Source organism: Hypanus sabinus, unplaced genomic scaffold (genome assembly GCF_030144855.1).
Source record: "Hypanus sabinus isolate sHypSab1 unplaced genomic scaffold, sHypSab1.hap1 scaffold_1766, whole genome shotgun sequence".
NCBI classification, from domain to species: Eukaryota; Metazoa; Chordata; class Chondrichthyes; order Myliobatiformes; family Dasyatidae; genus Hypanus; species Hypanus sabinus.
Window position 1 is genome coordinate 5257 of NW_026779852.1, and position 62671 is coordinate 67927.

Below are 62671 nucleotides of genomic sequence, written 5' to 3' on the forward strand. Positions count from 1 at the left end.
ACTGTGCTCAGTTCTGGTCGCCTCACTACGGAGAGGATGTGGAAGCCATAGAAAGGGTGCAGAGGAGATTTAGAAGGATATTTCCTTGACTGGGGTGCATATCTTATGATAACAGGTTAGGTGAACACGGCCTTTTCTCCTCAGAGCGAAGGAGGATGAGAGCTGACCTGATTGAGGTGTATAAGATGATGAGAGGGGTTGATGGTGTGGATAGTCAGCGGCTTTTTCCCAGGGCTGAATTGGTTTCCGCACGGGGACACAGGTTTTGGGTGCTGGGGACTAGGTGCAAGTTCTCGGAGAGTGGTGAGTACATGGAATGGTCTACCTGCAGTACATTTGTAAAGCCAGGGGTGCTGACATATATCCTCGGTCAGAAGCTGGCTGTGACGGGTGTGAGGTGGTACACATTGGAAGGAGAAACTCCCAGGCAAGAGTACAAAGTAAATGGCAGGATACTTGGGAGTGTGAATCTGGGATCTGGGATGTGGTGGGATCTGGGGGTACATGTCCACGAATCCCTGAAGGTCGCCTCACTGTTAGATAGGATAGTTAAGGACCTTATGGAGTGTTCGCCTTCATAAGTCGAGGGATAGATTTTAAGAGACGTGATGTAATGACGCAGATGTATAAAACTCCGGTTAGGCCTCACTTGGAGTACTGTGTCCAGTTCTGGTCGCCTCACTATAGGAAAGATGTGGCTGCATTGGAAAGTGCACAGAGGAGATTTACCAGGATGCTGCCGGGTTTAGAGAGTATGGATTATGATCAGATATTAAGGGAGCTTGGTCTTTACACTCTGGAGGGAAGGAGGATGAGAGGATACATGATAGAGATATACAAGATATTAAAAGGTATAGATAGAGTGGACAGCCAGCGCCTCTTCCCCAGGGTACCACTGCTCAGAACAAGCGGACATTGTTTTAAGGTAAGAGGAGGGAATTTCAAGGGAGGTATTAGAGAAAGGTTTTTCACACAGAGCGTGGCTGATGCGTGGAATGCACTGCCTGAGTCAGTGGTTTATGCAGATACTAGACAGGTATATGGAACAATTTAAGGTGGGGTGTTATATGGGAGGCAGGGCTTGAGGGTCGCACAGCATTTTGGGCTGAAGGGCCTGTAATGTGCTGTACTATTCTATGTTTTATGTTCTAAGTTCCTTCTCTCCGGCTGGTTTAGTTTATGCATTTTGGTCTTGCCCTCGGTTAGATGGCTATTGGGCACTGGTTTTTAAAATTATCATTGTGGGTTTGGGGGTGACACTCAGACCTTGCCCGCTTATTAATGTATTTGATGTGGCAGATGATGTTTTGGGTTTAAATGCAAACTAGTAGGATGTCATTTCACTTACATCGTATTTGACCCGTAGGTGGATCTTGCTGGTCCGGAAATCTGCCACGCTCCCATCTGCTGCTGCTTGGTTCGAGGAAGTAATGTCTTTTTTCTGAAACTAGAAAAGATTAAATTCACTCTGAGGGCGTCTTTGAGAAAGTTTTATTCGAAATGGGGGCCCTTCTTGTCATATTTCGGGAGTCTTAAGGAATTACCTAATAGTTGAGGACATTTGATTGTACTTGGGAAGTTGCTTCCCTTTTAACTCGCATATGGTTTACCTCACAGGGCGGTTGATGAATTGCAATTTGAGTCTATTCTGGATCATCTGGGATGTTCTAGATGTGTGTGGGACTTCCTCTTGAAGTATGTGTAGGTATGGCTGTGAAATATCCGTACTTGTATTTGTGAAGGGTTGTATTGTAAATACATTAGCTGCCATTGTATTTTCTGGGAGGGCGGGTGAGGGGAGGTTTGTTTAAGGGTAAGTTACAAAAGCAAAATGGAGGAAAATGTAATTCATTTTTATTCTGTAGAGTGACCTTTCTTCAATAAAAATATATTACAAATAAAAAGGAATCATAGAGAAGGAATTGTGTGCTGTGAAATGAGGAAGGAAGGGGCGGAGAGTGGGGCCACAGAAAGGGTGTTCAGTTTGAGGCTGTTAGAGCAGAACGTGTCAGGCACCATTTTCTTGCTCCCTATCTCTGAATAGAGTCTATTTCAACGCCGAAATTCACTGACCCATGGCCAGGAGACACAGACAGAGTGAGAATCCTTCCATGAAATCCCATCACCCTCTCCTGGAAATATGCACTGAGTAGCGCTCCCTCCGCAACGATCCATCACTCAGAGTGTAACTCCCTCCATGTTGTTTCAACACACACTCCGGGGTCACACACAGAGTGAAACTCCGTCTGCAATGTCCAAACACGCAGTCCATTCGTCGGATAACCAGCGAAGCTCCCTAAATATTATCCCGTCACATTCCCGGGGACAGACATGTAAAGTACCTACCGCACCGTCGCAGCACACCATACCGGAGTCAGCAAAATTACCTAAACCTCTCCCTCCTCCGTTCTCCCCACTCACCAATAACAGCCTTTCGGTTTTCCAGTAGTTTTGAATGGTGTGTGTCTCTTGGAGATGGTGTGTTTATGTGTGTGAGCGGACTGTGAGCTGCCGTTAGAGGAAGGAAGGGGAGGAGAGAGGAGGCCAGGGAAAGGGTGGTGAGAATGCAAACACTGATGCAAGCGGTGTGGAAGCACATGACCGGCCTGTGCATGCAGAGTTGTGGAGAGATTCAGATCCTGGCGATCGATATCCGGTGGAACGGGGCGGGGGAGGTGTAATGGAGAGAGAGAGAAAAAAAAAACTAAATGTATCAGGGATGGGTCAAGAAGCGGAGGGGCATCAGCGGAAGGTAGAGGTCAATGTTTATGTCATCAGTTTGGAAGTTGGAAGCCTGTATGTACCGGCTGGGTAGCCTCAGAACTGATGGCATGAACATTGAATTCTCTACCTTCCGTTAATGCCCCTCCTCCCCTTCTTACACCATCCCTGCCATACTTAGATGTTTATCTATTTCTCTCAATCTTCCCATCACTCGTTGCCTGTTCTCCATCTCCCGCTGGTGCTCCCCTCCCTCTTTCTTTCTCCCTAGGCCTCCTCCCATGATCCTTTCCCTTCGCCAGCTCTGTATCACTCTCGCCAATCAGCTTTCCAGCTCTTAGCTACATCCCACACCCTCTGGTCTTCTCCTATAATTTCGCATTTCGCTCTGCAATCTCTGCTCTGAACAATTGCAGATGATCGTGGCATTCAAAATGCCCAGGGGCTTCAAGCTGCATAAAAATGTGTGTGTGTGTTTGTGTGTGTGCGCGCGCGCGTGTACATAATGCTTGAATGTGTTTTCTTGATATCCTACATATGCTTGCTATCTTTCCATTCTATACATATTGTGTGTGCTTTGTGCCATGTGGGACTATTTGTATTGCAATTAACAGCAGATCCTGGCTGTATTCATGGGCAGTTCTCTGTGTTGAAATTACAATGAAACTTCAATTGAAATGAAATGAAACCGTTCCGTCTGTAGAGTTCGCACCTTCAGTGGAAGAGAATCTAGTGATACACATATCTGAAGTTCTCATTCCAACCCTAATGTTAAACTCAAAGTTCTTATTATTTTTGGTCACACCTACACATACATAAGTGTGCAGAAACGGCTCCCTCTTCGTTCCTACATGCTGGTGTCTATAACCTAGGCAACATAGGTCTGTGCCGAACATGCCCCTAACTTAGACAAAACACGAGGAAAGCTGCAGATGCTGGAAATTCAAGCAACACTCACAAAATGCTGGTGGAACAAAGCAGGCCAGGCAGCATCTATAGGGAGAAGCACTGTCGACGTTTGGGGTCGAGACCCTTGATCAGGACTAACTTCCAGGTGAGCCAACTCTTCACCTGTGTGTCGGCTGGAGTGGTATACTGCGTCGGGTGCTCCCGCTGTGGTCTTCTATATCTTGTTGAGTCCCGGCGCAGACTGGGAGACCGTTTCGCTGAATACCTAACCTCGGTCCGCCAGAGAAAGCAGGATCTCCCTGTGGTCAAACATTTTAATTCCACATCCCATTCCCACTCTGATATGTCTGTCCATGGCCTCCTCTACTGTCAAAATGAATCCAAACTCAGGTTGGAGGAACAACACCTTATATACCGGCTGGGTAGCCTCCAACCTGATGACATGAACATTGACCTCTAACATCCGTTAATGCCCCTTCTCCCCTTCTTACCCCATCCCTGACATATTTAGTTGTTTGCCTGTTCTCTATCTTCCTCTTGTGCCCCCCTGCCCTTTCTTTCTCCCGAGGCCTCCCGTCCCATGATCCTTTCCCTTCTCCAGCTCTGTATCACTTTCTCGAATCACCTTTCCAGCTCTTGGCGTCATCCCTCCCCCTTCAGTCTTCCCCTATCATTTCTCATTTCCCCCTCCCCCCACTACTTTCAAGTCCCTGACTATCTTTGCTTTCAGTTAGTCCTGACGAAGGGTCTCGGCCCGAAACGTGGACGGTGCTTCTCCTTATAGATGCTGCCTGGCCTGCTGTGTTCCACCAGCATTTTGTGTGTTTTGTTTACCCATACTCCTCTAAATTTCCAAGCTCCATGCATCCAGCCTGGAGTCTCTGAAAAGACCCTATTGTATCCGCCTCCTGGCTGTAACCATGGGCAGTCCTGTGTGATGGAATTACAATGAAACATAAATTGAAATTATTGAAACGAAATGAAACCGTTCCGTCTGTAGATTTTGCACCTTCAATGGAAGAGAATCTAGTGATACACATATCTGAAGTTCTCATTCCAACCCTCATGTTAAACTAAAAGTTATTTTTAATTTTAGCCACACCTGCGCATACATAAGTTTGCAGAAACGGCTCACTCTTCGTTCCTATATACTGGTGACTATAACATAGGCAACATAGAAATATAGAAGAATCTGCAGCACAATTCAGACCCTTAGGCCCGGAAATCGGTGCCGAACATGTCCCTAACTTAGAGCGACCTAGGGTTTACCCATAGACCTCTCTTTTTACAAGCTCCATGCAGCCAGCCTGGAGTCTCTCAAAAGCCCCTATCGTATCCGCCTCCACCACCGCCGCCGGCAGCCCATTCCACTCTCTCACCAGTCTACGGGAAAAAAAAAAAAACAACAACTTACCCTGACAGCTCCTCTGCACATACTTCCAAGCACAATAAATCAATGCGCTTTTGTGCTAGCCATTTCAGCCCTGGCAAAAGGGGTCTGACTGTCCACACGATAAATTCCTCTCATTATCTGTTACACTTCTATCTGTTCATCGCTCATCCTCTTTCGCTCCAAGGATAAAAGATCGAGTTCATTCAACCTCATGAGGCATGCTCCCCAATTCCAGCAACAATCTTGTATTTTGGGGATCGCATACCATCGAGGAATCTGGTTCTCCGACACAGTACCTCTTTTCCGTTCCCCTAACAAAGACAACCCTATCGATACAGCTCGTCAGATTTCACCCGCCTCACTGCTGAGCCACAGATCCATACTCAGTGCCAGAGACCTGACCGGTGAGACTTTCTCCTGCTTGGTAATTTGCACCCCTCTCCTCCATTCCAGAACTATCCAAAGTGGTCTACCTGTTATTGAGCGGGTTGACCACAAGGGGTCACTGCACTGTTTCTGGCTGTTTAGCCCCTTTCACCTTCCTGTCTGTCACCCAGATTTCTGTATCCTACACCTTGAGTGTAAATACCTCTGTATATGTCCGCTCTATCACTCGCTCAACTTCCAGAATGATCCCGAGTTCATCGAATTCTAGTTCGAACTCAGGAACGCACAGTGATAGACGGTGCAGCTGGATGACCTTCTTACAGGTGAAGTTGTCAGGGACTCTGGAGGTCTCCATGCCTTTCCACAACCCGCAAGGAATGCAGTCAACCCTCCTGTCAGGAATGCTTATTGCTCTTTCTAACTGTAATTATAAACGAAACAATAAATAAACTGAAAAAAAATCTACCGATAGTTTTGCGCGTTCTATCACCCGTGTCTCTCCTCCTTGCAGCATCAATTGGATAAGCCCTCTAACTCGAACAATGTCCGCTGCGATTGCCCACAACTCCTCGCCGAGGTAAGCACCTTCTGATCCGGTTATTTACACGGATACAGAAATTCAAACAACGAATGAATTTCACACCGTCCCATCACCCAGACGCGGGGTCAGGCACAAATTGAAGTTCCCTCCCCCCGGTCCCATCACACACGCCGAGTTCAGAGGCTGCTTTCCTCTCCCCACCCCCAGCACTCCTCCGTTCCAGTAGTCCTTCTTTGTGTGTCTGTCTCGGAGACTGTGCGTGTGTTTGTGTTCAGATGGTGAGCAGTGAAGAGCGGAAAAGTGGGAGAGGTTGAGGGGGAGGGAGTAGGGACGTGGTGTTGAGACAGTGGTCACTGGGAGAAAGTGGTGTGGAACCGCAAGACCGGCGTGTCCACACAGAGCAGTGAACAGGATCAGAACCGAGAGATCGACATCCGGAGGAGGGGGTTGGGTGTTGTAACACCTGACGTCACCTCTCCCCCTTCCTCCCCAGAATTCCAGATGAACCGAGTGGTGTAGAGGAGCGAGAAGGTTGATGGAACAATGGAGAGTGTAGGGGATCGAGCGGGTCAGGGAGACGGGAAGAGGAGATGGGGATGGAGGAGATAACGGAGATGCAAAGAGTGCGGGAGACGGAAAGGTTGATGGAGTCGGGGTGTGTAAAAGAAGATGACGGTGATGGAAATTAAGGTAGTGGAAATCGACATCGCATAGAGGGTGTTGTGTTGTGGTGTGGTAGTGTAACACAAGACGTTACCTCTCTCTCCTCCCCGCAATTCCACATTAACACAGAAAGTGAACGGGGTAGTGGAGGCAGCCGGGTGATGGAAACGTGAAAGGCTGTAGGGGACGCAGCAATTCAGAGAGACGGGGAGAGGAGTTGGGGAAGGGGGGGGGGATAACAGAGACGGCGTGAGCTGTAGGGGACAAAGCAGTAATGGAGACGACGTGTGTGGAAGGAAGGTATGAAGAAAGCGGGGGAGGGTGGTGACGCAGAGGATTTTCTGTCTGACTGTGGCGAGTTTGGTCGTCTGAGAACAAAGGGTTGAAGACGAGGGGAGTAGTAGGCGTGGAAGTGTCTGACGGAGACAGGGTAGGGTGCAGGCTCTGCTGCTGGTGAGAGATAGGCGGTGTGTAGAAGAGCGAGGGCGTCATGGAGATGGTCGAGTGTGATTGGAATGGACAGAGTGACTGTAACCGACAGTGGGGAAGAGGGAGGGACTGTCAGAGACGGGGGGGGGATGAGGAGGAGAAGCAGGAACAACTGACATGTGTAGCGGTGCACAGGAGGGCGGGAGTCACGGAGTGGAGTAGGATTTTGCTGAAGGGGAACGGTTCTGATTTCGGGGTGTCAGAAGGGGCTGGATGGACCCAAACGCAGGACGCAGACACTGACTTACTAGTGGGAGGACAGGATGGGGATGCCATGACACTTAAGTATAGCTGGGGTTCAGGCAGGCAGAACGGAGCGGGCTCCCGAAGTTCAGACAGGCAGAACGGAGCGGCTCCCGAAGTTCAGACAGGCAGAACGGAGCGGCTCCCGAAGTTCAGACAGGCAGAACGGAGCGGCTCCCGAAGTTCCAGTCAGGTCGGCAGGCTCCCGGGGTTCAGGCAGGCAGAACGGAGCGGGCTCCCGAAGTTCAGACAGGCAGAACGGAGCTCCCGAAGTTCAGACAGGCAGAACGGAGCGGGCTCCCGAAGTTCAGACAGGCAGAACGGAGCGGGCTCCCGAAGTTCAGGCAGGCAGAACGGAGCGGGCTCCCGAAGTTCAGGCAGGCAGAACGGAGCGGCTCCCGGGGTTCAGACAGGCAGAACGGAGCGGGCTCCCGAAGTTCAGGCAGGCAGAACGGAGCGGCTCCCGAAGTTCCAGTCAGGTAGGCAGGCTCCCGGGGTTCAGGCAGGTCTAGGTGGCGATAGGCTAACGGAGAGACATCCCTGGGCGGGCCGCATGTATCCCGGGTAGAGCCGCCCCCCAGGCGGAAACACAGGAGGCCTGGGAACGACGCAGACCCCGAGGAGGGTGCGGGCGACTATCCCAGGGTATGTGCGGAGGAGAGGAAGGGGGCAATACACTTACAGTGCCACAGCGGGTCGGCCTAATCCATCCGACGGAGGCAAGGGATAGGAACAGGCAGAACCTCTGCCGGGCCGAGACAGGTCAGCCAGACGTGCCCGACAGCGGCAAGCGGTAGGAACGGGCATAGGTCCAGTGTGACCAACACAACAGCCATGACAACGGGACAACAGCACGACCGCGCGAACAAAACAAACGAGCGGAGAAGCGGGACCGGCGCATGGGAAGAAAGGTGGGGCTGCGGACCACTGGTACGGGCTGAGAAGCGTGATGAAGAATTGGTCTGAGCCGGGGCGGAATCACCGAATGCAGAGCCGCGTTCGAATCCGGCGGAGAAACGGGACACAGAACAAAACGACCTTCCGTCTGGTCCCAGTCCCAAAGCCTATTATGAACGCCAGCAGCTCAATGAGTTACAGGTGTGTCTCCTTGAACCAGGAGGGTCCTAACTAGATCACGTGTGACGGGAGGGACAAATGCAGGACCCGGAATCCGGAGAGCTCGGTCCGGTTCAAAATCCTGAACCCATTTCCGGACCGGACCCTGACACGGGGAGGGAGTAGATAACGGAGACGAAGGGGGTTGCAGTTGAGTAAGTACACGAGTTGGAAAGTCACGTTGCAGTTGAAAAAGGCGTTAGAGAGGGGCTGCATGTTCGGCTCTGATAGAGGTGTACAACATATTAAGAGGAATAGACAGAGTGGGCAGCCAGCCCCAGGGCACCACTGCTCAGTACAAGCGGACATGGCTTTAAGGTAAGGAGAGGGAAGTTCAAGTGGATTATTAGCGGAAGGTTTTTCACTCAGAGAGTGGTTGTTGCTGAGTCTGTGGTGGAGGCAGACACATTAGTAAAGTTCAAGAGACTACTGGACAAGTATATGGAGAAATTTAAGGTGGCGGGTTATAATGTGAGGCAGGGTTTGTGGGTCGGTACAACATTGTGGGCCGAAGGTCCTGTAATGTGATGTACTATTCTATGTGCTACGTGTCTACTTTATACATATTATGTGTGCTGCGTGCCATTTAGGACTGTTGGTACTGTGTTTAGCAGCTTGGTCCTGGCTGTATTCATGGGCATTCGTGTGTGATGGAATTTCAATTAAACGTAAATTGAATTCAACTGAAATGAAATGAAACAGTCTCGTCTGTAGGGGTCGCACCTTCCGAGAAAGAGAGCCCAGTGATACACAAATCTGAATACCTCGTTCCAAACCTGACTCTTCAGGCACATTTCCAACTGAATATTCATTCTAATTTTGGCCACACCTGCACCTACATAAGTTTGGAGAACAGGCTGCCTTTTGCTACCGATATACCGGCGACAATAAAGACCGCATAGCATCGAAGAGTCTCGTCCTCGTCCACAGAACATATTTCCCATTCTCTGAACAAATACAAATCTATCGATACAGCTGGCCACATCTCACTCCCTTCCCTGCGGAGCCACAGAACCATAGTCACTGCCAGAGACCTGACTGGTGAGACATCGTCAAGTTTGGTCATTTGCACCTCTCTCCTCCATTCCGGAAGTATCCAAAGTGGATACTTGTCATTCAGCAGGTTGGCCACAAGGCGTCTCTGCACTGGTTTTGGTTTTTTAACCACTATCAACTTCCTGCCTGTCACCCAGAATCCTGTATCTTGCACTTTTAAATACCTCTCTGGATATCCTCCGTATCACCCCCGCAGCTTCCCGAATGATCCAGAGTTCATCCGTTCCAGTTCCAACTCTGTAACGCAGAGTGTGAGAAGGTGCAGCTGGATGACCTTCTGACAGGTAAAGCTGTCAGGAACTCTTGTTCTCCATGCCTTCCCACATCTTGCAAAGGAGTATTCAACTCCCTTGCCAGATATTGCTACTGCTCTGATTTTGCGATTATAAATAAAGAAGCAATACTTAAACGGAAAACAGTTCTGCACCGTCTTTCTCCCGAGAATATCCAATCTCTTCCTTGAAGATTCAAAGAGATAAGCCCTCTAAATTCCACTCAGATCCGATTTCTCGGCTCTCTTTCCTTCTGTTCTGGCTCATCGCCAACACACATACAAACACACACACACATTCAAACACTGAGTGAAATGATCCCTCAACACAACCTACATTTCCCAATCTTGCAGTGTTCCCATTATGTCCTTCAGTGTTTCGTACAGAAAGTGTAGCTTCTCCCTCTTGGATACATACTTTTGAACTGTTGTTTTGCCAATCACTAGTCACTATGAACCCAATTGCACAATCCCGGAATGAGACACAGAATGAATCTCCCTGCACACCGTCTCATCACAGTAAAGTCAGTAAAGTACTGAAGCTCCCTCCATACCGTTTCATCACACACATTCGTGGTCTCTCAAAGTGTGAAGCTCCCCACACACCATCCCATCAAACACTTCCGAGTCCAGACACAAGGTGGGACTCTCTCAACACTGACCCATTACACACTCCTGGTGTCAGACACTGAGCGATACTCACGTTTTCTGTGGACCGTCCTTTCGTGCACACCCGGGTTCAGACACAAAATGAAGCTTACTCCCCCTGGGTCCGTTCAGAAACTCCCAAGTTCAGAAGCTCCTTCCGTCTCACCAATCCCCAGAACTCTGCCGTTCCTGAAGTCTTGAATTGTGAGTCCGGCTCGGAGAATGTAAATGCGTTTGTGCTCAGAGTATGCGTTTGGAATAGGAGATAATTGGAAGAGTGGGTGGTTTTGGTGGGAGAACGGAGGTAGTGGTGACATATCAGTCACTGGGCTGAAGTGTTACCGAACCAAACATTCTACACAAGAGAGTGCAGAGTGCAGAGGCTCAGAACCGAGACATCGATATCCCGAGAAAGTGAGCTGGGTGGTGTAATAAAAGACGTCACCTCTCCCCCTTTCTCCCCAGTATTCCATATAAACGGAGGGAGGGAGACGTGAGGAGGAGGGAGAGGGTTAATGGTACCATGGGGAACCTGCAGGAGATGGAGCGGGTCTGGGAGACGGGGAGCGGAGTTGGGGTAGGAGGAGATAACGGAGTCTCCACGGAGTGTAGCGGACAGAGGGTTGATGGAGACAGGCTGTGTAGAAAAAGATGGCGGTGGCGGAAACGGGGAGGTCTGTAGGGGAAGTCGTGGCTGATGGTGACGAGGATTTTCGTCTCCACGGGAGGATTGACGACGAAGTGGATAGTAGGGGAGGAAGGAAGACAAGGAAGGGTGCAGGGACTGCTGGTGTTGACAGTGGCTGGCTAAGTATGGAACAGCGAGATGAACATGGAGACGTGAATGCGGTGAATGGAAGGGACTGGGTAACTGGACCGCGGAGTTGCGCAGAAGATGGAGGCAGTCACGGAGACGGGGAGGATTTTAGAGGAAGGATGGTTGACGTAAAACAACAAGGGTGTGTAGGGGAGGGAGGTCATGGTGGACTCGTGGTGTTTGAGTAAGTACACGAGTTGTGAAGTCACGTTGCAGTTGAACAAGACGTTGGAGAGGGGCGCATTGCTCGGTTCTGCTCGCCCCCTTCTCTTCCGTGACCTCTGTCTCGAAGACAGGGGAAGGAATGATCCTTCAGGTGGGTGAAACCACGCAAGGCATCGTGTTCCGATGATGTGCCTGGGAGGGCACTGAAATACTCTGTCGAACAACAGGCTGGATTGTCTGAGGAGTCGGTGGTGTGGAAGGCAAATGCAAGGCTCGCATTCATTTCCAGAGCAAGGATTTTATTTTAAGGCACTGGTGAGGTCTTATTTGGAGTATTGTAAGCTGGTTTGGCCTCTTACATAATCAAGCGAGATGAGCTTACATTAGAGATGTTTGAAAGGAGTTTCACGACAAGGACGTGAGCATCTCAGTGGATCTATCCTCGTTCCCACACATTCGTGCAAACACGAAAGTGTCATGCTCCCGACTGAAGAGGTACAGGCATCCGAGTTTCGGCACTGCCCTTCCCCGGAGTCTGGATAGCTGCTGTTTTCCCTTTAAGCCTCAGACTGCCAATTATTGCCCTGTAATACACCGTCACGGAATATCTGCAGTTACAGGCTTCGTGCTGAGCACTCTGTGCTCAACCGTAGGAGATCAATTTCCTGTCCTGCAGCTTGTGATTTTACCCTTGGATTTCGTTAATGTCGTCTTGTTTATTTCGAGTCTAAGTTTCAGCAATTGTCTTTATCACCATCCCAACCCTCTCGTGACGGGATTGCAACGACAGGAGTTTGATAAGATTTGGTCTTTCATTGACTTGTTGCATCGCTGCCAAGTGTGGAAGCTGCAACGCACGAGGTCGCCAGAGGCGGCAGAGCGGTGCGGATTCAAGATGGAGAAGGTGCATCCATCACTGAGACCGCTCACCCGGGGACAGGCTCCCTGTTCATTTCTACCATCGGGAATGAGGCACAGCAGCCCGCAATCTGAATGACCCAGGAACACCTTCTTCCCCTCCCCCACCCCCACCAGCATATTCCTGAACGCATCAGTACCACCTCCACATTGTTGCGGCATTTATTAGCTTTTTGAATTTTACATTAATTTTATAAATTTGCTCCCTGCTGATACTTTAAAAGACCAAATCCCAGGTGGTCTAAGTCACAGATAATAAAACAGACCGTGAATCCGACAGAAATCATGCGATGAAGCTGGACAGGACATTTGACACGCTGGGCTTCATCAGTCAGGACACTGAGTACGGGAGTCTCAGGTCAAGTTGCAGTTATACGGGACGTCGGTCAGGACAGATTTGGAGCACGGTGTTCAGTTCTGGTCGCCCAGCTGTGGGATAGATGCCGCTGAGCTGGAAAAACTGCAGCAGGAGACTTTCGCGGATGCTGCCGGGACACGAGGGATGGAATTATGAAGCGAGGTCGGGAAACTTTAGGCTTGATTCGGTGAACTTACAGAGGTGTATAAAACCACTAGGGACAGAGATAAGGCGAATGCGTGCGCTCTATTTCCCCAGGGCTGGGATATCGAGGACATCAGTGACATGATTGAGGTGAGAGTAGCTGGAAAGAGAAAAGGGAGTTGCAGTGGGTTTAGATAAATGAAAGAGTGAGATGGGAAGAGAGGGGCAGAGAGGAAATAGTGAATCGGGGGAGAGAGTGTGAAGAGAAGAGAGGAAGTAGTGAATCGGGGGAGAGAGTGTGAAGAGAAGAGTGGGAGGAGAGGGCGGCAAGAAAGTGAGAGGAAGGAAAATAGGGATGTAATAGGTGAGGTAGGATTGGAGGAGGATGAGAGAGAGATTTTGGAATGAGGGTAAAGAGAAGGCGACATGGCGAGGAAAGAGGCGATAGAAGGAGGGAGGAGAATAGGGTAGTGGCGAGGGGAAGAGAGAATGGGTTAGTGAGATTCGGAGAGAGAAATAGAGAAAGAGGGTATTGTCATTTGATTCAAGTCGGCTCCACGGGCTGTTGACAGAGATTTCGGACCTTTTCAGAAATATCCGGGCAGAAAGGTGCAGACTTCTCACAGATGAAACGGTACTGGTCATTTTTGCAACTGGATTTACATTTACTGCATTCGGACTTCCCAGCGTTCACATTGTACACGACATTTAAGGCCACTTCCCTGTCAAGGAGGGGGAAACAAGTTCAAAAGGGACAACGCACGTCCAGCAGACAACCCTGTGTCAGTCCCCTAAATCACAGACACGCTCCCTCACCATTGACCTGTGGCAGACCCCATAATCTCCCACTATCCCACTTTCCCAGCACAGCCAGTATCCAGATTACTCACAGTGACCCACACACTCCATGCCACCCTGTGTCAGTCCCGGAATTAATACCATGTCCCACCCTCACCCCGCAGACCGGTGTCCGAACCCAGAATAATCCCAGTACCCCACCTGATCCCACAGGCCAAGCATTCACCCACAGAGCCATTGTCACCCCAAGGCCCAATGGCAGTCTCCAAAATACTCCTACTGCTGCACCTTCTCCCCACAGGCCTGCTTTATAACCCAAAATACCCTGACTTCCCACTCTCACGCCACAGATCATTGTCTGTCCAATGGACACCCACTGACTCACTGTCTATGCAGAGGACAGTATCTGTCCCCAAAACACTCGCACTTCCCACTCACTCCGCACAGCCTCGTGCTTGTCCCGGGAATAATCCCACTGTCAAGCCTTCTTGTTCGAGACCTGTGTCAGAAACCAAAACACTCCCACTTCCCACCTTCTTCCCACAGTTCTCTGTCAATGCCCACATTAATTCACCGATAACGTCTCTACCAACTGCCCGTGTCGGTCGCCAAACAAATCCACTCACTCCACGCAGAACTCTCTCTGTCCCTAAAATGCCCCGTTTTTCCATACTCTTCCCACAGCTCTTGGCAGTCCACAAACTAATGACAATTCCCACTCCCTCAAGAAACCTGTGGCCGTCCCCAAACTAATCCCACTGTCCACTCCCTATTCGTTGCCTGTATCAATCCCATGACAGCTTTCTTCTCAGAAACTTCCAAGATCCCAAATCTCACCCGTCTTCGCATTTTACAATCCAGTATGAACTGCCTTGGTCGTGGACAGCTTTCTCGATAAAATTCTGTGAAATTAAAGTGCCATCAATAATGATTGAGTTCGAGTAAATTTAAAGGAGCGTCACTGTATATCTGATCCCGGAAGAGTGTGAAAGGATGGTGTGGAAGGATCTTTATTCTCTGTCTCACCCCAGGAGAATGAGATGGCACAGTGTGGAGGGAGCCTCACACTATGTCTGACCCAGGCAGTGTGTGATGAGACCGTATGGAGGGGGATCTATGTGTCTGACCCCATAAGAGTGTGCGATATGACGGTACGAAGGGAAATTCACTCGGTGGCTGGCCCCGGAAATATGCGGTGGGACGGTGTGGAGGAGATTCACTACGAATCCCAACCCGGGAGTGTGCAATGGGACGGCGTGGAAGGAGCTTGACTCTATGTCTGACCACGAGAGTGTCTGATGTAACGGTGTGGAGGGAGATGCAATCTGTATCTGACCCCGGGAGACTCTGATGGGACGCTGTGGAGGTAGATTCAATCTGTGTCTGACCCCGGAGTGTGTTTGTTTGGACGGTGTGGAGAAAGCTTCATTCTGTTTCTTAACCCGGGAGTGTGATGGTCGATAAACATGGGTCGCCACTATTTTTTTTCTCATACTGGTAAACATGGGATCCGTGTGAAAATCTCTTCTCAATACTGTTGCAATTTTTCGAGGAAATTACAATTAGTCCAGACAAGGGAGATGCAGTGGGTATTGTGAAATTGGATTGTCAGAAGGCCTTTGACAAAGTGCCGTACATGAGGCTGCTGAACAAGTTAAGAACACCTGGAATTATGGAAAAGTTACATACGTGATTAGAGCGTTGGCTGATTGACAGGAAACAGAGAGTCTGCAGAGAGACTTGGATAAATTGCGAGAATGGGCAAGGAAGTGGCAAATGAAATACAATGCTGGTAAGTGTATGGTCATGCATTTTGGCAGAAGAAATAAACGGGCAGACTATAATTTAAATGGGAAGAGAATTCAAAGTTCTGAGATGCAACGGGACTTAGGAGTCCTAGTGCAGGAAACCCTTGAGGTTAACCTCCAGGTTAAGTCGATGGTGAAGAAAGCGAATGCAATGTTGGCAATCATTTCTGGAGGAATAGAGTAGGAGAAGGGGTGTGATTTTGAGGCTCTATAAGGCACTGCTAAGACCTCACTTGGAATGCTGTTTGCAGGTTTGGGCACCTTATTTAAGAAAGTAGGTGATGACGCTGGAGCGAGTTCAGAGAAAATTCACTAGAATGTTTCCCTGAATGAGAGGGTTAACATTTGAGGAAGGTCTGACCGCTTTTGGACTGTACGTCTTGGAGTTTAGAAGAATGAAAGGGGGTCTCATAGAAACATTTTGAATGTTGAAAGGCATGCACAGAGTGGATGTGGCAAAGTTGTTTCCCATTGTGGGGGAGTCTAGTACGAGAGGGCATGACTTGAGGATTGCAGGGCGCACATTCAGAACAGACAATAGACAATAGACAATAGGTGCAGAAGTAGACCATTCGGTCCCTCGAGTCTGCACCGCCATTCTGAGATCATGGCTGACATTCACTATCAATACCCAGTCCCTGCCTTGTCTCCATATCCCTTGATTGCCCTATCCATCAGATATCTATCTAGCTCCTTCTTGAAAGCATCCAGAGAATTGGCCTCCACCGTCTTCTGAGGCAGTGCATTCCACACCTCCACAACTCTCTGGGAGAGGAAGCTCTTCCTCAACTCTGTTTTAAATAACTGACCTCTTATTCTTAATCCATGCCCTCTGGAACTGGACTCTCCCAACATCTGGAACATATTTCCTGCCTCAATCCTATCAAATCCTTTAATTATCTTAAACTTTTCAATCAGATCCCCTCTCAATCTCCTCAATTCCAGCGTATACAAGCCCAATCTCTCCAATCTCTCTGCATAAGACAGCCCTGCCATCCCAGGAATCAACCTAGTGAATCTACGCTGCACTTCCTCAATTGCCAGAATGTCCTTCCTTAAACCTGGAGACCAAAACTGTACACAATATTCCAGGTGTGGTCTCCCCAGGGCCCTGTACAAATGCAAAAGGACATCCTTACTCTTGTACTCAATTCCCCTTGTAACAAAGGCCAGCATTCCATTAGCCCTCTTCACTGCCTGTTGCACTTGCTCATTCACCTTCATTGACTGGTGAACTAGGACTCCTAGGTCTCTTTGCATTTCTCCCTTACCTAACTCTACACCGTTCAGACAATACTCTGCCCTCTTGTTCCTGCTTCCAAAGTGGATAACTTCACATTTATTCACATTGAATGACATTTGCCAAGTATCTGCCCACTCACCTAGCCTATCCAAGTCTCCCTGTATTGTCCTAACGTCCTCTTCGCATGTCACACTGCCACCCAGTTTAGTATCGTCAGCAAACTTGCTGATATAGTTTTCAATGCCCTCATCTAAATCATTGACATAAATCATAAAGAGCTGTGGTCCCAATACAGAGCCCTGTGGTACCCAACTAGACACCACCAGCCTGTCCGAGAAACACCCATTCACTGCAACCCTTTGCTTTCTGTCCATGTTGAAACCCAGCCCCAATGCCATGAGCTCTGATTTTACTCACCAATCCCCTATGTGGCATCTTATAGAATGCCTTCTGAAAATCTAGGTGTACAACATCACTGGCTTACCCTCGACTAACATCCTTGTTACACCCTCAAAAAACTCCAACAGATTAGTCAAGCATGATTTGCCCTTGGTAAATCCATGCTGGCTCGGCCGAATCCTATTTCTGCCATCACGATGTGCCACTATTTCGTCCTTAATAATGGACTCAAGCATCTTCCCCATCTTCCCCAGGCTAACAGGGCGATAGCTCTCCGTTATCTCCTTCCCTCCCTTCTTGAAAAGTGGGATAACATTAGTCACTCTCCAATCTTCAGGAACTGATCCTGAATCTAAGGAACATTGGAAAATGATTACCAATGCATCCGCAATTTCCTGAGCCACCTCTTTTAGAACCCTCGGATGCAGACCATCTGGACCCGGGGATTTATTAGCATTCAGTACTACCAGTCTACTCATCACAGTTTCTTTCCTAATGTGAATCTGTCTCAATTCCTCTGATATCTTATAACCCTGTCCCATCCATACATCTGGGAGATTGCTTGTGTCCTCCCTGGTGAAGACAGATCTAAAGTACGCATTAAATTCTGTTGCCATTTCCCGGTTTCCCATAACAATTTCTCCCAATTCATTCTTCAAGGGGCCAACATTGTTCTTAACTATCTTCTTTCTCTTCACATAGCTAAAAAAGCTTTTGCTATCCCCTTTTATATTCCTGGCTAGACTAAGCTAATACCTGATTCTTTCTCTCCTACTTTCTTTTTTAGTTAAGATCTGCTGTTCCTTAAAACTTTCCCAATCATCTGTATTCCCACTCATCTTAGCCCTGTCATACTTCTTTTTCTTTAATGCTATACAATCTCTGACTTCCTTTGTCAACCACTGTGGCCCCTTCCCCCTCTTTGAATCCTTCCTTCTCATTGGAATGAACTGCTTTTGCATCCTTTGTATTATGCCCAAGAATATCTGCCACTGCTGATCCACTGTCTTTCCTGCCAGGGCATCCGCCCATTTAACTTTGGCCAGCTCTTCCCTCATGGCTCCGTAGTCTCCTTTATTTAATTGCAACACTGACTCCTCTGATCTGCCCTTATCCCTCTCAAATTGTTGATAAAAACTTATCATGTTATGATCATTGCTTCCTAACGGCTCCTTTACTTCAAGATCACTTATCAATTCCTGTTCATTACACATCACCAATTCCAAAATAGCCTCGTTCCTGGTTGGCTCAAGCACAAGCTGTTCCAAAAATACATCCCTTAGACACTCCACAAACTCCCTATCCTGGGGTTCAGCTCCTACCTGATTCTCCCAGTTTACCTGCATGTTGAAATCTCCCATAACGACTGCATTACCTTTAGCACATGCCAATGTTAACTCCCTAATCAACTTGTACACAATATCCACGCTACTGTTTGGGGGCCTGTACACAACACCGATTAGGGTCTTTTTACCCTTACTGTTCCTCAGCTCAATCCACACAGACTCTACTTCCCCTGTTCCCAAGTCACCTCTTGCTAAGGGCTGAATCTCATTCCTCACCAACAGGGCCACCCCACCCCCTCTTCCCATATTTCTGTCTCTACGATAGCACGTATACCCTGGTACACTCAATTCCCAGGCCTGATCCCCTTGCAGCCATGTCTCCGTTATCCCAACAATATCGTAGTTCCCCATTTTCATCTGAGCTTCAAGCTCATCTGTCTTATTTCTGACACTACGCGCATTCAAGTATAGAATTCTTAGCCCATTCCACCTCTCTTTGCTTAAAACACTGTCTACTGTACCTAACCCAGCTCCTTGAACTTCCATCGGGCTAATTGCACACTGAATTTTGATGACCTTCTCAGGATCACCCAAAACCTCTACACATTTAACCCCATGCTTCTTCTGACCAACCCTCTGGATCTGGATCCATGCCCCCTGCACATCTAGTTTAAACCCCCACGAGCAGCACTGGCAAATACTCCTGCAAGAATGTTAGTACCCCTCCGGTTCAGATGTAGACCGTCCCTTCGAAACAGATTCCAATGGCCCTGGAACAAAGACCAATTATCCAAAAACCTGAACCCTTCCTTCCTGCACCATGCTCTCACCCTCGTATTAATGTGCATAATCATTCTATTCTTCGCCTCACTCGCACGTGGCACAGGTAGCAATCCCGAGATTGTCACCCTGGAGGTCCTGACTTACAGCATCACTCCTAACTCCCTGAACTCTCTAAGCAGGACCCCCTCACTCACCTTACCTACATCGTTGGTCCCTACATGGACCACTACATCTGGGTTCATTCCCTCGTTCTCAAGAATAGCCTGCACCCGATCTGAGATGTCCCGGACCCTGGCACCAGGGAGGCAATATACCATCCGAGACTCCCGATCTGCCCCACAAAATCTCCTATCTGCCCCCCTGACTATAGAATCCCCTAAAACTATCGCTCTCTTCTCTTCCCTCCTCCCCTTTCTAGTTGAGGGTTCAACCTCTGTGCGAGAGGCAGAACCACTACAACTCATTCCTGGTAGGTCATCCCCATCAACAGTATCCAATACGGTATACTTATTGTTAATGGGAATGGCCGCAGGGGTGCTCTGCTCTCTCTGCCTGCTCCCCCTGCCTCACTGGACCGTCACCCATCTGCCTACTTCCTGGTGTTGTGGTGTGTCTACCTCCTGATAACTCCTATCTATCTCTGCCTCTGCCTCCCGAATGATCCGTAGTTCATCCAGCTCCAGCTCCAACTCCCTAACTCGGGCTGATAGGAGCTGCAGCTGGACGCAGCTCTTGCAGGTGTGGTCATCAGGGACAACTGTCTTGACCCTGACCTCCCACATACTGCATACAGAGCACACCACTGCTCTGACTGTCTCCCCCATACCTGAACTGAATTAATAGAATAAGTCTAAAAAGCACCTAGCGACCTTACCTTCTTTCCCTCAGCGAGCAATCACACAGGCTTACGCCCCTTACGCCGAAGCCCACTTAGCCAAAGCCTAGGACTCTGCTTCCACGGACTCCGTGAAGCGAGGGTAATTTTTTTAGCCAGAGCGTGATGAATCTGTGGAAGATGTTGCCACAGGCGGCAGTGGATCCCAAGACATTGTGCGTAATTAAGGCAGAAATTGATAGGTATCTTTGTAGCCAGGGCAGAAGGCGGGAGAGTGGAACTAAATGGGACAATGGATCAGCTCATGATAAAATGGCGGAACAGACTCGATGAGCCGAATTGTCGACTTCTGCCCCTTGTGTTATGTTCTTATGGTCTTTGTCGTGGTGTGACCCTTACCGCTTCATCCTGCGAATTGATTTCCAGGAGCATTGAATCAATGTTTGAACAAAGTAGACGAGCTCCATTGTAAGATATTTCAAACGTGGAGAACAAGTAACACCGGTCTCCATATCTGACCAAATCCTTGGAACAAATTTCCTCTGAAAAGCGGGAATAAGGAAAAATCAATCCTCCTCCACACTGGCCATCACACTCTCCCGGGGTCAGACACAGAGTGAATCTCCCTCCACACCGTCCCATCACACACTCCCCGGGTCAGACGCAGAGTGAATCTCCCTCCACATCGTCCCATCACACACTCCCGTGGTCAGACACAGAGTGAATCTCCCTACATACCGTCCCATCAGACACTCCCCGGGATCGGACACAGAGTTAAGTTTCCTCCACAGCGTCCCACCACAAAATCGAGGAGTCAGACTTACACTTAAGCTAGTGTAAAATCGCACACTCCCGGATGGGACATGTTGCTCCTTCATCACCCTTCGATTACGGACACCAGGAAAAAAGACATGGAGTGAAGCTTTTTATCACTCCCCCTTGACACACGTGCAGGGTCAGAAACAGTATGAAACCCCCTCCGCACCGGCTCATCAGTCTCACCCGAGATCACCCTCGCAAGGAAATTTCCTCGGCACCATCCAATCACATGATCCCTGTGTCAGTAATAGAGTGAACTTTTCCTGATTGAGCAGACACTATTGAGGGTTCATTCCACATGGACCCGTCACGCACTCTCGGGGACAGACGATAAATGAAGCTATTGTCTCACGGTCCCATCATACTCTCCCTGTGTCAGACACAGCTCTTTAAACGCTGTCACATCACACACGACCGGGTAAGTCTCAGACTGAAGCTTTCACTCCACCACACTCTCAAACACTCCATGGGTCAGACATTAAATGAAGCCCCCTGCACACTTTCCCATCACACAGTCCTGCGGACTCATACAGAGTGAACCTCCCCCCACATTACCCACTTACACGCGCCAGTCATCAGATAGCAACTGAAGCACTCTCTTCACCATCCCACCGCATACTCCCGTGGTCAGATATAGATGCTACTTCTACACGGTGATATCACACAATGCAGGGTTCAGAAAACGAAAGGAGCTCCATCCGCACCGTTCTGTCACACACCACTGGCATCAGACAGAGAACGGAACACCATCGTGCCAGGCGTCACTGATCCCGGTGTCAGAAACACACATGACCACATCCCACGCACTCACCCAACTCCCCCTTCACACCATAGCTTCCCATCACAGGCACACTATTTCAAACATAGAGTCCCATCACACACGGGGTGAGACACAGATTTAAGCTCCCTGAGGTCCATCCGATCACACACTAACGTGGTCAGACGCATATTGTATCTCTCTCTCCACGGCCCCATCACACAATCCAGCGGTCAGACACAGAAAGAAACTCCCTCAGCACACTCGACAAATGTCACAGTGAGAGTGATTCTCCCTCTACGGCTTCTCAACAAACCACAGAGCAAAGTGTCAGACACAGAGAGAAGCTGCTTCCACACTGTCCCATCACATGCTCCCGAGTCTAACGCAGTGTGAATCTCCCTCCTGACGTCCCATCACACACTTCCTGGCAGGTCATGGAGCGAAGTTATCTCTGAACCGTCCTATCACACTCCTCCGAGTTCACACACAAAGCGAAGTAACGCCCACGCCCTCCCGTGTCAAACACAGAGTGAATCACCATCCATACCATCTCTTCACACACTCCCGATATCAAGCACAGAGTGACGCTTCCTCTCTCCATGCCTGCCCTGTGATGAGGAGCGGGTTAAAGAGTGGTATGATGCCTCCCCTCTTCTGCTGGTCAACAATCCACAGAACTGGTGACGGAGATCACTGTGTTTTTGTTTAAGAACAGACAGATTAGAATTGAGCGCCGAAACCATGGATTGAAGGGTTGAATTTAATTCATTATCGGTTCGGTTGCAGGTGACCTTAGACTGACGAATCTGTGATACTGAGAAAGATGGTGAGGGATGTTTAGCGTTTACAGTGACACGTGAGTCAGCGTCACGCTACCGAACGGATCACACAGAGTGCTGTGCCAGTGTCACGGTGAAGGGTTTCAGACTGAAGGATGTGCTGGTGGCACAGTGAGAGGCATAGGCGCCACCTTGAATCGTGTGCCTGTGTCACGCTGAGGAGTAGATCAATGTCCCGGTGAAGAATTTGTTGACGTTACAGTGGGGGTCTACGTCAGTATTGTGCGGTGCATGTCCGAGTTGCTGTGAGGGACTTGTCGGTGTCATTGTGATAGGAGTTTCTCTGCCCTGGCGAGAGGTGTACGGATCAGAATGAGGTGTATATCGATGAAACGGCGAGGTAAATGGCACAGTAAAGCGCGTGGTGGCGTCACGGTGAGAAGATTATCTGTTGTCATGGTTTGGGGTGTGCTGGTCTCACAGAGGTGTGTCTGTGTCACGGCGAGTGGCATGTCAGGGCTACGGCCATTGTCTGTGTCAGGGTGAGGTGTGGGTAATTGCACCGGTGTTATTTTGAGGGACGATACCATCTCGGTGTTACAGTGGTGTTACTGTGACGTGTGAGTCTTTGTCACGGTGCGGAGCTGGACGAGTCAGGTTGAGGAGCGTGTTGGTGTCACAGTGAGAGGCGCCTCAGTGTCACTGTTAAGGGCCTGTCGGTGTCACTGTCGAGTTTTACAGTAACATTTGTTTACATTTGAAGCCCGTTCGGCTCACTATGGATCGATAGCGCGGCAACAATTACGATAATGGCGCAAGTAATGAGGCGGAGTCGGCAGATTCTACGGTTCGATCTATTTCCCATGTTCTCTTTCAGTGTGAGGGTGAACGCAGCCGTGTCCCACAATGGGACTCCCTTCCACCCACCACCCGCGGTCTCTCCTTCCACCACAATCACCCCTCCCTCTCTCAATCTCAGTTACATTGAGCCTCATCACTGAGAATCCAAATCCCTTCACTTCCCAGGGCTGAAAAGCGTCTCTCTGATTCCGGAGATTTTGTCACCTCTCCCGAATGTGATCGATTCAGTTGGAGCCCCGGGTGTTTGACTGAGCCCTCAGGGGAGGCTTATCCAGATGATTATGACAGATGGAATGCACCGGGAACTGGCCGTATGGATACAGAGATGCTTTTTTTCGGTGTCACGGTGTGGACGTAACTGTGCCATGGAGGGTATTATATCCCTGTCCAGGAAGGGTAGTTTCAGTTTCACGGTGAGGGGCGTGACCTTATCACGGAACGGTATGTGTCAGTGTCATGGCGAGGTACGAAGTGAGGTACACGTTGTGCGGCGAGTCCGGGTGACTGTGAGCTTTTACACTCACGTTTCATTTCACACTTTTAGTTTACGGTCTGACTCCAACCAGAGTCCGTTCGACTCACCATGGATCGACAGCCCGACCACGGTCAGGAAGAGGACGGACGTAACCATGCTGAGTAGCGACATCTTACGGTCCGGTCCATTTCCGATGTTGTCGTTCGGCTCCTGTTTATGCGGACCTGTGGAGAGACCACTCAGATAAACAGAAGGAGAATTCAGGGGATGGTTAGAGGGGACCGATGGACGGGAAAATGTGAGGGAATGGGGGAGAGAAAACAAAAAGAGAGAGGGGAGGGTATATGGCTGCGCGAGAAGAGGAAGCGATGTTCTGAGTGAATGGGGAGTGTGAGAGGGACAGCGATAGTGTGGGGAAGACTGGGGGAGTGAGTGAGAGAGGGAAGAGACAATGGAACGAGAGGGAGGAGGTGCGAAAGAACGGAAAGAGAGAGTGTCACGAGTTTATCATTTTGAATATCTGTATTATTGTTTGCCCGCTTTGTTCCTTTTCCACACATGAGGTAAATGACGGTCTTGTGGGGATGAACATGTTGTGGTGATTTCGTAGACTCCATTGTGTTTCTTGTTGTGTGGCTGTTGACAAGGAGAAGGGCGGCACGGACACGTGATGATTAGCGTAGCGGTTTACAGTACCAGCGACCCGGGTTCAATTCCCTCTGGTGATAGACATTTCACATTTGGGAATGATACCTTCTGTAGCTCTTCTGATCTTGTGCTCTCTCCGAGCATTTCGCCGACCAAGGTGCAGCATGACCATGTCTATCCAGATAATTAGAATTAATTCAGATGTACATCACAGACAGGAGAAATCCCACCCACATCCGTGTACAGGTCACTTCATTGGAGTAGAACAAGGTTATTCAGTTACAGAATGCAGAATTAAGTATCGAAATTACAGAGAAATTGTAGTGTAGGCAGATTATAAATTTCAAAATCCACGAAGCGTAGGATTTTGAGGTCAAGATTACATCTTATTGTATTAGGGGTCCGTTCAATAGTCTGATTGCTGTAGTGTAGAAGCTGTCCTTGAGACTCCGGATACATGCTTTCGCACTTCCCCTCCGATGGGAGGGTGCAGAAGACAGAATGTCCGGGGATCTTTGATGTCGCGGGGCTCTTTATCAAAACAGCAGCATGTGTCGAAATAGTTCATGGAGGGGAGGCTGGATTCGGAGCTGGGCTCAGTTCTTTCCACACCGCTCTGAAGTTTGCAGCGATCATGGGTGGAGCATTGTTTATATTTTTAATGAGGAACCAGGGACATTCATGAGAACAGAATAGTAGACATTTTGAACAGGGAAGAAAAGAAGACTTTTATTTCAACTTGGTAGACTACTCTGTGTAATGGTGTGGGACCCAGGGGAAGCTGACTGTCTGATATGTCCGGATTGATAGGCATAAAGGATGCTTGACAAGTCCCGTATCAGGATCCACTCTGGAAGATAGCAGAGAGGAAGGTAGAGAGAGACCTAGAAGGAATGGAGCAGGGAGGCTGGGTGGGAGAGGGAAAGATAGGGAAATCAGACGAGAGGAGGGGGAAGGAGATGAAGGGCGGCGTGAGACCCAGGTAGATTTTTCGGGCGTATTTGACTGCGGAGGACAGACAAGGAACGGGCAGTAGATGTACCATACAGAGGCTTGAACAAGGCTATTAACAAGGGCTCAGATGGGAGAATGGTATGAAGATGGTTTGGAACCCAAGAGGATCTCTCTGACCGATTTAATTGAGGAGGAAGTGCAGAGGTGCTGGATGTAATGTACATAGAATTTAACAAGACCCCAGGTAGCATACCCCTCGGAAATGGAGTGCAAAACAGGGAGGGATGGCTGATTATGTATACAATTGGCTCGAAGATAGGGGACAAAATTTCGGTTTGCAATTCATTTCTCAGACTGAAAGCCCTTCACTAACGTTGCTCACGGGTAATCGGTCGTGGAACCAGTGATCTTTGTCAGCTTTATTGACCATTTATAGCAGATTATACAATGCACTGCAGGTGAGCTTGCAGACGACTTTCACGTTGATGGCGTTTTAAACAGTGAAGACAGTTATCTCTTACAGTGGGATCTCGATTCGCCGGGGAAGTCGGCTAAACTAGAGCACATGCAATTTAGTTTGATCTATTGTATTTCAGGAGGACAAACATCAGGGACCGTTGAGTGTGTTGCAAAACACAGGGACCCTGAGGAACAGGGATCACCCAGCAGAGTACGGAAACAGGCCTACAATGTTGTCCCGAATGCACTCCCTCTGGTATGATATATTTCGACTTTGGAAAAAGGAACTGTCTGTCTACTCAGTCTATGTCTTTTGTGATCTTAGAAAACTCTGTCGGATCTCTCGTTCAACATCTTCGGAGGCTATCCAAGATCTTCTAATCCTCCCAACAATGTGGTGAACAGAATTATGTGTAATACTCCGGATGCAGCCTTAACAGAAATTTTGACGAAATTGCAACATAACTTCTGACTTTTGAAACCAGTGTCCTCAATAATAAAGTCATGCGTGTAATATGCCTGCCTAATACAGATCTGTCAGTGGGTGATCATCTGGGGGACAGTGATCACCGCTCCCTGACCTTCAGCATTATCTTGGAAAAGGATAGAATCAGAGAGGACAGGAAAATAATTAATTGTGGAAGGGCAAATTATAAGGCTATAAAAATAGAAATTGCGTGTGTTAATTGGGATGATGCTATTGCAGGGAAATGTACTGTAGTCGATGTTTAAGGATCTCTTGCAGGATGTTAAGGATAAATTTGTCCCGGTGGGGAAGATACACAATGGTTAACAAGTGCAGTGGAAAATCTAGTCAGGTGGAAGAAGGCAGCACACATGAGGTTTAAGAAGGAAGGATCAGATGAGTCTATTGAGGAATATAGGGTAGCAAGAAAGGAGCTTAAGAAGGGGCTGAGAAGCGCAAGAAGGGAGCATGAGAAAGCCTTGCGGAGCAGGGCAACGGAAAACACCAAGGCATTCTTCAATTCTTCATTGTGAAGAACAAAAGGATGACGGGAGTGAAGGTAGTACCGGTTAGACATAAAAGTGGGATGATGTGCCTGGAGGCTGTGGGAGTGAGCAAGATACTCAATGAATACGTCTCTTCGGTATTCACCACAGAGAGAGAACTTTATGACGGTGAGGACAATATTGGTAAGGTTGATGTTCTGGAGCATGTTGATATTAAGGGAGAGGAGGTGTTGGATTGGTTAAAATACATTAGGATGGATAAGTCCTAGGGACCTGACAGAATATGCCACAAGCTGCTACACGAAGAAAGGGAAGAGATTGCTGAACATCTGGCGAGGATATTTATGTCTTTATTGCCCACGGGAATGGTACCGGAGGATTGGAGGGAGGACAATGTTGTCCCTTGTTTAAGCAGTGTAGTAAGGATAGTCCAGGTAACTATAGACCAGTGAACCTTACGTCTGTGGCGGGAAAGCAGTTGGAAAATTTTCTTCGAGATGGGATCTATGGGCATTTAGAGGATCATTGTCTGATCAGCGACAGTTAGCATGACATTGTGAAGGGTTGATCGTGCTTAGCAAGCCTGATAGGGTTCTTTGAGGAGGTGACCAGGCATATATGTATGAAAAGTAGTGCAGTGGATGTGATTTGTATGAATTTTAATAAGACATTTGACAAGGTTCCATATGGTACGCTTATTCTAAAAGTCAGAAGGGATCCAGGGAAGTTTGGCCAGGTGGATTCAGTACTGGCTTACCTGCAGAAGGCAGAGGGTCGTAGTCGCTGGAATGCATTCATATTGGAGGGTTGAGTCTAGTGATGTCCCACAAGAATCTGTTCTTGGACCTCAACATTTTTGTGATTTTTATTATCGACCTTGATGTGAGTTAGAATAGTGGTTTGGAAAGTTTGCAGACAAGACAAAGGTTGTTGGTGTTGTGGATAGGGTTGACGATTGTCGAAGATTGCAGATTAACATTGAGAGGATGCAGAAGTGGACTCAGAAGTGGGAGATGGATTTCAACCCGGAGAAGTGTGAGGTGGTACACTTTGGGAGGACAAACTCCAAGGCAGAGTACAACGTCAATGGCAGGATACTTGGAAGAGTTCAGGAGCAAAGGAATCTGGGGGTACGTGTCCACAGATCCCTGAACGAAGCCTCACAGGTAGATAGGGTAGATAAGAAAACGTATGGGGTGTAAGATTTCATAAATCGTGGAATAGCGTGTAGGAGACGGGATGTAATGCTGCAGCGCTATAAAACTCTAGTTAGGCCATAATTGCAGTACTCTGTTCCGTTCTGGTCGCCTCAGGAAAGGAAGGATGTGGAAGCATTGGAAAGGGCACAGAGGAGTTTAGACAGTATGCTGACAAGTTTACAGAGTATAGATTCAGATCATAACTTAAGCCAGCTAGTGCTTTACTCTTTGAAGAAAATGAGGATAAGAGGAGACATGATAGAGATGTACAGAATATTAAGAGGAATAGGCAGAGAGGACAGCCAGCGCCTCTTCGTTAGGGCCCCACTGCTCAGTACAAGAAGACATGTCTTTAAGGTAAGGTGAGGGAAGTTCAAGGGGGATATTAGAGGATGATCTTTCACTCAGAGAGTGGTTGGTGCGTGGAATGCACTGCCTGAGTCAGTGGTAGAGGCAGATACACTAGTGAAGTTTAAGACAGGCATATGGAGGCTTTTAAAGTGGGGGATTATATGGGAGGCAGGGTTTGTGGGTTGGCACAACATTTTGGGCCGAATGGCTTATAATGAGCTGTACTATTCTATGTTATATGTTCTAAGTCCTTAACCACGGATAATGACATTGGAACCCAATCTTCCTCTGAAAATCAACACTGTTTAGGTTCCTGGTTTTAAAAGTGTTCTATATCTTAACATTTGTGCGATCAAGTTGCAACATGTCACACTTCTCCGTGTGAAACTCCACCTGCCATTTGTCCAACCCATAGCTTTAACTGATACATATCCTACTGCCTTTTGAGGTGAAATTTTGAAGGTACAGAATCTTTATGTTATTCTTTGGTTAAAATGAAAGGTTAAAGTTTTGAGAGAGCAATGGTTTTCAAGGGAGATTGGAAACTTGGTTCGGAAAAAGAGAGATCTACAATATACAGGCATCATGGAGTAAATGAGTTGCTCGAGGAATATACATAATGTAAGAAAAATCTCAAGAGAGAAATTAGAAAGGCTAAAAGAAGATACGAGTTTGGTTTGGCAAATAAGGTGAAAATAAATCCAAAGGGTTTCTCCAGTTATATTAATAGTAAAAGGATATTGAGGGATAAAATTGGTTCCTTAGAGAATCAGTGAAGAGCTATGTGTGGAGTTAAGAGAGATAGGGGAGATTTTGAACAATTTATTTTCTTCGGTATTCACTAAGGAAAACGATACTGAATTGTGTAATGTAAGGAAAACAAGTAGGGACGCTATGGAAACTATGGTTATTAAAGAGGAGGTTGGACTGGCGCTCTTAAGGAATATAAAAATGGATAAATTTCTGAGTCCTGACAGGATTTCCATAGGACCTTATGGGAGGTTAGTGCATAAATAGCAGGGGGTCTGATAGAAATATTTCAAATGTCAGTAGAAGCGGGAATGGTGACGGGAATTGGCGTGTTGCTCATGCAGTTCCGTTGTTTAAACTGGATTCTAAGAGTAAACCTGGCAATTGTAGGCCTGTCAGATTGACGTCAGTGGTGGGTAAATTCATGCAAAGTATTCTTGGAGATGGTATATAAAATTATCTGGATAGACAGGGTATGATCTGGAACAGTCAACATGATTTTTGCGTGGTTGGTCATGTTTGTCAAATCTTATTGAATTTTTGAACAGATTACTAGGAAATTTGACGAGGATAAATAGTGGATGTGGTTTGTATGGATTTCAGTATATCCTGTTACAAGTTTCTGCGCGGAAGGTTTAGGCAGGTTCATTCTTTGGGTGTTTATACTGAAGTAGAAAAATGAATTCAACAGAGGCTGGATGGGAAATGCCAGAGAATAGTGGTGGATAACTCTTTGTCAGGTTGGAGGCCGGTGACTAGTGGTGTGCCTCCGGGATCTGTACTGGGTCCAATGTTGTTTGTTATATCCATTAATGATCTGCATGATGGAGTCGAGCGTATGCAGATAATACAAAGATAGGTGTCATTGTGGATAATGAAGTAGGTTTTCAATGCGTGCAGAGAGATTTAGGCCAGTTAGAAGAGTGGGTTGAAAGATGGCAGATGGAGTTTCATACTGATAATTGTGAGGTTCTACATTTTGGTAGGACTAATCAAAATAGGATCTGCATGGCAAAAGGTAGAGCATTGAGGAATGCAGTAGTGATCTACGAATAATTGTGCATAGTACCCTGAAGTTGCAATCACATGTGGATAGGGTGGTGAAGAAAGCTTTTGGTATGCTGGCCTTTATAAATCAGAGCATTGTGTATAGGATTTGGGACGTTATATTATAATTGTACAGGCATTGGCGAGGCCAAATTTCGAGTATTGTGTACAGTTCTGGTCACCGAGTTTTTGGAATGATGTCAACAAAATCGATGGAGTACAGAGAAAATTTACTAGAATGTTACCTGGGTTTCAGCACCTAAGTTGATGAGGAAGGTTGAACATGTCAAGTTGACGGCGACTAGATAGAGATATTTAACATTATGAGGGGGATACATAGAATTGACCTGGACAGTTTTCTTTCCTTTGAAAGTAGAGGAGATTCAAACAAGAGAACATGAGTTGAGATTTAGGGGCAAACGTTTTGGGGAATTTCTTTACTTGGAGAGTGGTAGCTGAGTGGAAAGAGCTAACTGTGGAAGTGGCAGAGGCAGTTGCGAAGTTGTCAATTAAAATAAAATTAGATAGATCATGGAGGGTTATGGGCGAAGTGCAAGTCGGTGATACTAGGTGAGAGTAAGCGTTCGGCACGGAGAAGAAGGGCCGAGAGGGCCTGACTCCGTGCAGTAATTGTCATATGGTTATACGGTTATACCTATTCTTTTCAGGTCTCATACACTATCCACACCACCCATCCTCGTATCATCTGCAAACGTACTAATCTAAACTGTCATCCGGGTCATTCACATACATTATAGACAGGAGAGGTTTCAGTTACATCCACAAATACCGACAACTTCATGGTAGGGGAGCAACGTAAATCAATCACATCATGCAGAATAAAGGTTCACAGTCACAGAGAATCTGCGGTGCAGGTAGGGAATAAGGTGCAGCGGCAAAGGGGAAGCAGGTTACGAGGTCAAAAGTATATTTATCATGGTACAGGACAGTTCAATAGTCTGATGACTGTGGGGTAGAAGCTCTCCTTGAGCCTAGTGAAACAGGCCTTCGCATCTTCCCCTCCGATGGGAAGGTGCATAAGACAGAACGGCCGGCGTGGCTGGAAGTGGTTCTGTGATGCTGCTGGTTGCTTCATCGATGCGCCAGGAACTGTGGACGGAGTTCATGGAGGGGACGCACGTTTCGGAGCTGGGCTCAGCTCTTTCCACAACGCTCTGCAGTTTCCTAAGGTCACAGGTGGTGCCGTTTCCATATTTTTTGAGAGGAACCAGGGCGATTCATGAGAACAGGGTAGTAGACTTGATTAATAGGAAACTCAATAAGGCATTTAATGTTTCCAATTAGTGGGCTACTCTAAATCGGAAGTGTACGTATTTCAGTTGGACAAAGGCGTCCATGGAGCCATGGGGGAGGAACTTGCCAAAGGTGACTGGAAGGATACACAAGCAGGGATGACAGTGGAACAACAATTGCAGGAATTTCTGGGAATAATGCAGCAGGTGCAGGATTAGATCATTCCAAAGCGAAAGAGAGTTCCTAAATGGAGTAGGGGGCGACCGTGGATAACAAGGGAAGTCAAGGACAGTATAACAATAAAAGAGAACAATCATAACATAGCAAAGATGTGCGGGAAGCCAGAGGTTTGGGAAACTTTCAAAGAGCATCAGAACATAATTAAAAAGGCAATAAGGGACAAAATTTGAGGTACGAATCTAAGCTAGCAAAGAATATAAATGAGGATAGTAAAAGCTTCTTTTGGTATGTGAAGAGGAAATATATCAGTTAAGACCAAATTTGGGCCCTTGAAGACAGAAACTGTTGAATTTATTATGGGGAAAAAGGGAATGGCAGAAGAGATGAACAGTTGGATCTGTCTTCACTGGGGAAGACACAGCCAATATGCCAGATGGGCTTGGGGTATCTCAATGCAGAAAGCTTAATGGAAATGCGGTTGAGCTCAGAGAATGAATCAATACAGTGAATTATGAGATTGTAGCCATTACTAAGAATTGTGTGTAGGAAGAGCAAGCAGGAGAGCACCATATTTCGATGTGAGAAGGCAGAAAGAATTAAAGAAGGAGGGGTGACATTATCAGGCTTAGAAAATGTTACCGCAGAGGACAATCAGGACAGGCAAGATAATTCGTCTAAGTGAGGCTTTATGGGTTGAAATGACGGAATGCATGACAATGTTACAACATATATCATAGAATAGTACACACAGTACGGACACTTCGGCACACTCTTAAACCCCGCCCCTCCTATAACCCTCCTGCTGAATTTCCTCCATATAGCTGGCTGGTAATCTCTTAAATTCCACTACTGTATCTGCCCCCAACACTGACTCAGGCAGTGCATTCTATGCACCAACCACTCTCTGATTTAAAAACCTTCCTCTAATATCTCCCTTGAACTTTCCACCTCATACCTTAAAGTGATGTCCTCTTGATTTGAGCAGTGTTGACCTGGGAAAGAGGCGCTGGCTGTCCACTCTATCTATTCTTCTTAATATCCTGTATAACTTAGCATGACTTCTCTCATCCTCCTTCTCTCCAGGGAGAGAAAAAAAAAAACATAGCTCTCTTAATCTCTGCTCATTATGCATATTCTATAAACCAGGCAGCATCCTGGTAAATCTCCTCTTTACCCTTTCCAATGAATCCACATCCTTCCTATACTGAGGCGACCAGAACTGGACACAGTACTCCAAGTGTGTCCTAACAGTTCTATAGAGGTGCATCATTACCCGCGACTCTTAAATTCTATCCCTCGTCTTATGAAACACTCCGTAATCTTTCTTAACTAACCTAAATACCTGTGAGTCAACTTTCAGGAATCTATGGACATATATTTCCAGACATCTCTTCTCCTCCACGCTACCAAGTATGCTGCAATATACTTTGTACTCTGCCTTTGGGATTGTCCTTCCAAAGTGTACCACCTCACACTTCTCCGGCTTGAACTCCATCTTCCAATTCTCAGCCCACTTCTGTATCCTTTCAATGTCTCTCTGCAATCTTCAACAATCCGCAGCACTATCTGCCACACCACCAACCTTTGTGTCGTCTGCAATCTTGCCAAACCACTCTTCTACCCCCACATCCAGTTCGTTAATAAAAATCACAAAAAGTAGAGGGACAAGAACAGATCCTTGAGGGGCACCACTAGCCACAATCCTCCAATCAGAATGGACTCCGTCCACAACGACCCTCTGCTTTCTGCAGGCAAGCCAATTCTGAATCTTCCCTGGATTCCATGGCTTCTGACTTTCTGTATAAGCCTACGGTTTGGTATTTCAGGAAGACAAGCCAGGATGGGACACTCTCAGTGAAGAGGATGAACCTTGGGAAGAGATAAAGTATAGATGGACCCAGATTACGGGAAAACGTTTCCCAGAAATTGAGGTCAAGGCTAGATAGGGCGGTGAGGGAGTCTGTAGCTCAATTTGCAATCACAGAATGCAGAATAAAGTGTCACAGTTACAGAGAGAGGGCAGGGCGGGCAGGCGATAAGGTGCAAGGGGCCACGACGAGATAGATCGTGAGGTCAGGAGACCATCTGATCGTTCTCGGGGGCGTTCGATAATCTGATATTTCCCACACACCCCCCGATGGGAGGGAGTCTGGGTTGGGCAGGGGTCTATGATTAATCTGGCTGCTGCACCGAGGCAGCAGGGAATGTAGGCAAGAGGCCACGGTGGGAACTTGTTAGATTTCCATATTTGGTGAGAGCCACTGAGACGGACGATTAGGGAAGTGTAGTAGACAAAGATGTATAGGGACTTCAATCAGGCATTGGTTGGGCTGCTCTGTATAATGGGGTGGAGCCCAGGGAGATTAGACGGACCGATTTGATTGCTGATTACCTGTTTGTCCTGATTGCCAGATAAAATCTACAATGGCTTTAACAAATCCAGTCACAAGATCCCAGATGGTAGATCAGTTTGGGAGATTGAAGAGAGAAAGGGAGGAAGAGACGGAGAAAGAAAGGAGAGGTGAGAGAGATGTAGTATTTGAGGAAGACAAGCCAGGATGGGACATTCACAGGAAGAGGGGGAACCCTGGGGTGCGTTATAGAATAGATGGACTCAGGGTTACGGGAAAACGGTTCCCAGAAATTGCGGTCAATGATAGATAGGGCAGTAAAGATTGCATCTTTATCAATCAAGGCACTGTGTACAGGAGTAGAGAGGTCACTTTGCAGTTGTACAGGATGTAGGGTAGGCCGACCTTGGAGTACAGTGTTCAGTTTTTTGTTCAACTGCTCCAGGAGAAATGCCACTGAGCAGCAACGGCTGCAGAGGGAGATTTACGCGTATGTTGCCGAGAATCCGAGGGACTGAGTTATGGAGATAATTCAGGCAGTTTAGGATTTTATACCTTGGAGTTCATGGGTGACCTTACAGAGGTTTATAAATCCATGTGGGGCACAGACAATATGAATGTGCAGAGTCATTTTCTGCAGACTTCTAGAATCGAGGACAGAACGCACACTTCTGAGGCGATAGTAGAAAGATATTTAACTGCGGACCAGAGTGACACTTTTTTTTTAATCAGACGGTGCTCCATTTGTGGAAGGAACTGCCAGAGGGAAGGGTCGATGCAGATGCATTTACACTTGTACAGTTGTGCGTACGTCACGTGACCCCCCCCCCCCCCTCAGAATGGCATCATCAAAGTTAACTCTGACCTGCGTGTGACATTTCTCCTGGTCCAGACGCAATAGGAGGATCTTCTTCGTTAGCGATGGGAAGCTCATTTTGGAGAAGGTTCAGCCGCGAGTAGGTGGGGTCCAGATCATCTAGGACAGAATGCAAGAGAATGTGTCAGAGAGGCAAATAGAAGGGCAAGGGACAGGTAGAGACTGGGGGAGACAGAGTGAGAGACAGGTAGAAAATATGAGGGACAGGGTGAAGAGAGTGGAGAGAGACGTGGACTGAGCAGTAGATGGGGGACGGATGGAGACGGGAAATAGAGTGACAGTTGAAGGCGATGAGCGGAAAATGGGAGAATGCGGAGGCAGAACGAAGACAGGAATTCGACAAGCTGTGGGAGGGAGAAGAGGGAACGAAGTCATGAGTGAAGTGGCAGTGAGAAGAGCAAGTGCGTTATCGAAAGTGTCAGGGAGAGACGGGCAGAGTGAGGGGAGAAAAAACTGGCAGAGGTAGCGAGAGGGACAGAAGGAGAGAGAGAGAATGGGTGAGAGAGGGGAAAGAGAGAGGGTTAAGGATTTATTATTTTGGTCGTGGTTGTACTGTTGTTTGCAACCCTTGTTTTGTCACACATTGGAAATATGACTGTCTTTTGGGGATTAAAATGCTGTGGGGCTTTTCTTTCTTTGCTGGCTTATTGTAACAGGAAGAGAGGTAGGTAACGTGGTGGATTACAGTAAAAAGAGACCTGAGTTAAACAAATCTCAATATTTGTTTTTAAAAAGATAAATCTCAAGGTTGAATATCATTTACATATACAAGTGGCTGTTTGTTTTTTTGTGATGTCAATGACTGATCTGAATTAAAGTGGAGATGGCTGGCTGCTAAAATCAGTCGGCCCCTTCACCAGAAGATTTAGGAGCAGAAGGAGGCCATTTGAACCATTGAGTCCGCTCTGCCATTCAATAACGGTGTGATCCAATACTCCAGGAATTCCCCACTCGCATTCCTTCTCGCCATATCATTTGGTCGCTTGGCTAAACTAGAACCTATCTGTCTCTGCCTTAGATTCATCCAATGACTTGGCCTCCACAGCCGTTTGTCGCATCAAATACCGCAGATTTTCCAACCTCTGACTAAAGTAATTTCTCCCTAATATCAGTTCAAAAATGACGTCCATCAATCCTGATTTGTGCCCTCTTGTTCTCAACTCCCCTACCACGGGAAATAACTGTGCAATGTATTCATCCGCTCAGTCCTCTTAGCATTCGGAATGTTTCTATGAGGTTCCACCTCCTCCTGAATTCCTGGGAACACAGCCCAAGAGTTTCCGGACGTTCCTCATAAGGTACCCCTTCATTCCTGGAGTAATTCTCGTGAATCTTCTCTGAAACCTCTGCAATGACGGAATTCATTTTCTACAATAAGTGGCCCAAAACTGCAAACAGTACTTCAAGTGTGGTCTCACCAGTGCCTCATAGAGCCTGAACATCACATCCCTGCTCTTATATTCTATAGTTGTAGAAATGAATACCTGCATGGCATTCGCCTTCTGCACCATTGACTCAACCTGGAGGTAAGATTTAGGGTGTCCTCCAGAAAGCCTCCCAAGTCCCTTTGCATTTCTGCATTTTGAACTCTCCCCCGATCTAAATAATAGTCTGCCCGTTTATTTTTTTCGAACAAACTGCAAGTACGTACACTTTCAAACATTGTATTTCTTTTGCCACTTCGTTTACCATTCCTTTAAAGTATCTTCGACTTTCTGCAGGATCTCTGTTTCCTCAACACTTCTCATTCCTCCACCTATATTTGTGTCATCTGGAAATCATTTACATTCATTGCAAAAAGCATGGATTCCAGCACCGATCCCTGTGGAACTCCACTGGTAACCGGTAGCCAGACGGAATAGGATGACTTTATTCCCAGTCCCTCTTTCCGAACGATCAGGCAATGCTCCACCCACGCTAGTATCTCCCCTATAATTTTTTGGGTTCATATCTTCCTCAGCAGCCTCATGTGCCGCACCTTGCCAAGGGCCTTCTGACAATCCAAGTTCACCATGTCTACTGCATCCTGTTAGTCTACCCTGCTTGTAGTTTCCTTAAAAAATGCAGTAGGTTCATCAGGCAGGATTTTCCTTCCAGGAAACCATGCTGGGTTTTGGCTATCTTATCATTTGCTTGCAGGTATTCCGTAAACTCATCTATAGATTTGTTTCTGCTGCAAGCCACCCTTCCTAAATAGCAGAGTAGCATCTTCAATTTTCCAGCCATCTGGTACAATGCCAGAATCTATCGTTTCTTGAAAGATCATTGTTACTGCCTCCGCAATCTCGCCAGCTATTTCCTTCAGAACCCGAGGGTGCATTCCATCGGGGCCAGTAGATTTATCCACCCTCATACCATTAAGCATTCTGAACACCTTCTCATTCATAAGTTGCATTGCACAAACACTCTTGAATGTCCGCATACTGCAGACTTCTTCAACTGTGAAATCGGACGCAAAATATACATTCGGTTCCTCTGCCATCTCTGCGTCTCTCATTAGCATATCCCCAGCATCAATTTCAATTGGTCCAAAATCTACCCTTGACTCTCTTTTACCCTTTAAATACATAAAAAAATTAGTATTTTCTTTGATATTAGTCACCAGCTTCCTTTCCTAATTCATCGTTTCCTTCTTAATGGCAAGAAGGAATTTTCTTCTGCAAGTTTTTAAAAGCTTCCCAATCCTCATATGATATGCCTGATGCAGCTTAATAAAGACAAGAACGCTATATGCCTTCATAAATCCCTGTCAGAAAGCGTGGCGACGAGCAATGACATTGCACCACAAGATCCCTCTGATAATCAACACTGATTTGGTTCTTATCTTTCATAGTGTGTTATCGGTTACCATTTTACCTACCAAAGTGCAAATTGTGCGTTTGTCCGGGTTAAGCTCAATCTGCCATTTCTCCAATCCATATCAGAAACTGATCCATATCCTACTGCATTCATTGCAGATCTTCTACACGGTCCCTAACACCACTCAACTTCGTATTACGTGCAGACTTGCCAACCCTCCATCTATATTTTCAACGATATCATTTATTTTCATCAGCAGCAGGACAGGTCAGAGCAACATACACAGATACAGATCACTTAGCTGGAATATAACGCGGTACACCAGTCACAGGAAGTGACAGAGTAAAACGTCACAGTTACAGAGAAAGTGCACGGAGGCACACAATAATGTTGAAGGGCCACGAGGTGACGATTGTGAGGTTAGGCGTACCTGATATCCCAATACGGGACCGTTCAATATTCTGATAGCAGTTGAATAGATGCTGTCCTTGAGCCCAGTTACAGCTATATCAAACCATGGTTAGATGCTACTTGGAGCACTGTGTTCACTGTGGGAATACTTTTGAGAGAGTCCAGAGTAGATCTACAATGATGTTGCCTGGATTGGCTAGCGTACCTTATGAGAATAGGCTGAGTGATCTAGCCTCTTTCTCCTCAGAGAGACGGCGGATAATAATTGGCCTGATAGAGGAGTTTAAGATCATAAGAGGCATTGGTCACGTAGATAGCCAGACGCTCTTTCTCAGAGGTTTAATGGCTAACACGAGAGAACAGAGTTCTATGGTACTGGGAAATAGGGGCCGAGGGGGTGACGGGGTAAGACTTTCACACAGAAAGTGGTGTCTGGTGGAATGCACGGCCGCCAACGGTGGTGGAAGAGAGTTCAATAGGGTTAATAACGAGCCTCTTAATAGGCATGGAGTTTAGAAAATAGAGGGCTCTGCGCCATTGAATGTCCAGGCAATTTATAGAGTAAGTTACATGGTCGGCATAACATTGTGGGCCGAATGGTCTAAATGTGCTGTAGATTTCTATGTTCTAGTGAGACATCTTTTCCCATGGAATGGGGGGCAGAAGACAGCATGACCGGGCAGTGCGGTTGGTTCTTTGATCACGATGACAGCAGGCAGTATAGGCAGAGTTCCTGGAGGGATGCATTTTGCCGACAAGTGTTCAGCTGTGTCCACAGTGTTCTGCACTCTCTGGTTTCCGAGATGTGTTCAGCTGTGTCCACAGTGTTCTGCACTCTCTGGTTTCCGAGATGTGTTCAGCTGTGTCCACAGTGTTCTGCAGTCTCAGGTTTCCGAGAAGTGTTCAGCTGTGTCCACAGTGTTCTGCAGTCTCTGGTTTCCGAGATGTGTTCAGCTGTGTCCATAGTGTTCTGCCGTCTCTGGTTTCCGAGATGTGTTCAGCTGTGTCCACAGTGTTCTGCACTCTCTAGTTGCCGAGATGTGTTCAGCTGTGTCCACAGTGTTCTGCAGTCTCTGGTTTCCGAGAAGTGTTCAGCTGTGTCCACAGTGTTCTGCACTCTCTAGTTGCCGAGATGTGTTCAGCTGTGTCCACAATGTTCTGCACTCTCTAGTTGCCGAGATGTGTTCAGCTGTGTCCACAGTGTTCTGCAGTCTCTGGTTTCCGAGAAGTGTTCAGCTGTGTCCACAGTGTTCTGCAGTCTCTGGTTTCCGAGATGTGTTCAGCTTTGTCCACAGTGTTCTGCAGTTCTGGTTTCCGAGATGTGTTCAGCTGTGTTAACAGTGTTCTGCAGTCTCTGTTTTCCGAGATGTGTTCAGCTGTGTCCATAGTGTTCAGCCGTCTCTGGTTTCCGAGATGTGTTCAGCTTTGTCCACAGTGTTCTGCAGTCTCTGGTTTCCGAGAAGTGTTCAGCTTTGTCCACAGTGTTCTGCAGTCTTTGGTTTTCGAGATGTGTTCAGCTGTGTCCACAGTGTTCTGCAGTCTCTGGTTTCCGAGATGTGTTCAGCTGCGTCCACAGTGTTCTGCACTCTCTGGTTGCCGAGATGTGTTCAGCTGTGTCCACAGTGTTCTGCAGTCTCTGGTTTCCGAGAAATTTTCAGTGGTGTCAACAGTGTCCTGCAGTCTCTGGTTTCCGAGATGTGTTCAGCTGTGTCCACAGTGTTCAGCAGTCTCTGGTTTCCGAGAAGTGTTCAGCTGTGTCCACAGTGTTCAGCATTCTCTGGTTTCCGAGATGTGTTCAGCTGTGTCCACAGTGTTCTGCAGTCTCCGGTTTCCGAGAAGTGTTCAGCTGTGTCCACAGTGTTCTGCAGTCTCTGGTTTCCGAGATGTGTTCAGCTGTGTCCACAGTGTTCTGCAGTCTCTGGTTTCCGAGATGTGTTCAGTTGCGTCCACAGTGTTCTGCAGTCTCTGGTTTCCCAGATGTGTTCAGCTGTGTCCACAGTGTTCTGCAGTCTCTGGTTTCCGAGATGTGTTCAGCTGAGTCCACAGTGTTCTGCAGTCTCTGGTTTCCGAGATGTGTTCAGCTGTGTCCACAGTGTTCTGCAGTCTCTGGTTTCCGAGATGTGTTCAGCTGCGTCCACAGTGTTCTGCAGTCTCTAGTTCCCGAGATGTGTTCAGCTGTGTCCACAGTGTCCTGCATTCTCTGGTTTCCGAGATGTGTTCGACTGTGTCCACAGTGTCCTGCAGTCTCTTGTTTCCGAGATGTGTTCAGCTGTGTTCACAGTGTTCTGCACTCTCTAGTTGCTGAGATGAGTACAGCTGTGTCCACAGTGTCCTGCAGTCTCTGGTTTCCCAGATGTGTTCAGCTGTGTCCACAGTGTTCTGCACTCTGTGGTTTCCGAGATGTGTTCAGCTGTGTCCACAGTGTTCTGCACTCTCTGGTTTCCGAGATGTGTACAGCTTTGTCCACAGTGTTCTGCAGTCTCTGGTTTCCGAGATGTGTTCAGCTATGTCCACACTGTTTTGCAGTCTCTGGTTTCCGAGATGTGTTCAGCTGTGTCCACAGTGTTCTGCACTCTCTGGTTGCCGAGATGTGTTCAGCTGAGTACACAGTGTTCTGCAGTCTCTGGTTTACGAGATGTGTTCAGCTGAGTCCACAGTGTTCTGCAGTCTCTGGTTTCCGAGATGTGTTCGACTGTGTCCACAGTGTCCTGCAGTCTCTTGTTTCCGAGATGTGTTCGTCTCTGTCCACAGTGTTCTGCATTCTCTGGTTTCCGAGATGTGTTCAGCTGTGTCCACAGTGTTCTGCAGTTTCTGGTTTCCGAGATGTGTTCAGCTGTGTCCACAGTGTCCTGCATTCTCTGGTTTCCGAGATGTGTTCGACTGTGTCCACACTGTCCTGCAGTCTCTTGTTTCCGAAATGTGTTTGTCTGTGTCGACAGTGTTCTATATTCTCTGGTTTCCGAGATGTGTTCAGCTGTGTCCATAGTGTTCTGCAGTCTCTGGTTTCCGAGATATGTTCAGCTGTGTCCACAGTGTTCTGCAGTCTCTGGTTTCCGAGATGTGTTCAGCTTTGTCCACACTGTTTTGCAGTCTCTGGTTTCCGAGATGTGTTCAGCTTTGTCCACAGTGTTCTGCAGTCTCTGGTTTCCGAGATGTGTTCAGCTGTGTCCACAGTGTTATGCAGTCTCTGGTTTCCGAGAAATTTTCAGTGGTGTCAACAGTGTCCTGCAGTCTCTGGTTTCCGAGATGTGTTCAGCTGTGTCCACAGTGTTCTGCAGTCTCTGGTTTCCGAGAAGTGTTCAGCTGTGTCCACAGTGTTCTGCAGTCTCTGGTTTCCGAGATGTGTTCAGCTGTGTCCACAGTGTTCTGCAGTCTCTGGTTTCCGAGAAGTGTTCAGCTGTGTCCACAGTGTTCTGCAGTCTCTGGTTTCCGAGATGTGTTCAGTTGCGTCCACAGCGTCCTGCATTCTCTGGTTTCCGAGATGTGTTCGACTGTGTCCACAGTGTCCTGCAGTCTCTTGTTTCCGAGATGAGTTCGTCTGTGTCCACAGTGTTCTGCAGTCTCTGGTTTCCGAGATGTGTTCAGCTGTGTCCACAGTGTCCTGCATTCTCTGGTTTCCGAGATGTGTTCGACTGTGTCCACACTGTCCTGCAGTCTCTTGTTTCCGAGATGTGTTCGTCTGTGTCCACAGTGTTCTATATTCTCTGGTTTCCGAGATGTGTTCAGCTGTGTCCACAGTGTTCTGCACTCTCTAGTTGCCGAGATGTGTACAGCTGTGTCCACAGTGTCCTGCAGTCTCTGGTTTCCCAGATGTGTTCAGCTGTGTCCACAGTGTTCTGCAGTCTCTGGTTTCCGAGATGTGTTCAGATGTGTCCACAGTGTTCTGCAGTCTCTGGTTTCCGAGAAGTGTTCAGCTGTGTCCACAGTGTTCTGCAGTCTCTGGTTTCCGAGATGTGTTCAGCTGTGTCCACAGTGTTCTGTAGTCTCTGGTTTCCGAGATGTGTTCAGTTGCGTCCACAGTGTCCTGCATTCTCTGGTTTCCGAGATGTGTTCGACTGTGTCCACAGTGTCCTGCAGTCTCTTGTTTCCGAGATGAGTTCGTCTGTGTCCACAGTGTTCTGCAGTCTCTGGTTTCCGAGATGTGTTCAGCTGTGTCCACAGTGTCCTGCATTCTCTGGTTTCCGAGATGTGTTCGACTGTGTCCACACTGTCCTGCAGTCTCTTGTTTCCGAGATGTGTTCGTCTGTGTCCACAGTGTTCTATATTCTCTGGTTTCCGAGATGTGTTCAGCTGTGTCCACAGTGTTCTGCACTCTCTAGTTGCCGAGATGTGTACAGCTGTGTCCACAGTGTCCTGCAGTCTCTGGTTTCCCAGATGTGTTCAGCTGTGTCCACAGTGTTCTGCAGTCTCTGGTTTCCGAGATATGTTCAGCTGTGTCCACAGTGTTCTGCAGTCTCTGATTTCCGAGATGTGTTCAGCTTTGTCCACACTGTTTTGCAGTCTCTGGTTTCCGAGATGTGTTCAGCTTTGTCCACAGTGTTCTGCAGTCTCTGGTTTCCGAGATGTGTTCAGCTGTGTCCACAGTGCTCTGCAGTCTCTGGTTTCCGAGATGTGTTCAGCTGTGTCCACAGTGAAATGCAGTCTCTGGTTTCCGAGAAGTGTTCAGCTGTGTCCACAGTCTTCTGCAGTCTCTTGTTTCCGAGATGTGTTCAGCTGTGTCCACAGTGTTCTGTAGTCTCTGGTTTCCGAGATGTGTTCAGTTGCGTCCACAGCGTCCTGCATTCTCTGGTTTCCGAGATGTGTTCGACTGTGTCCAGAGTGTCCTGCAGTCTCTTGTTTCCGAGATGAGTTCGTCTGTGTCCACAGTGTTCTGCAGTCTCTGGTTTCCGAGATGTGTTCAGCTGTGTCCACAGTGTCCTGCATTCTCTGGTTTCCGAGATGTGTTCGACTGTGTCCACACTGTCCTGCAGTCTCTTGTTTCCGAGATGTGTTCGTCTGTGTCCACAGTGTTCTATATTCTCTGGTTTCCGAGATGTGTTCAGCTGTGTCCACAGTGTTCTGCACTCTCTAGTTGCCGAGATGTGTACAGCTGTGTCCACAGTGTCCTGCAGTCTCTGGTTTCCCAGATGTGTTCAGCTGTGTCCACAGTGTTCTGCAGTCTCTGGTTTCCGAGATGTGTTCAGCTGTGTCCACAGTGTTCTGCAGTCTCTGGTTTCCGAGAAGTGTTCAGCTGTGTCCACAGTGTTCTGCAGTCTCTGGTTTCCGAGATGCGTTCAGCTGTGTCCACAGTGTTCTGTAGTCTCTGGTTTCCGAGATGTGTTCAGTTGCGTCCACAGTGTCCTGCATTCTCTGGTTTCCGAGATGTGTTCGACTGTGTCCACAGTGTCCTGCAGTCTCTTGTTTCCGAGATGAGTTCGTCTGTGTCCACAGTGTTCTATATTCTCTGGTTTCCGAGATGTGTTCAGCTGTGTCCACAGTGTTCTGCACTCTCTAGTTGCCGAGATGTGTACAGCTGTGTCCACAGTGTCCTGCAGTCTCTGGTTTCCCAGATGTGTTCAGCTGTGTCCACAGTGTTCTGCAGTCTCTGGTTTCCGAGATATGTTCAGCTGTGTCCACAGTGTTCTGCAGTCTCTGATTTCCGAGATGTGTTCAGCTTTGTCCACACTGTTTTGCAGTCTCTGGTTTCCGAGATGTGTTCAGCTTTGTCCACAGTGTTCTGCAGTCTCTGGTTTCCGAGATGTGTTCAGCTGTGTCCACAGTGCTCTGCAGTCTCTGGTTTCCGAGATGTGTTCAGCTGTGTCCACAGTGCTCTGCAGTCTCTGGTTTCCGAGATGTGTTCAGCTGTGTCCACAGTGTTCTGCAGTCTCTGGTTTCCGAGATGTGTTCAGATGTGTCCACAGTGTTCTGCAGTCTCTGGTTTCCGAGATGTGTTCGTCTGTGTCCACAGTGTTCTGCACTCTCTAGTTGCTGAGATGAGTACAGCTGTGTCCACAGTGTCCTGCAGTCTCTGGTTTCCCAGATGTGTTCAGCTGTGTCCACAGTGTTCTGCAGTCTCTGTTTTCCGAGATGTGTTCAGCTGTGTCCACAGTGTTCTGCAGTCTCTGGTTTCCCAGATGTGTTCAGCTGTGTCCACAGTGTTCTGCAGTCTCTGTTTTCCGAGATGTGTACAGCTGTGTCCACAGTGTTCTGCAGTCTCTGGTTTCCGAGATGTGTTCAGCTGTGTCCACAGTGTTCTGCAGTCTCTGGTTTCCGAGATGTGTCCACAGTGTTCTGCAGTCTCTGTTTTCCGAGATGTGTTCAGCTGTGTCCACAGTGTTCTGCAGTCTCTGGTTTCCGAGATGTGTTCAGATGTGTCCACAGTGTTCTGCAGTCTCTGGTTTCCGAGATGTGTTCAGCTTTGTCCATAGTGTTCTGCCGTCTCTGGTTTCCGAGAAGTGTTCAGCTGTGCCCACAGTGTTCTGCACTCTCTGGTTTCCGAGATGTGTTCAGCTGTGTCCACAGTGTTCTGCATTCTCTGGTTTCCGAGATGTGTTCAGCTGTGTCCACAGTGTTCTGCAGCCTCTGGTTTCCGAGATGTGTTCAGTTGCGTCCACAGTGTTCTGCATTCTCTGGTTTCCGAGATGTGTTCAGATGTGTCCACAGTGTTCTGCAGTCTCTGGTTTCCGAGATGTGTTCAGCTGTGTCCACAGTGTTCTGCTGTCTCTGGTTTCCGAGAAGTGTTCAGCTGTGTCCACAGTGTTCTGCACTCTCTGGTTTCCGAGATGTGCTCAGATGTGTCCACAGTGTTCTGCAGTCTCTGGTTTCCGAGATGTGTTCAGATGTGTCCACAGTGTTCTGCATTCTCTGGTTTCCGAGATGTGTTCAGCTGTGTCCACAGTGTTCTGCAGCCTCTGGTTTCCGAGATGTGTTCAGTTGCGTCCACAGTGTTCTGCATTCTCTGGTTTCCGAGATGTGTTCAGATGTGTCCACAGTGTTCTGCAGTCTCTGGTTTCCGAGATGTGTTCAGCTGTGTCCACAGTGTTCTGCCGTCTCTGGTTTCCGAGAAGTGTTCAGCTGTGTCCACAGTGTTCTGCACTCTCTGGTTTCCGAGATGTGCTCAGATGTGTCCACAGTGTTCTGCAGACTCTTGCGCTCAGGGGCGGAACAGTTTCCCTATGAAGATTCAGGAACCCAGATGGTTCATGAGGGCAGGGTAGTAGACGTGATGTGTAGGCAAATCAATAATGCGTTTAATGTTTCCACGTTGGCTACTCTGTAGATTGGGGTGGGACGAAGAGAGATTTGACTGACTGGTTTGTGCGGATTTGTAGGGATAATGTACGCTGAATTTAACATGTCCAAACACGAGGTCCCAGTTGGTAGATTGTTCAGGAAGATAGAAGGCAGGGATGTAGGGGGAGACGGAGAAGGAACGGAGCAGTGACAGAGCGTGGAAGAAGGGAAGATTGGGACGGTGGAAGATAAAAGAGAGAGGGCGATGCTAGATTATATGAGACCCGAGGTGAATTGTCGGGCTGATGTAACCGGGGATGACAGGTCAAGCACTAGTAGTGTATGTATGTATTTAACATGGGTATTAACAAATGCTCAGATGGTTATGTGTTCTGGAGGATGATTTGGAATCGAGGAGATATCTCTGACTAACTGGATTGCGGTGGACTGGTCAAGTCGGGATGGTAGATGTACTGGACCCATATTCTTACAGGGTCCCAGATGGTATATGCTGTGGAAGATGGCTGCGACGCAGGGCCGGATGGCTGACTGGAAATAGAAATGGCTTGGTGTCCGGAGCAAAGGTTTAATGCTGCAGTTCTTTTCTCAGACGAGGCGCCCAACGCGAGCTGAAGGAAATGCTATTTAAATCGGATATGTGTGAGTTATCGGGTTTCTGTGAGACAGCCCCGGGTTGGACTTTCGCAACAATCCGGAGGAACACTGAGGACTGTTGGAGAACAGAAGGACCCGCGGTACAGAAACATGATTAGCAGAATGTGAAGTCACAGGAGAACAGGACGGTGAAGAATGCGTCTGAACGCAGGACTTCATCCGAATGTCACTGAGTACAGGAGTCGGGTGACCATGTTGCAGTTGTACAGGACGGCGGTGAGGTCGCACGTGGAGTACGGTGTTCAGTGTTGGACGTCCGGCTCCCGGAGAGATGACATCGCTTTGGAAATGAGTGCTCGGGGAGATTTACAACGACGATGCCGGGACTCCGGGGACTGAGTTCGGGAGAGACGTTGGGTTGATTGCGACTTTATTCCTTGTAACGCAGGCGTGACCGTTCAGGTATATATAAAACCACGAGGAGGACAGACAGAGGCAATTATCTAACCTGGAGCTGGGCTATCGAGGGCCAGAGAACACATGTATAAGGAGAGAGGTGAAAATGATTCAACTGGTGAGCCGATTGATAACCGTTTGTTACCCAGATGGTGGTCAGACTGTGGAATGAGCTGCCAGGGAATTGGTCGATACAGATGAATTATCACTATATATAACGGATAACACGTGACTCCTTCAAAACGTGAAATCTGACCTGCCTGAGCAGTCATTGGCATTTCTCCTGTTCTCGGCGCCAGAGGAGGGTTTTCTTCCTTAGCGATGGGAAGTTCATTATGCCGAAAATTCAGCTGAGAGTAGGTGGGATCCAGACCATCTGGAACAGAATGGAAGAGAACGTGAGAGAGACAAATAGAAGGGCAAGAGACGGGTAGAGAATGGTGAGGCGGAGTGAGAGACAGGGAGAAAATTTGAGGAAGATGAGGAAGTGAGCAGATAAAGACGTGGAGACGGAGCAGCAGCTGGATGGATGGCGAGGGGAAATAGGGTGACAAATGAAGGTGTTGGGCAGGAAAATGGGAGAGAATGGGGAGAGAGAACGAGGAGAGGAATTCAACAGGCAGTGTGGACGGAGAAGAAGGAAAGGGACGGCTTGCAGCTTAACAGGCGGGGGACCAGCGTTCTGGCAGGCCGGTTTGCCACTGCAACACGGGTGCGTTTAAACTAGGAAGTGGGGGGGAGGGGCGGGACGAACTCGAAATATAAGGTTACAGTTAAAGGGAAAGAGTGCAACAGAAAGACTACAAAATTAAAGGGGTAGAAAGCTCAGGAAGGGATCGGAGAGTATGGCCAACTGCAATAGCGGTCCGTGTGTGAAGCGAGGGGAGTGATGAATTAAAATATGATATATGAATGCACGAAGTATAAGAAATAAAGAGGGTGAGCTTGAGGCTCATTTGGAAATTGGCAAGTATGATGTAATAGGAATAACATAGACATGGCTGCAAGAGGGCCAGGGCTGGGAAATGAATATTCAAGCGATTACGTCCAAACGAAAGGACAACAGTTGGACAGAGGGGCTGGGGAGGCTCTACTTGTGAGGTATGAAATTCAGTCCCTTGCGAGGGGAGGCATAGAATCAGGACATGTAGATTCAGTATGGATAGAACTGAGAAATTGTCAGGGCAAAAGGACACTAATGTGAGTTATCAATAGATCCCCAAATAGTAGCCGGGATATAGTCTGCAAGTTGCATCAAGAGCTAAAATTAGCATGTCGCAAAGGTAATGCTACATGCAGGTAGACTGGGAAAATCAGTTTGACACTGAACCCCAAGATGGGGAGTTTGTGGAGTGCGTCGGAGATGGATTCTTAGAGCAGATTGTACTGAAACCTAACAGACAGAAGGCAATTGTGGATCTAGTGTTGTGTAATGAACCGGATTTGATAAGGGAACTCGAGGTAAAGGAGCCAATAGGACTTTGTGACCATAATATGATGTTTTAATCTACAATTTGAGAGGGAGTAGGGAAAATGTGATGTGTCAGTATTACAGTCGAACAAAGAAGACTATGGAGCCATGAGGGAGTACCTAGCCAAAGTTAACTGGAAAGATACCCTAGCAGGGGTGACACTGGAGCAGGAAGAAGGACTCTAAGGGGAGTAGGGGGCGTCCGTGGCTAACAAGGGAAGTCAAGTACAGTATAAAAATACAAGAAACTTATAACATAGCAAAGATGAGTGGAAAGCCAGAGGATTGGGAAACATTTAAGGAGCAACAGAAGATAACTAAAAATACAATACGGGGAGAAAATATGAGGGACGAAGGTAAGCTAGCCAAGAATACCGAGGAGAATAGTAAAAGCTTCTTTGTATGTGAAGAGGAAAAAGCATTTTAGACCAAAGTTGGGCCCTTGAAGGCAGAAACGGGGGAATTTAATATGGGGAACAAGGAAATGACAGACGAGTTGAACAGTTACTTTGGATCTGTCTTCACTGGGGAAAACACAGACAATATCCCAGATGCGGTCAGAGGACCGAGGGCAACGGAGTAACTGAAAGAAATTCACATTAGGCAGTAAATGGTGTTGAGCAGACTGATGGAACAGAAGGCAAATAAATGCCGTGGGCCTGATGGTCTGCTTGCAAGAGTACATAAAGAGGTGGGTCTAGAAATCGTGGACACATTCGTAACCATTTTCCAATGTTCTATTGATTCAGGATCAGATCCTGAGGATTGGAGGATAGATAATGTTATCCCACATTTTAAGAAAGGAGGGAGAGAGAAAACAAGAAATTAGCCTGAAATCAGTGGTGGGGAAGTGCTGGACTCAATTATAGAAGATGAAATAACGGCACATTTGGATAGCAGTAACAGGATCGGTCGATTCATCATGGATTTACGAAGGGGGGATCATGCTTGACTAATTTCTGGAATTTGTTGAGGATGTGACTATGAAAATGGAAAAGGAGAGCCAGTGGATGTAGTGCACCTGGGCTTTCAGAAAGCCTTTGATGAGGTCCCACATAGGAGAATAGTGGGCAAAATTAAAGCACATGGTATTGGGGATAGGGTACCAACATGAATATAAAATTGGTTGGCAGACAGGAAACACAGAATAGGCATTAACGGGTCCTTTTCACAATAACAGGCAGTGATTAGTGGGGTACCGCATGGTTTCGTGCTAGGATCGCAGCTATTTAAAATAGACCTTAATAATTTAGATGAAGGGATTAAAAGTAACATTAGCAAATTTGCAGATGACACAAAGCAGGGTGGAATTGTGAAATATGAGGAGGATGTTAAGAGAATGCAGGGTGACTTAGACAGGTTGGGTGAGTGGGCAGATAAATGGCAGATGCAGTTTAGTGTGGATAAATGTGAGTTTATCCACTTTGTGGCAAGAGCAGGAAGGCAGATCACTATCTGAATGGTGTCAAATTAGGAAAAGTGTAAATACAACGTTATCTGAGTGCTCTTGTACATCAGTCACTGAGCGCATGCATGCACGTACAGCAGACAGTGCAGAAAGCTAATGGCATGTTTGCCTTCATAACAAGGGGAGTTGAGTATAGGAACAAAGAGGTCCTGCTGCAGTTGTACAGCGCCCTGGTGAGACCACACTTGCAGTATTGTGTTAAGTTTCGGTCTCCAAATTGGAGGAAGGGCATTCTTGCTATTGAGGGAGTGCAGCGTAGGTTCACGAGGTTAATTCCCGGGATGGCGGGACTGTCATATGTTGAAAGATTGGAGCAACTGGGCCTGTATACACTGGAATTTAGAAGGACGAGAGGAGATCTGATGGAGACATATAAGATTGTTAAGGGATTGGGCACGCTGGAGGCAGTAAACATGTTCCCGATGTTGGTGGAGTCCAGAACCAGATGTCACAGTTTAAGACAAAGGGGTAGGTCATTTAGAACTGCGTTGAGGAAAAGCTTCTTCACTCATAGAGTAGTGGATCTATGGAATGCTCTGCCTCAGAAGGCAGTGGAGGGCATTTCTCTGGATGCTTTCAAGGAAGAGTTGGGTCGAGCTTTTAAAGATAGCGGAGTCAAGGGTTATCGGGAGAAGGCAGGAAAGGAGTACTGTTTGTGGATAATCAGCCATGATCACAATGAATGGCGATGCTGGCTCGATGGGCTGAATTGCCTACTCCTCTATTTATAGTCTATTGTCTATTGCGTACAGGAGTAAGTCGGTCATGTTGCAATTGTACAGGATGTCGGTGACGCCGATACACGTGGAGTACGGTGTTCAGTGTTGGTCGTCCTGTTCCCGGAAAGATGCCATAGAATTGGAAATGAGTGCTCGGGGAGACTTACGACGACGTTGCCTGGACACCAGGGACTGAGTTAGGGAAAGAGGTTGGGTTGATTGCGACTGTATTCCTTGTAGAGCAGGGATAACCTTTCAGGGGTATATGAAGCCACGAGGAACACAGACAGAGTGAATGGGCGCAATGATTTCCCCTAGATTTGGAAAATGGAGGACAAGCGCGCACGGGTATAAGGAGAGAGGGGAAATAGATTCAACTGGTGAGCCGATTGACAACCGTTTGTTACCCAGATTGTGCTCAGTCTGTGGATCGAGCTGCCAGGGAATTGGTGGAGACGAATGCATTACACACTAGGGCATTTGGGAGTCTGACATGTGGCCCTCAAGAATGACGTCGTTGTTGCATCACTGACCTGTTTGTGCATTGGTGAGGCGTTCCACTTTACGAATGTTCAGCTCGGTGTAGGTCGATGTCAGATGGTCTGCGAGAGAGAGATAGACAAATATGAGATAGCGCGATAGAGATCCGGGGATAGTGAGGTGTAGACGGAAGCGAAGAGAGCACAGAGACGTGGAGGGGGAGAGGGTTGGGGACAGAGAAATGGATGATGGGAGAGAGGCAAGAGAGGGAAGCGAGACAGGGAGTCCACCGACAGAGAGAGTGAAATGGATGGATTGAGTTGTTGAGAGGGCGTGACTGAGATGTGGGGATGGTTGAGAAAATGGAATAGAATTGGGGAAAGTGAACGAGGAGAAATTGGAGAGAGAGAGAGAGCGGTGAAGTGAGGTGAGGAGTGTGAGGTCGTCAGTGCGGAGAGCAGGATTGAGGGGCGAGGCAGAGGGGTGAGAGAGTAGAAAGTGAAGGGTGGAGATATGTGTGGGAGAGAGGATGGAAGAGTCAAAAGGAGCAAGAGAGTGAGGGAAAAAGTGCAGAGAGAGAGCCAGAGTGGGAGTCCGGGGGAGGGAGACAGAGGGTAGAGGATTAAGAAAGTGAGCAATGAGAGAGGGAAGAGCTAATGGGTCAAAAGGTGCAGAAAGCTGTTGCGAAATAGTTAGAGAGCGGACAGAATAACCACGCGAGAGGGAGGCAAAAGAGGAGGGAAAGAGGGAGGGAAAGGGGGAAGGTGGGAGAGAGGGAATAGTGGGACAGACAGCGTGAAAGACAGGGCAGAGAGAGAGGGGGTACGGAAGAGAAAGAGGTTCAAGGTGGAATAGAGTGAGGAGAGGGCGTTAGAGGAGAGCGAATGAGGGAGAGCAAGATGGGGAGAATAGTTAGAGCGTAAAGAGAGGGGGTGATGAGGGGCAGAGTGACAAGGGAGGGGAGAATCGATGAGATGGGAAAAGAGAGATAGAGGGGAGAAGATTAGGGAAACAGAAGCATGCGTGCGAGAGGGAAAGGGAGAGAGAAGGGGGAAGAGTTAAGGTTTGTTCAGAGTGAGGGAGGGAGATGGAAAATACGAGCGGGGATGAAAAATATATTTTAGGGAGCCCCCTCATCACCGTATCTCTCATTGTCCTCTCTAAACACCACCCTTCACACGGTGCTCCTGATTCACCTGCCATCTAACAGCGCTCCCTCCTTTCGCAGTCTCAGCGCTCCCCTCAGTCACCCTTCCACTCCACCGCCCCGATCACGAGACTTACACAACACTTTCCCCCCCCCCCATGACATTCCGTCCTCCCACAACACACTCTCTACATCCTAATCCACAATGCTGCATCGATAATGCCCTCCTATGCGGGTCGCTCCACGCCACCCTTCCCAAAGCACGCCAGCGTCACTATCGCCCCCACCCCCTCACATTGCTCCCTCCTAGTCGCCTGTCCTGCGCGTTCCCTCGGACATATTCTCAAACAGCGAATCATTAGGGTGAGCTGTCAGTTTGCCCTGAGGTTTCTCGACAGGAATGGACAAATTACATGAACAGTCAGGGGAACAACGATGAAACTGACTTCCATCGCTACGGACCCGGGGCACAGAGAGGTTCTAGGCTTTAGTCTCTACGTACGATACATCAGGTTCAGAAATTGGCTGAGGCTCCCTCATCATCGACCCAGTCAAACACAGAGTGACTCTCCCTGTGCAGCGTCTCACAATTCCTGGGCTTAGACACAGAGTGACGCTCCCTCCCCAATATGCCATCACAAACCCCCAGGGTCAAACGCTGAGGGAGTTTTCATCCAGAATATCCAAAACACGCTCTCGGAGTCAGACTCAAATTGAAACTCCCTCCCTCCGTCTTTCTGCCCCACTCACCTCGGGAAGGTGTCCCTGAGCCAGTACTTGTGAGCTTCTTATTCATGGAAGCGTCGCGGTCGTCTATCCTGTCGAGGATACTCTGCGTGTCTGAGCTCAGGAAGGAGAAGTAACCGACGTCAGAGTAAGCCCGTTTTGTCAAGGGAGTCAAACCGAAACCAAAACACACAAGCTGAACAGCTGCAAAAGAGAGGAAGCGAGAACTGGGGGTGGGAGAGGTACAGTGGAGAGGGAATGAGAGTGCGGAAGAATGGCCTGCAGAGATAGACTTCAATAAGGTCCCACATGGGAGCTTAGTTAAGAAGATTCAGTTGCTAGGTATTGACGGTAAAGTAGTAAACTGGATTCGCCATTTGCTCAATGGGAGAAGCCGGAGAGTGGTAATGGATGATATATTATCCTGAATCGAGGTCTGTGACTAGTGGTGTGCCACAGGGATCAGTGCTGGGTCCATTGTCATTTGTCATCTATATCATTGATCTGGATGATAATGAGGTAAATTGGATCAGCAGATTTGCTGTTGATACAGAGATTAGAGGTGTAGTGGACAGTGAGGTAGGTTTTCAAAGCTTGCAGAGGGATTTGGACCAGCTGGAGAATCGGACAGAAAAATGTCAGATGAAGTTTAATACAGACAAGTGTAAGGTGTTGCATTTTGGATGGGAAAATGAAGGTTAAACATACAAGGTAAATGGTAAGGCATTGAGGAGTGCTGTAGAACAGAGGAATCTAGGAACACATATACATAATTCCCTAGTTTCCTTGGTAAATACAGATGCAAAAAAAAAACGATTTATAATCTCTTCCAGTTATTTTGGTTCCATGCAAAGCCGACCACTTTGATCTTCAAGAGCACCAATTTTATCCCTTACTTTCCTTTTGTTCCTAACATACCTGTAGAAGCTCTCAGGATTATCCTTCACCCTGACTGCCAAAGTAAACTCATGTCTTTTTTTACCCCCCCTGACTTCTTTCTTAAGTATTTTCTAACTGTTTTTATATTCCTCAAGCAAATGATTTCCTCCCTGTTGCCTGTACATGTTATACATCTCTCTCTTCTTCTTTATCAGGGTTCCGATATCCCTCGAGAACAAAAGTTCATTATTCGTATTCTAGTTCTCCAAGGGAAGGGCACTAGGACCCAAGGAGTGTGGCACCTGTGTCGTCGCAGAGCAATGCGTTGTTAAATGCCTTGCTGAAGGACACAACACGCTGCCTCAGCTGAGGCTAGAACCAGTGAACATCAGATCACTAGACCAATGCCTTATCCATCAGGCCACGCACCAGCACTTTCAGCCTTAACACATGCCCTGTTCAAAATGCTCACAGTCCATTTAGGGGAGACTTAGGGGAGACAGCCATTCCGTGAAATGATTCTTGCACTTAATGTGTATGTGGGGCTGTGTGCAGATTTGGAGCTTTGACGAGTCTCAAGGCAAATTTACACTGACAGCATATTCCATTGATCCCAACTTTTGTTGAGACAGCTGACTCCCACATATGGTTAAATATTAATTCATTTAAATTCTCTTTCACGTCGTGTTGTTTCGGTTCCCAAGATTGAACTTTTTCCCACGAAGAATTTACGTAAGGAAACGGCTTAAAGGCACTGACCTTTCAATAACAACACTGTACTCAATCCATTCTGATAGTTTGCAGGGATTAACACGAGAACACTCAACGAATTCCTTCCTAATAAGCATCAAACAAGGTCGAACCTGTTTCACCGTCGGAATCTGTACTCCTTGATCTTTAACTCCCGAAGTCTGATCTTCACTCCCCACTGATTTTCAACTGGCAGTGTTGTAAAGAAACTGCTGGCAATGACCTTTTAAACCTTAGGCATTAGATAAAACTTCATCTTTCAACTAAACTGCGTCAAAATATTAAATCCGCAGTGGGATAAAGTCAACATGGCAAATCCAGCCATGAACTGCCCCTCCTCACAGGGAGGGGTCCTCCTTTTATACCCTGTAAAAAAAACCTGTCACATGACCTCTACTGGCGGGAAAATGACGTCACTTCATCATCACAAGACCATTACCTCAAGTCCAGTATAGCTTCAACCCCTGTCTCGTGTCACGGGTATGTAACAGAAGGAATGGGCTGAACAATGGCAGATGGAGTTTAATACAGTCAAGTGTGATGTGTTACACTTCGGAAGGTCAAACCAATTTGAGAAGATAAATGGTAGGACACTGAGGAGTGCAGTAGAACAGAAGGATCTGGGAGTACAGATACACAACTCACTTAAAGTGGCTTCACAAGTAGAGATGGTTGTCAAGAAAGCTTTCGGTACATTGGCCTTTATAAATCAAAGTGTTGAGTCTAAGAGTTAGAATTTAATGGGGAGGTTCTATAAGACATTGTTGAGATCGAGTTTGGAGTACTGTGTGAAGTTTTGGTCACCTAATTAAAGGAAGGATATTAATAATGTTGATAGAGTGCCGAGAAGTTTTAAAAACATATTGCCGGGACTTGAGAAACAGAGTTACACTGTAAGGTTGAATAGGTTATGACATTATTCCCTGGAGCGTAGGAGAATGTGGGGTGATTTGATAGAGGTGTGTAAAATTATTCTGAGTATTGATAGAATGAATGCAAGCAGGCTTTTTCCACTGAGGCCAGGGGAGAAAAAAAAACAAAACACCGAGGTCAGGGGCTAAGGAAGAAGGCGGGAAAGTTTAAAGGGAACATTGGGGGAGAGATTCTTCACGCAGAGAGTGGTGAGAATGTGGAATATTATACCTCCCAAATGTGCATAAATCCTGCCCCTTAGGATCTTCTCCATCAACTTATCAATGACTGAGGAAGGACTCACTGGTCTATAATTTTCTGGACTATGTCTACCCACTTTCTGTAATAAAGGAACAAGTTCCACAAACACCAATCCTGCGGAAACACTCCCGTCCCCAGTGATGATGCAACGATGATCGCAGAGGCTCAGTAATCTCCTCCCTCGCCTCTTATGTTAGCCTGGGTTACATCTCATCCAGTCCCAGTGACTTTTCCACATGTTCAATCTCTTCAGTCTGCTGCAAGTTATCACTAACATCGGCAAGATAATTTTCAACATGAACACTGAAGGAAAGTATTCATAAAAATCTACCACCTGACCAGGTTACTTTTCCAATATCAAATCAAGAAGAGTTTCCCGTCATGCAGGCTTATCTACATATTGTGTGAAGAAACCTTTCTGGACACACCGAACAGACTCCAACCCATCTACAACTCTGGCTCCAGAGAGATGCCAATCGATATTTGGGAAATTAATATCTCCCATCGCGACAACACTGTTATTGTCATAACTTTCCAGGAGCTGGTTCCCGATCTGCTCCTCGATATTCCTGCCACTGTTGGGCAGCCAATAAAAAAAACGAGTGTAGTTATTTACCCTTTCCTGTTCCCAATCTTCACCCTAAGAGTCTCCGTAGATAATTCCTCTATGGCGTCCATCATTCCTGTAGCTGTCACTATCTCTGATCAACAGTGCCATGCCCCCAGCTCTTTTGCTCACGCCCGTCCTTTCTGAAACATCTAGAGGTTGGCACCTGAAGTATCCATTCCTCTCTCAGAGCCATCCAAGTCTCTGTAATGCCCACCACATCATATTACTTCGGCAGTTTGAACTGGGTACGACTGCGCAAGCGCGTGAAACTTGGCCCGTGATGCAGCTGGAGAGTTTAAAAAGCGAGCAGGTTAACGGAGCGGGCGACGCACTGGAGGGAGACAGAGTAGGAAGCCTTGTTTTGAAAATGGAAATTCCTTGTTTTGGATCCAATGATTCCAAGTTTTGGAGCCCACCCATTTACACCACGTGCTAATCTGTATGGCCTTCCTCTGTCTGAACACACTGGGGCGGGTCCTGGTCCTGTTCTTTAATTTAATAGCTAAATCCCTGTCCTCACTTTGCAAAACCACCTTCCCATACAAACCGATTTCATTGCTACATGTATTCTGTTCACTCACTTAAGAATCATAGGGAAGGAATGGTGAGCAGAGAAAAGAGGAAGGAAGTGGAGGAGAGTTGGGCCACAGAAAGGGTGCTCAGTTTGCAGCCGTTGAAGCAGAACGTGTGAGTTACCATTTTCTTGCAAAACAAAACGTGGGAATGTTTTGGCTCCAGAGGCTTCAGCGAGCAGATTCTGAGGACGAGTTTGCTCCCAGTGAGGTAAGGCCGGGTAATCTCCTTTAATTAATCTAATTAGTTTAGGAGTAGGTCATGGAGGCAGCAGTTAGGGCAGGAGAGTATTCCGTTAACAATATGTGAGAAGTCCGGGCGAGCACAAACGTGCCTCATGGCCACACCTGCAATAGGTGCATCCAGATGCAGCTCCTCACAAACTGTGTTATGGAGCTGGATAAACTTCAGACCATTCGGGAGACGGAGGGAGAAATAAACAGGAGTTTCTGGGGGACACTCTCCCCTAAATGTCAGGAGGCAGGTATCTGGGTGACTGTGAGCGGAGTGAAGTGGAATAGACAGAATGAGCAGAGCACCCCTGCGGCCGCTCCCACCAATAATAAGTATACCGTTTTGCATACTGTTGGTGGGGACGACCTACCAGGGACAATTTGTAATGGTCACGTCCATGGCAGTGAGACTGGATCCTCAACTCAGAAGGGAAGGAGTGAAAAGAGGAGAGCAGTAGTGATAGGGGATTCGATGTTTGGGGGGAGAGATAGGAGGTTCTGTGGAAGAGATCAAGAATCCCGAATGTTCTGTTGCCTCCCTGGCGCCATAGTCCGCGATATCTCGGATCGACTTCCCACTGAGCAGCCGGATGTTGTGGTCCCTGTAGGGGCAAATAAGGTGGATAGGAAGAAGGAGTGGTCCTACAAACAGTTTTATGGAGTTAGGTGCAATATTGGAGGAAGGGACCTCCAGGGTTGCAATCATAGGATTGCTACCCGTGCCACGTACTAGTGAGGCCAGAAATATGAAAAAAAATACAGCTAAATACGTGGCTTAGGAGTTTGTGCAGGAAAGATAGTTTAATGTTTCTGGACAATTGAGCCTTGTTCCAGGGAAGGTGGGACTTGTACCATCGGGACGGTTTGCACCTGAACTGGTGGGGGACTAACATCCTTGCGGGAATGTTTGCTGGTGCTGCACCGGGGGGTTATACTAGATTTGCGGGGGAAGGGGAACCAGAGTGTCAGAGCAGATGGTGAGGTGGGGAAGGATAAAGGTCATGCGAGAGCTGCAATTACAGTGCATGGAGTAAAGCCAGATCTAGCATTTGAGGAAAGAGAAACAGAATAAGGGTGTAGAGGTAGTTAGATAGAACGGCTAAAGTGCGTGTACGACAATGCAAGAAACAGCAGCAACAAAGGTAATGACATATTGCCCTTACAATTTCTTAGTTCTATCCATACTGAGTCTACATTTCCTGATTCTATGTCACACCTCGCAAGGGACTGAATTTCATTCCTCACCAGCAGAACCACCCCACCCCCTCTGCCTTCCTGTCTGTCCTTTTGTCAGAACGTATACGCTTGATTATTCATTTCCCAGTGAAAAGTGGCAGATACGTTCACGTCGGAGAAGTGTGAGGTGGTATACTTTGGAAGGACAAACTCCAAGGCAGAGTACAGAGTAAATGGCAGGATACGTGGTAGTGGGGAGGATTAGTGGGGTGTACATCTCTACAGTTCCATGAAAGTTGCCTCACAGGTTGATGAGGTAGATAAGAACGCCTATGGGATGTTACCTTTCAGAAGTCGAGAGATAGAGTTCTAGAGTCGCGATGCAAGGATTCAGCACTATAAAATCCTGGTTAGGCCACACCTGGAGAACTGTGTCCAGTCTGGTCGCCTCACTTTAGAAAGGATGTGGAAGCATTGGAGAGGGTACAGAGGAGATTTACCAGGATGATGCCTGGTTTAGAAAGTGTGCATTACGATCAGAGATTAATGGAACTAGGGCTTTACTCTTTGGAGAGAAGGAGGATGAGAGGAGACATGATAGAGGTATACAAGATATTAGGAGGAATAGATAAAGTGGATAGCCAGCGCCTCTTCCCCAGTGCACCACTGCTCATTACAAGAGGACATGGCTTTAAGGTAAGGGGTGGGAAGTTCAAGGGGGATATTAGAGGAAGGTTTTTTACTCAGAGAGTGGTTGGTGCGTGGAATTCACTTCCTAAGTCAGTGGTGGAGGCAGATACACTAGTGAAATTTAAGAGACTACGAGACAGGGAAATGGAAGAATTTAAGTTGGGGGGATATATGGGGGGCATGGTTTAAGGGTCGGCACGGCATTGAGGGCCGAAGGGACTGTAATGTCCTGTACTATTCTATGTTCTATGTTGTAACATTGCCATACAGTTCTTATTCGTCACTTTCGCCCATAAGCCTGACTTAGATGAATAGGCTTTCCTGTCCTGACTGTTCACTGCAGTGACATTTTCTCAGCCTAGTGATGTCACCCCTCCTCCTTTAATTCCTTTCCCTTTCTCACGGCTAAAAATAGGGAAACCCAAAATATCGTGCTCTCCTTCTTGCTCCTCCTGCAACTAATTCTTAGTAATGGCTACAATGTCATATTTCACTATACTGATTCATTCCCTGAGCTCAACCGCCTTTTTAAAGGGTCCTGCAGCAACAAATACAGAGGTCAGGGCACCAGTCGCATTATGTCTTAACTCTTGACGTCTCACTAGTTCTGCGATCTTAACATCATCTGTCTCCATAGCGAGTCCGCAATGTGATCTGGAGCTCTGCATCCCATCCCCCTGCAACTCGAGTTCAACGACTCTCCCCAAAACTCTCATGCACAGTACTGACAACCCTTCCCGCTAGGATATCAGTTCCCCTCCAGTTCTGGTGTAAACCGTATTACATCTCTTCTATATAGATCCCATCTTCCTCGGAAAAAAATACAATGATTCCAAGTTTTAGAGTCCACCCACTTACACCACGTGCTAATATGTATGGCCTTCCTCTGTCTGAACACACTGGGACGGGTAGTGGTCTTGTCCATTAATTTAATAGCTAGCTCCCTGTCCTCACTTTGCAAAACCACCTTCCCATAGAAACCGATTTCATTGCTTCATATATGCTGCTCACTCACTTAAGAATCATAGAGAAGGAATGGTGTGCTGAGAAAAGAGGAAGGAAGTGGAGGAGAGTGGGGCCACAGAAAGGGTGCTCAGTTTGCAGCCGGTGGAGCAGAACGTGTGAGTTACCATTGTCTTGCTCCCTATCTTTGCTTGGTGTCAGTTTAAAAGCTGAAATCCACTGACCCATGACTAGGAGTCAGAGACAAAGCGAGAATCCCTCCATACAATCCCATCACACAATCCTGGAAACATTCACTGAGTAGCGCTCCCTCCACAAAGATCCATCACACACAGCCGGGATCTGACACAGAGTGCAAGTCCCTCCACACTGTCCCAGCACACACTCCGGAGTCATACACTGAGTGAAACTCCGTCCACACCGTCCCATCACCCACTCCCGGGGTCAGACACAGAGTGAACCTCCCTCCACACCGTCCCATCACACACTCACGGGGTCAGGCACAGAGTGAATCTCCCTCCATACCGTCCCATCACACACTTCCGGGGTCAGACGCAGAGTGAACCTCCCTCCACACCGTCCCTCACACACTCCCGGTGTCAGGCACAGAGTGAATCTCCCTCCACACCGTCCCATCACACACTCCCGGGGTCAGACACAGAGTGAACCTCCCTCCACACCATCCCTCACACACTCCCGGGGTCATATACTGACTGAAACTCCGTCCACACCGTCCCATCACACACTTCCAGGGTCAGATATCCCGCGAAGCTCACTAGGTATTATACCATGACACTCCTGGAGTCAGACATGTGAAGTACCTCCCGCAACATCGCAGCACAGTCCACTAGAATGAGAAAAAATACGAAACCCTCTCCCTCCTCCGGTCTCCCCACTCACCAATACCCAGCCATTCAGGTTTCCAGTAGTCTTGAATTGTGTGTGTCTCTCGGAGATGGTGTGTGTGTGTGTGTGTGTGTGTGTGAGCGGACTGTGTGCTGGCGTCAGAGGAAGGAAGGGGAGGAGAGAGGAGGCCAGAGAAAGGGTGGTGAGAATAGAAACACTGTTGCAAGTGGTGTGGATGCACATGACCGGCCTGAGCATGCAGAGTTGTGGAGAAATTCAGATCCTGGCGATCGATATCAGTTGGAATGGGCAGGAGATGTATCACCACCCATCATCTCTCCCTTATACTACGCTCAATTACCTGTGTCACAGAGTGGGAGGAGAGTGGTGGGACGACTTAGATGGGGAGCGTTTAACACATGGAGTGTATCACCGAGATGGGGAAGGGACGTATGAGTAGGTACGGGATAATGGAGACGGCGAAGTGTGCAGGAGGGGCTTTGGGTCACGGAGACGGGTTTCCTTGGAAATAACGGATGGGTGACGGAGACGGGAGTGGTGTATTGCAGACAGTGTGTGACGGTGACGGGAAGTAGTATAGGGGAAAACGTTTGACTAGGTTGAGAGGGATTTTGCGAGGGAGGGAGTTATGCATACGGAGTGAAATGTTTTCGATTGTTTTGGAATTACATTGCAGGTTAACTTTCTCTCGATATGTCCTTCCTATCACACACTCGGCATCCCGAATGACCCTGCGTTCATCCAGTTCAATTTCCAACTCCTCAAAGCGGAATGGTAGAATCTGCAGCTGGATACACTTGACCGTAAGACTCAGGAGAAGAGGTCGGCCATTCGGCCCATCGAGACTGCTCCGCTATTTTATCATGAACTGATCCTTTCACCCATTTAGTACCACTTCTCCCGCCTTCTCACCATACCTTTGATGCCCTGGCTACTTTGATGCCTATCAATCTCTGCCTAAATACACCCAATTACTTGGCCTGCACTGCCGCCCGTGACATCAAATTCCAGGGATTCTACACCCTCTGGCTGAAACAAAAAAATCTTCGCATCTCTGTTTTGAATGGGCGTCCTTCAATCCTTAAATCATGCTCTCTCGTTATTGACTCCCCCACCATGGGAAACAACTTTGCCACATCCACTCTGTCCATGCCTTTCAACATTCGAAATGTTTCTATGAGGTTCACCCTCATTCTTCTAATCTCCAAGGAGTACAGTGCAAGAGCGGTCAAACGTTCCTCGTATGTTACCCACTCATTCCCGGACTCATTCTAGTGAAATTTCTCTGAACCCTTTCCAACGTCAGCACATCCTTTCTTAAATAAGCTGCCTAAAACTGCACACAGCACTCCAACTGAGTTCTTACCAGTGCCTTATAGAGCTTCAACATCACACCCCTGCTCCTATAATCTATTCCTCTAGAAGTAGACAATAGGTGCAGTAGTGGGACATTGGTCTTTCCCAGCCAGCATCGCCATTCAATGTGATCAGGGCTGAACATCCACAATCAATGCCCTGTTTCTGCCTTCTCCCAATATCCGGTGACGGCGCTATGTGTTAAGAGCTCTGTCTAACTCTGTCTTGAAAGCATACAGAGAAACGGCCTCCACTGCCTTCTGAGGCAGAGCATTCTATAGATCTATGATTGCTTTTTCTTGAACTCCTTATTCTTAAAATGTGGTCTCTCGTTCTGCACTCCCCCAACATCGGGAGCATGTTTCTGTCCTCTAGCGTGTCCAATCCCTGAATAATCATATATGTTTCAATCAGATCCCGTCTCATCCTTCTAAATTCCAATGTATACAAGTCCAATTCTCCAATCGGTCAACACCCGACAGTCCCGCAATCCCGGGAATCAATCTCGTGAACCTATGCCGCACTCACTCAATAGCAAGAATGTTCTTCCTCAAATTTAGAGACCAAAAGTGAACACAATACTCCAGGTGGGGTCTCACGAGGGCCCTGTGCAACGGTAGAAGGACCTCTTTGCTCCTATACTCAACTCCCCTTGTTATGAAGGCCATCATGCCATTAGCTTTCTTTACTGCCTGCTATACCTGCATGCTTACTTTCAGTGTCTGATAAACAAGGACACCTAGATCTCATTATATTTCATTTTTTTCCTAACTTGACACCAGTCAGATAATAATTTGCCTTCCTGTTCTTGTCACCAAAGTGGATAACCTCACATTTATCCACATTAAACTGCATCTGCCATGATTCTGCCCACTCGACTAACCTGTCCAAATCACCCTGCATTCTCCTAAAATCCTCCTCATATTTCACACCGCCAGCCGCTTTGTGTCATCTGCAAATTTACTAATGTTACTTTTAATCCCTTCATCTGAATCATTAATGCATACTGTAAATAGCTGCGGTCCCAACACTGAGCCTTGCGGTACCCCACTGGCCACTGGCTGCCGTTCTGAAAATGACACGTTAATCCCTACCCTTTCTTTCCTTTCAGCCAATAATTTTCTATCCATTTCTGTACTCTACCCTCAATACCGTGTGCTCTAATTTTGG

The 62671-nt window shown here is 47.5% G+C and overlaps 1 protein-coding gene across 1 annotated transcript; it reads right to left on the reverse strand.

Moving 5' to 3' along the window:
- Positions 1–20469: 20469 nt before the first annotated feature.
- On the reverse strand, positions 20470–60237 carry LOC132387365 (uncharacterized). Its single transcript, XM_059959736.1, has 8 exons — positions 60179–60237; positions 52256–52345; positions 50412–50480; positions 46477–46596; positions 34716–34826; positions 23793–23909; positions 22237–22384; positions 20470–20533 (listed from the first exon to the last, which is right to left on the reverse strand). Exons 2-8 carry the CDS (start codon positions 52299–52301, stop codon positions 20470–20472), a joined length of 675 nt encoding a protein of 224 aa, XP_059815719.1. The 5' UTR covers positions 52302–52345; positions 60179–60237.
- Between the last annotated feature and the right edge of the window lie 2434 nt (positions 60238–62671).

Bases quoted from the DNA above. Each gene is read 5' to 3' on its own strand.
- LOC132387365 (XM_059959736.1), bottom strand. From the start codon at position 52,301: ATGAATAAGAAGCTCACAAGTACTGGCTCAGGGACACCTTCCCGAG. The intron at 50,481-52,255 runs GTGAGTGGGGCA...TCTCTCTCGCAG, and splicing joins CTCAGGGACACCTTCCCGAG to ACCATCTGACATCGACCTAC. The intron at 34,827-46,476 runs GTCAGATTTCAC...ATTCTGTCCTAG, and splicing joins GCCAATGACTGCTCAGGCAG to ATGATCTGGACCCCACCTAC.